The sequence below is a fragment of the Mobula hypostoma genome, chromosome 5 (assembly GCF_963921235.1).
Source record: "Mobula hypostoma chromosome 5, sMobHyp1.1, whole genome shotgun sequence".
NCBI classification, from domain to species: Eukaryota; Metazoa; Chordata; class Chondrichthyes; order Myliobatiformes; family Myliobatidae; genus Mobula; species Mobula hypostoma.
In genome coordinates this window covers 359,147-431,235 of record NC_086101.1, presented here as the reverse complement: position 1 = coordinate 431,235, position 72,089 = coordinate 359,147, and the positions used below count along the sequence as shown (strand labels likewise).

The following is a 72,089-nucleotide window of genomic DNA, read 5'->3' as shown; positions in this document are numbered from 1 at the left end:
ACTGTTCTCAGCAGCCCAAAGGTAATTCGTCCCCATTCGTGCAGAATACCCATTTTACTGCCTTCCTTTAGTCTCTGGTTTGGAATGGTGTCTCGACAGAGTCAAGTTTGGAGTAATTTTGAGATTTTAAAAAGGCAGAGTAATTACAAGCTGAAAATCTAAGCAGCTCTGCATGGATGACGCCAGCAATTACATTTTAGGAATCTATTATCACCTCTTCAGCATTTTAGAGAGAAACACGGTGCCTGCATTAAAACATTTTCCATGTGGACTCTAAATTCAAAATCAGTGTGTTAGAAATTTAGTGCAACACTGTTTATCATTCTGTGGATACGCACCGTGAAAAGTCTACTTTAAAGATTGCCCCCGAATTACCTCCCAAAATGCCACACTTAAATTCCCTACTTAAATGAGCACCGATCAGTAACTTCCCCAATGACCAATTCTCTCTGACTTTGGGAAACTCGTATCTAGAATAGAAACACTCACATTTCGAACACGCTATCGTAGACTCCACATAGGCAAAGTAAACAAGTACTAAGAAACTCTAGAATTAAAATGAATGAATGAAATACAACACCAAAATTCATGCTTCCAATTTCTTTCCTTCAGAAACTTCGCAAACAACTGAAAAAACTGAAAAGAATCATTACTGCACAGTAACGAATCACACCTACATAGCCATCCATTTGACTCCCACCTATTTGCCTGAAGACAGATTGATAAAAACCCCTTAATTATCTAGCTCTGTCACCGCCACTAGCAGGGTGTTCCTCGCACGCACCACTTTCTGTAAACTATTTTTTTTCTCTGACACTCCCCGTTATACTTATTTCCAATCACCTAAAATAATGTCCTCTCAGATTGACTATTTCGGAAATGGGAAAAAAGTATCTGGGTATACATTCTATCAAAGCCCTTCATCATCTAGTAAATCCGTCGTCCTCCTTTGCTCCAAAACGGGAAATTCTAGCTCGGTTAACTTAACTTCATAGGACACGCCCTCAAGTCCAGGCAGCATTCTGGTAAATCACGTCTGCACCCTCACTAAAGCTGCCAAATTCTTCCTAAAATAAACTTCTACTAACACGATACTTTGTTGTTTGCCCCAGATTCCCACCCCAACGAAAGTAATGATGCAACCTTCGGCGGATGTAAGAGGATCTCAGTGGTCAAGCAGATGCCTTGTTGAATTAATATATTTGCCTTGGAAAGGGACAGGAAATATTGTGCGCTCAGCTTACAGCGATGGCCGGAAACACGTCAACACTGCAATTTAACATGTTACGAAGGAAAGGAGTTTCACGCAAAAGTTGGTGAATGTATGAAACGAACTGACAGAACCGATAGAGATAAGTAAAATTAAAACAGACAGTTGGACAGTTTCTTTTGGAGAGATTAATAGACATTTGGACAGTTAACTGGATAGGGCTGACAAGTAGGCATCAGATTAGCGCAGATAGGTGACTTGTCTTTAAAGACTAGTTGGGCCGAAGTGTTTATTTCAGTCTCTATAATTCCATGAATCTATAATTCAATTAATAAAGGCCAGACCTGCCAAACTAAAGTTGCACAACTTTTGATTCCATATTCTACCAACGTGCAATAGGAGTCGTGCGTTATCTGCACAGCAGCCTACCGAATGTAACCATTTACTTCATTCCATTCTACAGCTCCTCTCTGAACTTTGTCTACATTAATCCATAGATATACGTGCTGGTCCCCATAATCATCATTTGCAATATACGTGCGAGCTGTTGTTTGGTATATGCCTGTAACACTCAGCTCTATGAACCCACATTAGTCTGGTGGAAACCGCCGTCTGACCGCCAAACTGTGTCTCACGTTAGTGTAGATGCTGTGCATGCACGCTGGCACAAACCCACAACGTAAAATATCAGTCAGTACACAATGTACGTTTAAACGGTTACACTTTATAAATTTTACTGTGACTATGGAGTTAGTAGAGAAACAAAAATATAAAATAAAAAGGCGCCAAAAATAGAGATTATACAGTTCATGCACACGTTGGAGTTCACGCAATATCTTCGGTCCACCATTCGATTTCCTCCGAACTCCACGACCCTCGGACTGGGACCAACCACGGCGGTCTATCAGAGCACTTCTCGCACGTCCTTCCTCTTCGCCTCTCTTCGCCGAAGTTCCCGCGCACTCACTCAGGTTCCCACACATACAGATAGAATAACATAACTTCCATTGGTTAATTCCCCGTTATCTACAATTATAACCCAAACACTTCAGCTACAACGAACATTACCTCATCAATTAAGGTTACAGAAAGACATTTCTTTATAACACTTCAAAGAAGTCATTTTATTATTAGCAGTTAACTGCTAACATTACTGAGAACTCTACAAGTTGGATGATAGAATATACTAACTAGAGTTGTTGAAATTGTTGACAGAGCGAACGACATAATTATTATGACCACAGTGGTTGTTCTCCTGGTGCAGTATCGTTCCCGTAGTATTTGTCAGCAAACTGTGATAGAGCAATTGAAAGTGCTAGTCACTGTTAGTCAAACAAAACTGTCCCTATTTACAACATTCGGTGCAAGAGCCTGAACGCAAATATGAGTGATCAGCAATAAATTAGCATAATAATAGATGTAACCCATCTACACAACAGCAACGAAGACAGCTAGCATGAGATCTCCTTTTGCCATTTCCACCTGGTCCAGGTCATGGATTTCGAAAGTCCACATGTTCTCCAATACAGGATCGCAGACGCAGTTAAATTAGCCACAAAGAGATGAAAAGTTATTGCAGCAGTGCCAAATCTGAATCATTTTACTTGAGCAAACGGCTGTATAGTTCAGAATGGATCCAGTCCCCCTAATTCTATGTTATAAGTGGCTAGTTAAGAAACTCAGCGTTGGAACATTGATAATGGTAACACAGGGGGTCCTCCCCTTTTGGCATAAATTGTTTAGAAAATACATAGAATCACACTTGCTTCTTTCATCGGACAACATGGCCGGCCGTACGGTGCTTCTTGTAGATATAATCAAAGCGTGGTACTTTCCATAGGATGTATCCTTTGGTGGGAGAGTGTAAGACCAGAGGACACAGCCTCAGTATAGAACGGTTTCCTTTTAGAACAGGAATGAGGAGAAATTTCTTTGGCCAGAGAATGGTGAACCTATGGAATGCTTTGTGAGAGGCAGTTGTGGAGGTCAATTCGTTATGTATATTTAAGCTCGAGTTTGAAAGATTCTTGATTGGACAGGGCATGAAGGGATACGTGAAGACGGCAGGAGTTGGGGATGACATCAACATTGGATCAGCCATGATGAAATGGCGGAGCAGACTCGATGGACCAAATGGGCTCATTCTGCTCCTATGTCTTGTGGTCTAATGGTCTTAAAATTGATACTTGTGAAAGAACACCAGAGGGAAAAGCTTCTTTATCAGAAACGCTACTGTTAATATTGAAGAGATGTTTGGACCGATATAAAACACGATTCAGTTCTCATTTGCTGATATGAAATGGAAAGACCTGCTTTTCCAAAATCAACTGGGAAGTCCACCGAAAGAGCTGCCATGTTGCTGATTTGTAACGACCCATTGTTCCCTAAATATACAAGTATATATTATATACGGTAATCATTCTTTCATTGGACAACACGACAGTGTTTAATATAGATGTAATCAAGGCGTAGGAGTACTCAAACAAAATATTTATCAGGAATAGATTCTGTAATAAAGTAACGTGGGACTGGAGAAAACGAAAGCTGTTCATAGAAACATAGAAACATAGAAAATAGGTGCAGGAGTAGGCCATTCGGCTCTTCGAGCCTGCACCGCCATTTATTATGATCATGGCTGATCATCCAACTCAGAACCCCGTCCCATCCTTCCCTCCATACCCCCTGACCCCCGTAGCCACAAGGGCCATATCTAACTCCCTCTTAAATATAGCCAATGAACTGGCCTCAACTGTTTCCTGTGGCAGAGAATTCCACAGATTCACCACTCTCTGTGTGAAGAAGTTTTTAATAATCTCAGTCCTAAAAGGCTTCCCCTCTATCCTCAAACTGTGGCCCCTCATTCTGGACTTCCCCAACATCGGGAACAATCTTCCTGCATCTAGCCTGTCCAATCCCTTTGGGATCTTATACGTTTCAATCAGATCCCTCCTCAATCTTCTAAATTCCAACGAGTACAAGCCCAGTTCATCCAGTCTTTCTTCATATGAAAGTCCTGCCATCCCAGGAATCAATCTGGTGAACCTTCTTTGTACTCCCTCAATGGCAAGGATGTCTTTCCTCAGATTAGGGGACCAAAACTGCACACAATACTCCAGGTGTGGTCTCACCAAGGCCTTGTACAACTGCAGTAGTATCTCCCTGCTCCTGTACTCGAATCCTTTCGCTATAAATGCCAGCATACCATTCGCCTTTTTCACCGCCTGCTGTACCTGCATGCCCACTTTCAATGACTGGTGTATAATGACACCCAGGTCTCGTTGCACCTCCCCTTTTCCTAATCGGTCACCATTCAGATAATAATCTGTTTTCCTATTTTTGCCACCAAAGTGGATAACTTCACATTTATCCACATTAAATTGCATCTGCCATGAATTTTCCCACTAACCCAACCTATCCAAGTCACCCTGCATCCTCTTAGCATCCTCCTCACTGCTAACACTGCCACCCAGCTTCGTGTCATCCGCAAACTTGGAGATGCTGCATTTAATTCCCTCATCCAAGTCATTAATATATGTTGTAAACAACTGGGGTCCCAGCACTGAGCCTTGCGGTACCCCACTAGTCACCGCCTGCCATTCTGAATAGGTCCCGTTTATTCCCACTCCTTGCTTCCTGTCTGCTAACCAATTCTCCACCCACACCAATACCTTACCCCCAATACCGTGTGCTTTAAGTTTGCACACTAATCTCCTGTGTGGGATCTTGTCAAAAACCTTTTGAAAATCCAAATATACCACATCCACTGGTTCTCCCCTATCCACTCTACTAGTTACATCCTCAAAAAATTCTATGATATTCGTCAGACATGATTTTCCTTTCAAAAATCCATGCTGACTTTGTCCGACCATTTCACCGCTTTCCAAATGTGCTGTTATCACATCCCTGATAACTGACTCCAGCAGTTTCCCCACCACCGACGTTAGGCTAACCGGTCTGTAATTCCCCGGTTTCTCTCTCCCTCCTTTTTTAAAAAGTGGAGTTACATTAGCCACCCTCCAATCCTCAGGAACTAGTGCAGAATCTAACGAGTTTTGAAAAATTATCAACAATGCATCCACTGTTTCTTGGGCTACTTCCTTAAGCACTCTAGGATGCAGACCATCTGGCCCTGGGGATTTATCTGCCTTCATTCCCTTCAATTTACCTAACACCACTTCCCTACAAACATGTATTTCGCTCAGTTCCTCCATCTCACTGGACCCTCTGTCCCCTACTATTTCTGGAAGATTATTTATGTCCTCCTTAGTGAAGACAGAACTAAAGTAATTATTCAATTGGTCTGCCATGTCCTTGCTCCCCATAATCAATTCACCTGTTTCTGTCTGCAGGGGACCTACATTTGTCTTTACCAGTCTTTTCCTTTTCGCATATCTATAAAAGCTTTTACAGTCCGTTTTTATGTTCCCTGCCAGTTTTCTCTCATAATCTTTTTTCCCCTTCCTAATTAAGCCCTTTGTCCTCCTCTGCTGAACTCTGAATTTCTCCCAGTCCTCAGGTGAGCCACTTTCTCTGGCTAATTTGTATGCTACTTCTTTGGAATTGATACTATCCCTAATTTCTCTTGTCAGCCACGGGTGCTCTACCTTCCTTGATTTATTCTTTTGCCAAACTGGGATGAACAATTATTGTAGTTCATCCATGCAACCTTTAAATGCTTGTCATTGCATATCCACCGTCAGTCCTTTATGTGTCATTTGCCAGTCTATCTTAGCTAATTCACGTCTCATACCTTCAAAGTTACCCTTCTTTAAGTTCAGAACCTTTGTTTCTGAATTAACTATGTCACTCTCCATCTTAATGAAGAATTCCACCATATTATGGTCACTCTTACCCAAGGGGCCTCTCAGGACAAGATCGCTAATTAACCCTTCCTCATTGCTAAAAACCCAGTCCAGAATAGCCTGCTCTCTAGTTGGTTTCTTGACATGTTGGCTCAAAAAACCATCCCGCATACATTCCAAGAAATCCTCTTCCTCAGCACCTTTACCAATTTGGTTCACCCAATGTACATGTAGATTGCAGTCACCTATTATAACTGCTGTTCCTTTATTGCACACATTTCTAATTTCCTGTTTAATACCATCTACGACCTCACTACTACTGTTAGGTGGCCTGTACACAACTCCCACCAGCGTCTTCTGCCCCTTAGTGTCATGCAGCTCTTCCCATATCGATTCCACATCCTCCCGGCTTATGTCCTTCCTTTCTATTGCGTTAATCTCTTCTTTAACCAGCAACGCCACCCCACCTCCCCTTCCTTCATGTCTATCCCTCCTGAATATTCAGTATCCCTGAACGTTGAGCTCCCATCCCTGGTCACCCTGGAGCCATGCCTCTGTGATGCCAACTATAACATAATCATTAATAAAAATCTGCACTTTCAATTCATCCACCTTATTACGAATTCTCCTTGCATTGACACACAATGATTTATTGTTCCGACATGACTTATCGGAGATATAGCGAACGCATGGGACTTACCGCAGATAGGGACAGAGCAAGTATAAGTGATTTTGTCATTTTATGTCGCTTCGTTGTGGCGGTTATCAATTCATTAGACTAATGGAACGTATCTTTAATCCAATAAGGAAAACAAGTAGCCCGCATAACCTACGGATAAATCGCCGCTTTCAAACGTCATTCGCCTTCCCACAATAGACACTCTGACTCTTGTAAAATTTGCGAGATAAAAATAGAGCTAAAAAAAAAGGATCGAAAAGTAATCCGGGAAATTATAGGCCGGTGAGATTAACGTCAGTAGAAGGTAAGTTATTGGAGGGAGTACTAAGAGACAGAATCTACAAGCATTTGGATAGACAGGGGCTTATTAGGGAGAGTCGACATGGCTTTGTGCGTGGTAGGTCATGTTTGACCAATCTGTTGGAGTTTTTCGAAGAGATTACCAGGAAAGTGGATGAAGGGAAGGCAGTGGATATTGTCTACATGGACTTCAGTAAGGCCTTTGACAAGGTCCCGCATGGGAGGTTAGTTAGCAAAATTCAGTCGCTAGGTATACATGGAGAGGTGGTAAATTGCATTGGACATTGGCTCGATGGAAGAAGCCAGAGAGTGGTGGTAGAAAATTGCTTCTCTGAGTGGAGACCTGTGACTAGTGGTGTGCCACAGGGATCAGTGCTGGGTCCATTGTTATTTGTCATCTATATCAATGATCTGGATGATAATGTGGTAAATTGGATCAGCAAGTTTGCTGATGATACAAAGATTGGAGGTGTAGTAGACAGTGAGGAAGGTTTTCAGAGCCTGCAGAGGGACTTGGACCAGCTGGAAAAATGGGCTGAAAAATGGCAGATGGAGTTTAATACTGACAAGTGTGAGGTATTGCACGTTGGAAGGACAAACCAACGTAGAACATACAGGGTTAATGGTAAGGCACTGAGGAGTGCAGTGGAACAGAGGGATCTGGGAACACAGATACAAAATTCCCTAAAAGTGTCGTCACAGGTAGATAGGGTCGTAGAGACAGGTTTTGGTACATTGGCCTTTATTAACCGTAGTATTGAGTATAAGAGCTGGAATGTTATGATGAGGTTGTATAAGGCATTGGTGAGGCCGAATCTGGAGTATTGTGTTCCGTTTTGATCACCAAATTACAGGAAGGATATAAATAAGGTTGAAAGAGTGCAGAGAAGGTTTACAAGGATGTTGCCGGGACTTGAGAAACTCAGTTACAGAGAAAGGTTGAATAGGTTAGGACTTTATTCCCTGGAGCGTAGAAGAATGAGGGGAGATTTGATAGAGGTATATAAAATTATGATGGGTATAGATAGACTGAATGCAAGCAGGCTTTTTCCACTGAGGCAAGGGGAGAATAAACCAGAGGACATGGGTTAAGGGTGAGGGGGGAAAAGTTTAAAGGGAACATTAGGGGGTGCTTCTTCACACAGAGAGTGGTGGGAGTATGGAATGAGCTGCCAGACAAGGTGGTAAATGCGGATTCTTTTTTTTAACATTTAAGAATAAATTGGACAGATACATGGATGGGAGGTGTATGGAGGGATATGGTCCGTGTGCAGGCCAGTGGGACTAGGCAGAATATGGTTCGGCACAGCCTAGAAGGGCCAAAGGGCCTGTTTCTGTGCTGTAGTTTCTATGGTTCTATGGTTAATGCAGTGAACAATGCATGGAAATTTCACACCTGCAAGAAATGGTACAAAATGTCAGTAGAGAGGCGGGTGGTTGGGGTGGTGGGTATTGTTTGTGGGAGAAATCCAAGTACGTCGTGCAGTCACATGTCCAAAAAAATTGGTATTTGATCTATCTATTTTTACAGATAGTTTTATGAAAAAGACTGCTTACATTAATCACAGATAACCTCGCTACTGTCATATCAGTTTAGATGTGAGAAGGTCTTTGAGATACAAAACTAATCTAATCGTTTACTAAGTTATTTCTCATTTAAAGTGATCACTTTTGTGGCACAATACCAACCTGAAAGCAAGAAGCAGGTGTGAACATTCCATTTCCGGAAAAAAGATTGTTGAATTAAACAACCAAACTAAATGCCCTCCATTAACTTTAAAATCTTAATACTATTCGCCTATTGTTACAATTGATGATTATTTGAGGATTATAGTGCACATTGTAAAAATATTGAGACTAAGAATTGTTTTATGACAAATACAACAAAATCAGTGTCATTGAGAAAAAAAAGTGCAACTTCTCGATTGAAATTGCGAGTAAACAAAATTGATCATAATTGTAATTTTGTGATACTTCCGAGGGAACGAACTTCATTACACGATGACGCAATTCGTATAAATGATTTATCTGAAGTGTTTGTTCAGTGGACTGTCACTGATGTGACTAAACACGTGGTATGATTAATTGTCAAAGTGCATATTCCTCTCCTTTATAAGAGCTTTTAAAACAATTAACACTAGATATCCGCAGTTGGACTATTTTCAACTGATCAGCAATTCATACAGAAAATGGGATATCCAGCAATTTACTACATCGCGAGTATTTACTATCCTGTACTAGCAGCGATTGGTATCCCTGGTAAGTAACTGGAATTGGCTATTACAGTATGAGTGAGTTTATAACATTTGTTACAGATGGTCTCTCATCTGATGAATGTTTTAAGCCTGTTCAGGCTTTAGTATATATTTTATTTTACTCTTTCACTCTTTTTCTCTGAAATTGCTACACGCTTCTGATGTCCGATCAATATGATTGGACATATTATAGTCAAAGTCATAGACATACTTTATTTATCCCAGGGGAAATTGGTTTTCGTTACAGTTGCACTATAAATAATAAATAGTAATAAAACCATAAATAGTTAAATAGTAATATGTAAATTATGCCAGGAAATAAGTCCAGGACCAGCCTATTGGCTCAGGGTGTCTGACCCTCCAAGGGAAGAGTTGTAAAGTTTGATGGCCACAGGCAGGAATGACTTCCTATGACGCTCTGTGTTGCATCTCGGTGGAATGAGTCTCTGGCTGAATGTACTCCTGTGCCCACTCAGTACGTTATGTAGTGGATGGGAGACATTGTCCAAGATGGCATGCAACTTCGATAATATCCTCTTTTCAGACACCACCGTCAGAGAGTCCAGTTCCATCCCCACAACATCACTGGCAAACGAATGAGTTCATTGATTCTGTTGCTGTCTGCTACCCTCAGCCTGCTGCCCCAGCACACGTCAGCAAACATGATAGCACTGGCCACCACAGACTCGTAGAAGATCCTCAGCATCGACAGGCAGATGTTAAAGGACCTTAGTCTCCTCAGGAAATAGAAACGGTTCTGACCCTTCTTGAAGACAGCCTCAGTGTTCTTTAACCAGTCCCAGGTTATTGTCACCTCGTATTCCCAGGTATATGTAATCCTCCACCATGTCCACACTGACACCCTGGATGGAAACAGGGGTCACTGGTACCTTAGATCTCCTCAGATCTACCACCAGCTCCTTAGTCTTTTTCGCTTTAAGCTGCAGATAATTCTGCTCACACCATGTGACAATGTTTCCTACGATAGCCCTGTACTCAGCCTCATCTCCCTTGCTGATGCATCCAACTATGGCAGAGTCATCAGAAAACTTCTGAAGTTGACAAGACTCTGTGCAGTAGTTGAAGTCCGAGGTGTAAATGGTGAAGAGAAAGAGAGACAATGCAGTCCCCTTTGGAGCCCCAGTGCTACTGATCACTCTGTCGGACACACAGTTTTGCAAGCACACGTACTGTGATCTGCCAGTCAGGTAATCAAGATCCATGACACCAGGGAAGCATCCACCTGCATCGCTGTCAGCTTCTCCCCCAGCAGAGCAGGGCGGATGGTGTTGAACGCACTGGAGAAGTCAAAAAAACATGACCCTCACAGTGCTCGCTGGCTTGTCCAGGTGGGCGTAGACACGGTTCAGCAGGTAGACGATGGCATCCTCAACTCCTAGTCGGGGCTGGTTGGCGAACTGAAGGGGATCTAAGTCTGGCCTGACCATAGGCCAGAGCAGATCCAGAACAAGTCTCTCCAGGGTCTTCATGATGTGGGATGTCAATGCCACCGGTCTGTAGTCATTGAGGCCGCTGGGGTGCGGCGTCTTCGGCACAGGGACGAGGCAGGACGTCTTCAACAGCACAGGATCCCTCCGGAGCCCCAGGCTCATGTTGAATACATGGCGAAGTACTCCACATAGCTGAGGGGCACAGGCTTTGAGCACCCTGGTACTGACACCATCCGGTCCTGCAGCCTTGCTTGGGTTGAGACTTTTCAGCTGTCTTCTCACCTGTTCAGCTGTAAAGCCCACCGTGGTGGTTTCGTGTGGGGAAGGGGTATAGTCATGAGAGCAGGGTTGGGACTGTGAGGAGGGGTAGGAGGGGAGAGTGTAATATGTGTTGGTTGGGGGCCGACAACAGATGACTCATGTGGGGGATGGGCAGGGGCCACAATGTCAAATCTGTTAAGAACAGGTTAAGTTCGTTGGCCCTGTCCACACTGCCTTCAGCTCCTCTGTTGTTAGTTTGCCGGAACCCAGTGATGGTCCTCATCCCCCTCCAGACCTCTCTCATGTTGTTCTGCTGGAGTTTCCACTCAAGCTTCCTCCTGTATCCTGGCTTTCAGGTCCCTCTGTATTGCCCTCAGCTCCTCCCTATTTCCATCTCTAAACACCCTCTTTTTAGCGTTCAGGATGTCCTTAATGTCCTTTGTTACCCATGGCTTGTTATTTGAATAACAAAGGACAGTTCTTGTCGGAACATTGCAGTCCACACAGAAGTTGATGTAATCAGTGATGCACTCTGTGAGTCCATCAATATTGACAATTGATTAAATGTTAATATTGAGATTGTTCTAGTATTTTACCCTACTCGACCGTCCAGCTTTACCGGCACGTAGTTTTCTAACTCTGATTCTACATCAATATAGAAACCCAAACGTTTACTGAAATGAAAACAAAATATTTATCATCGCTGCAGCTCTCTCTGTGAGCTTCATTTTTTTTTTGACAACACTCTGTTTACTCCTCTCGGTCTCGGTGTAAACTTTTATTTCTATTTGTCGAAGTGTCTTCGAAATTGCCACAGTAATGTGCAATTTTTTTTCTTTTTACTGTGTCTTCTTTCTATGGGTGGTTTTAATTTAGATACGATTAGATAAGATAATGTTTATTTTATTTCCTACATCCACTTCACAAAATGGGGTGGTAAAAGTATTTATGCTGTGTCTCTGTCGCAAAGTACAAGATTCAAATATATTTGCCACCTCTACATCGAAACATGCATTCAGCTCTGCCGTTCCTTAACTCCAAAATGTTATCTCCGAAGAAAGAGTTTCCCTGATTCAATTTTATTTCAGCAAGTTATAAAACCTTCAGAAGTCTCAGTTACAATGATGGGTCTGTCTAGATGAGTGGGTCAATAAGCCGCTCACCGAAAAAACTGCTGTCAACTCAAAAGTTGCAGCTCAGCTGTTACTCGGCCCCTTCGTTATCATGAAATCGAAGGAAAGTGACAGAGCCAATACGAACAACATTTCCACTCTACGAATCGAAGTCAGCCTGAGCCGGCATAGGAACGCCACTAGAATTGTGAAACGGGCCCAGCAGAGATTTCACTTTCTGAGGAAGCTTAAACAAGCATCACTCCCCACTAACTTCTTAACTACATTCTACAGAGGTGTGGTTGAGAGTGTACCGACCTTTTGCATCACAACCTGGTACTCCAGCTGCAGTGCTGTCGACAAAAAAGCCTTGCAGAGGGTGGTTAGGGGAGCAGAGAAGGTTATTGGGGTCTCCCTACCTTCTGTCCAAGACCTCTTTCAGAGTCAATGCCTCCAGAAGACACGGTACATCATTAAAGACCCCTCAGACCCTCTCCATGAACTGTTTGTTCTTCTGCCATCAGGCAAACGTTACAGGAGCATCAAAACTAAAACCGCAAGGCTACAGGGAGGTAGTCACACCTAGGCTGTAGGAAGCAGGTCATTGGGTGACAGTGAGAGGGGGGAAAGCAAAGGTGAGCAGACAGGTAGTGCAGATCACTCCTGTAGACATTCCCCTGAATAATAAGTTTACCGTCCTGGATACTGTTGGCGGGGACGACCGACCAGGTGTGAGACACGGTGGCAGGGCCTCCGGCACTGAGTCTGACCTGGTGGTGCAGAAGGGTGGGACGGACAAGAGGAGAGCTGTCGTCATTGGAGACTCTATAGTCAGGGGAGCAGACAGGAGATTTTGTGGACACGAGAAGGACACCCGCATGGTTTGTTGCCTTCCGGGTGCCGGGGTCCGGGATGTCTCTGACCGGGTGCACGACGTCCTGGTACGGGAGGGAAAACAACCAGAAGTCGTGATACATGTTGGGACCAACGACACAGGCAGGAAGAGGGATGAGGTCCTGAAGTGTGAGTTTCGGGAACTAGGCAGAAGGCTAAAGAACAGGACCTCAAGGGTGGTGTTCTCAGGATTGCTGCCAGTACTACGTGACAGCGATGGTAAGAATTGGAGGAGATGGCAGTTGAATGCGTGGCTGAGGAGTTGATGCAGGGAGGCAGGGTTTTAGATTTTTGGATCATTCGGATCTCTTCTGGGGAAGGTAGGACCTGTACAGATTGGATGGATTGCACTTGAACTCGAGGGGGAGCAATATCCTAGCAGGTAGGTTTGCTAGCATGGTTCGGGGGGGGGGGTTTAAACTAATTTGCAAGGGGGATGGGACCCAGAGCGACAGAGCAGTGAAACAAGTGCGTGGAGTAAAGCCAGATCTAACATATAGAGAGGCTTTGAGGAAAGAGAAGCAGAATAAACGGTGTATAGACAGTAAGGTAGAAGGGCTCAAATGTGTGTACCTCAATGCAAGAAGCATCAGCAAGAAAGGTGATGAACTGAGAGCTTGGATACATACATGGAATTATGATGTAGTGACCATTACAGAGACTTAGCTGGCACCAGGGCAGGAATGGATTATCAATATTCCTGGATTTCAGTGCTTTAAAAGGGATAGGGAGGGCGGATAAAAGGGAGGAGGGGTGGCATTACTGGTCAGGGATACTATTACAGCTACAGAAATAGTGGGTAATGTAGCAGGATCCTCTTTTGAGTCAGTATGGGTGGAAGTCAGGAACAGGAAGGGAGCAGTTACTCTACTGGGGGTATTCTACAGGCCCTCTGGTAGCAGCAGAGATACCGAGGAACAGATTGGGAGGCTAATTTTGGAAAGGTTCAAAAATAACAGGGTCGTTATCATGGGTTCTTTAACTTCCCTAATGTTGATTGACACCTGATTAGTTCCAAGGGTTTAGATGGGGCAGAGTTTGTTAAGTGTGTCCAGGACCGATTCCTGTCACAGTATGTGGACAGGCCGACCAGGGGGAATGCCATACTAGATCTAGTACATGGTAATGAACCGGGTCAGATCACAGATCTCTCAGTGGGTGAGCATCTGGGGGACAGTGACCTCCGATCCCTGGTTTCAGTATTATCATGGAAAAGGATAGAATCAAAGAGGACAGGAAAATTTTTAATTGGGGAAGGGCAAATTATGTGGCTATAAGGCTAGAATTTGCGGGTGTGAATTGGGATGATGTTTTTGCAGCGAAATGTACTATGGACATGTGGTCGATGTTTAGGGATCTCTTGCAGGATGTTAGGGATAAATTTGTCCCGGTGAGGAAGATAAAGAATGGTAGGGTGAAGGAACCATGGTTGACAAGTGAGGTGGAAAATCTAGTCAGGTGGAAGAAGGCAGCATACATGAGGTTTAGGAATCAAGGATCAGATGGTCTATTGAGGAATATAGGGAAGCAAGAAAGGAGTTTAAGAAGGGGTTGAGAAGTGCAAGAAGGGGGCATGACAATGCTTTGGCGAGTAGGGTAAAGGCAAACCCCAAGTCATTCTTCAATTATGTGAAGGAAAAAAAGGATGACAGGAGTGAAAGTAGGACTGATTAGAGATAAAGGTGGGAAGATGTGCCTGCAGGCTGTGGAAGTCAGCGGGGTTCTCAATGAATACTTCTCTTCTGTATTCACCAATGAAAGGGAACTTGATGATGGTGAGGACAATCTGAATGAGGTAGATGTTGTGGAGCATGTTCATATTAAGGGAGATGAGGTGTTGGAGTTGTTAAAATACATTAGGACGGATAAGTCCCCGGGGCCTGACGGAATATTCCCCAGGCTGCTCCACGAGGCGAGGGAAGAGATTGCTGAGCGTCTGGCTAGGATCTTTATGTCCTCGTTGTCCACGGGAATGGTACCGGAGGATTGGCGGGAAGCGAATGTTGTCCCCTTGTTCAAAAAAGGTAGTAGGGATAGTCCGGGTAATTATAGACCACTGAGCCTTACGTATGTGGTGGGAAAGCTGTTGGAAAAGATTCTTAGAGATAGGATCTCTGGGCATTTAGAGAATAATGGTCTGATCAGGGACAGTCAGCATGTCTTTTTAAAGAGCAGATCGTGTCTAACAAGCCTGATAGGTTTCTTGGAGGAGGTGACCAAGCATATAGATGAGGGTAGTGCAGTGGATGTGATCTATATGGATTTTAGTAAGGCATTTGAAAAGGTTCCACACAGTAGGCTTATTCAGAAAGTCAGAAGGCATGGGATCCAGGGAGGTTTGGCCAGGTGGATTCAGAATTGGCTTGCCTGCAGAAGGCAGAGGGTCGTGGTCGAGGGAGTACATTCATATTGGAGGATTGTGACTAGTGGTGTCCAACAAGGATCTGTTGTGGGACCACTACTTTTAGCTATTTTTATTAACGACCTGGATGTGGTTGTAGAAGTGTGGGTTGGCAAGTTTGCAGACGATACAAGTGTTGGTGTTGTTGTAGATAGTGTAGAGGATTGTCAAAGATTGCAGAGAGACATTGATAGGATGCAGAAGTGGGCTGAGGAGTGGCAGATAGAGTTCAACCTGGAGAAGTGTGAGGTGATACACTTTGGAAGGACCATCTTCAAGGCAGAGTGCAAAGTAAATGGCAGGAGACTTGGTAGTGTGGAGGAGCAGAGGGATCTAGGGGTACATGTCCACAGATAGGGTAGTTAAGAAAGCTTATGGGGTGTTAGCTTTCATAAGTCCAGGGGTAGAGTTTAAGAGTCGCGATGTAATGATGCAGCTCTATAAACCTCTGTTTAGGCCACACTTGGAGTACTGTGTCCAGTTCTGGTAGCCTCACTATAGGAAGGATGTGGAAGCATTGGAAAGGGTACAGAGGAGATTTACGAGGATGTTGCTTGGTTTAGAGAGCATGCATTATGATCAGAGTTTAAGGGAGCTAGGGCTTTACTCTTTGGAGAGAAGGAAGAGAGAGGAGACATGATAGAGGTATACAAGATAATAAGAGGAATAGATAGAGTGGATAGCCAGCGCCTATTTCCCAAGGCACCACTGCTCAATACAAGAGGACATGGCTTTAACGTAAGGGGTGGGAAGTTCAAGCGGGATATTAGAGGAAGGTTTTTTACTCAGAGAGTGGTTGGTGCGTGGAATGCCCTGCCTGAGTCAGTGGTGGAGGCAGATACACTGGTAAAGTTTAAGAGACTAGACAGGTATGTGGGGGAATTTAAGGTGGGAGCTTAAATGGGAAGCAGGGTTTGAGGTTCGGCACAACATTGGGTGCCAAAGGGCCTGTACTGTGCTGTACTATTCTATGTCCTTAAACAGCTTCCTCCCACAGACAGTCCGACTGCTAAATAGCTGCTCTACCTTAATCTGCTTTGGACACATTTAACTTGCACTGGACACTTATAACTTGATTTTAACTGATATGTGGCTGTTGTGTTTTACTATTCATTGTTATGTTTATTATTTAGTGTTGCGTTTGTTATGTTATGATTGCACTGGTCCCGGGAAACGCTGTCTCATTCTGCCCTGCAGAGCTGATATACGGTTAGAATGACAATAATGCTTTTTGAATCTTGAATCTTGAATCTTGATCAGATGTCTGAGATTCATTCAGTCCGATTCAGCACATTTCAGTGCATGCATATCCAATAAAAATGATCCGAGTTTCCACGCATGAACCTAACTCTTCTTTGCTTCCTTGCAGTCAATTTAGTGGCGATTGTGATCCTGTCTCAGGGAAACTGCGGACTCTCGAAATGTATCTCCCGTTACCTGGTGGGAATGGCAGCAGCTGATTTATTGGGTGTTATTATTGCTGTTGTACTCGATCAGATTAATAGTATTTACAATTATTCTCTTCCTTTGCTCATTACACCGGTTTGCGCCCTGACTCTTGTCCTGAGGGTCGCAACCGTGGACTCTTCTGTTTGGTTCACGGTTGCTTTCACTTTCGATCGCTGCGTTGCAATTTGTAATCAAAAGCTGCGGGAACGATACTGCACCGAGAGGACAGCGACTATTGCGATTGTGATTGTCAGTTTAGGAAGTTGTGCAAAGTGTGTTCCATTGTACTTTCTGGTAGATCTTTACGTTCTCATTGACAATATACCCTGGCGATGTATTTTGCGAATGCATCTCCTTACTTTACCAGCGTGGAAGGCATACCAGTTGTTTAACACCATCATTACACCTCTGTTGCCGATCGGTTTGATTCTGCTTTTTAATGCTTTAACAGTCAGTCACATTGTCGCGGCAAACAGAGTTCGCCGGGGGATCAGGAACAGCAGAGAGAAAAAGAATGATCCGGAGGTGGAGAACCGGAGAAGGTCAATAATTTTGTTGTTTGCTCTGTCAGCCAATTTCATATTGTTGTGGATCCCCATAATTGTATATACTATGAGCTGGGAAATTCAGAATTACTTTTACACAGACAGATATTTGAATACCCCGACGTATGTCCTGCAACAGTTCGGGTTCATGTTGCAATTTCTCTCCAGCTGCACCAACACGTGTATCTACACTCTGTCACAGAGGAAATTCAGGGAGGAGCTGAAGCGTGGAGTCAAATATCTGGTTACGTTCAATGGTCGGCCTTGTAGTTAAAAGGCAAATCGAATTGTATGATTTGACGAGAGTTTAAATACATTTCTATGTTATTTATATGTCCGGCAATTGTCCCTATATTCCAGCAACCAAGAGGGCGAATATTAGTAGTTTTCCAGTTCCAGTAAAGTCAGCAAAATTAATTCAATTGAACAAACAACAAAAAAGTACTGATATGATCGCTACATTACCAGAAATGTTATTCCAAATTTTCGATTAATGCCAGAATCTGGGCCAAAGAATCATGTAAAGCTAAAATGATTTTTCTTACATTGGTAGAATTCTATTTTAATTCACCAGACTATGGATCATTCCAGGGATTTCTGTAAGAACTGGAGGAATAACCCTGAAAGCTGGAAAGCTGCTGCCAGTTAAAGCAAGCTGGGATACCCACAATCTCCATTGTAATAGTGAAAAATATGTGACTACACATTTTCATTCGGAAAGCACGCGATCCCTAAAACTGCACGACGCCCCAATCTGACCCGTAAATGTAGATGTGTAGCAGTCTTACTGAGAGGAGATGGTGTCAGAAATGCAGCTATGGCGTGAAAAAGAAATGCTTCCCACCCTTTCTGCCGGAAGGTTGTCAAAGGTTACAGGGAGAATGCGGAAGAATGGGGCTGAGAGGGACAATAAATCAAACATAATGGAATGATGCACGGATGTAATATTGAAAGGTTATAAAGCGCGTTGGTAAAGCTTTATTTTTTAAACTGTATTCATTTATGGGAAGTAGTCATCAGCAGCAAATCCACCATTTGTTGTCCTTGAGGTGATGAGCAGCCTTCTTGAACGGTTGCAGTCCCTGAGGTGTATGTACACCGACAGTGTTGTCAGTGCTGTCATAGGAGTATTGTGAAAAGGTTCGCGCCCCTTATCTTAGAAAGTGTGTACTGAACCTGGAGGGGTTTCAAAAGAAGGTTCACGCAAAAGATTCCAGGATTGAATGGCTTGTCATAGGAAGAGCGTTTCATGGCTCCATCTAGTGTATTCTATATTTCAGAAGAATCAGGGGTGAACCGATCTCTTGGTGTAAGGTCTTAGAGTGGATCTGCAGAGGATGTTTCCTGTGGTGGGCGAATCTATGCCCGCACAGTCTCGGAACGGAAGGGCGTCCTTTTAGAAAGGAGATGAGGAAGAATGTACTCCTGTGCCCAACCAGTTCATTATGTAGTGGATGGGCGACATTGACCAAGATAGCATGCAACTTAGACAGCATCCTCTTTTCAGACACCACCGTGTCCAGTTCCATCCCCACAACATCACTGGCCTTACGAATGAGTTTGTTGATTCTGTTGGTGTCTGCCACCCTCAGCCTGCTGCCCCAGCACACAACAGCAAACATGATCACACTGACCACCAAAGACTCATAGAACATCCTCACCATCGTCCGGCAGATGTTAAAGGACCTCAGTCTCCTCAGGAAATAGAGACGGCTCTGACCCTTCTTGTAGACAGCCTCAGTGTTCTTTGACCAGTCCAGTTTATTGTCAGTTCGTATCCCCAGGTATTTGTAATCCTCTACCATGTCCACACTGACCCCCTGGATGGAATCTGGGGTCACCGGTACCTTAGCTCTCCTCAGGTCTACCACCAGCTCCTTAGTCTTTTTCACATTAAGCTGCAGATAATTCTGCTCACAACATGTGACAAAGTTTCCTACCGTAGCCCTGTACTCAGGCTCATCTCCCTTGCTGATGCATCCAACTATGGCAGAGTCATCCTAAAACTTCTGAAGATGACAAGACTCCGTGCAGTAGTTGAAGTCTGAAGTGTAAATGGTGAAGAGAAAGGGAGACAAGACAGTCCCCTGTGGAACCCCAGTGCTGCTGATCACTCTGTCGGACACAGAGTGTTGCAAGCACACGTACCGTGGTCTGCCAGTTAGGTAATCAAGAACCATTTCGTCAATTTACCAGGGAAGATTATCAGTGTGGAATATCATGCCCGATCCATGTGTGGAAATTAGCTGAGAATTTAGTTGAGCCTTCAACACTAACCTGGATTTTCTTTTGTGTGTGTGTGTGTTAATTTTAATCGTAATTGAAATGCCCGCTCTGAAGAATCGTTGAATCTAATATCTTGTGTCCACTAATGTATGAATTTAAAATTCCACCAATTGCGATAATCCAGGAACAGGACCCGACCAATAGTTGACACGGCTCGGGTGCTGAATTCTATAACGGTAAACGAGAGAGATTGAATAAAAAGTCAGTGTTAAGAAGCAGTTCCATTGGGCCTTGACAGAACATTACTACCTCGTTGCATTTCATATTCGGTCCACGAGATTTCCCCATACATTAACCTCACTACACAGTGACGCAGAGCAAATTCAGTGAGGACCTGAAGAACGGAGTCAAACATCTGGTGGCGCTATGTTATCGGCTCAGTGCATCAAGCACAAATCAACACCAATATTCACAAACCTGCATGTTATTGCCAACCAAAGAACATCTCACAAATAACCTCTTATTTGGAATTGATCTCCAGTCCAGCGAATTACTTGAAAAAAAAACATTGTATCTTCTTTAAAACATTGATCAAGCCCAGAATGTCAAGCTCACAAAATGGAGAATACAGTGTCTTCACAAAATGGCAGCCTCCATCCCCAAGCATGCGGCAAGAACAAAGACAGCTTCCACTATCCTTGATTTATTTGAATTCACTGATTTGTAGATTGTAATTCTTTCTGGCCAACCTCTCCCTTCGCTTGATCCAAAGATATTTATCTTAGGATCACTATCCTTCCCTGTTCTGTTGACTATCCATTGGATTGCCATGGATCTTCAGCTGGTGTGCAGCACTCGCATTATAATAGTTACTTATTAACCTAATACAATTTTTATACCGGCTATCGTTTTCTCAGTACTGCAAAATCACGACCCTCTACATTTTTAGCCTTCCATCTTGTAAACTGATACAGATTAAACAATACAATTATCAGTGTACATCAAATTAATATTACAGCAGCATGTGAGATTATCCTCACCCATGGAAGTATTTGAACATTTGATCCCCAATTCCGAAACTTATCCCAAAAGTCTGAGTCACTCAATATTTCATTTGCCTTCTCAGCATGTGTTTCAATAACACTTGTACGTTCAGACCATTGATGGATTATCTCCTTTGCCTCCTCCACAACTGATGTCAGGTCTGCAGTCAAATGAGGAATCGGTGGCAACTCAGTAACAACATAGTCTTACAAATATCGATCCGTATCAGTTCGTTGGATTGCAAGATTTTCCTCCAGCACTTTCTCCTCTGCTGGTTGAGACAAGGTTTGTCCTCCATAGTCACATACCAAATTGCAACATTCTGACTTTCCAAAGGACTATCTTTCCATCCCTTGGTATAACTCGTGGCTGATGTTGCTGTATAATATGTTCGTCCCACCAGTGCATACTGCAGAAAAGAATCATTATTCACAGGCAAAATAGACAAGGAACAATTCTCGTAAGTACTGAAACTACAATTCACAAGCCTAGTGGTCCCCCCCGCCCCCCGACCCTCGATGACATGTCGATAAGTCTATCCCTTTCCCGATGCCATTCATAACAATAGCATGTTTTGGTGGATTGTTTAATGACATCCAAGTATCCTTATAATATTTACCTACATTGTGAACCATTTTCGAGAAGTAAGTTAAATTATTTCCATGACAGGGAATGCGAAATACTGCACCAACATAAAAACTCCATTTACCATCATCACAAGTACCCAGTACTCTATTGGTTAGTGTAAGACTTCTAATTTGACACAAGGGAACCTCTTCTCCAACCCACTTATTAATTGCTCATCTAATATCCAATTTGGTAATTGCTGTGCAACAAGTTGTAATATATTCGAACCAAACATGGCAAACAACCAACTAGTATAGGAAGCACAGATCTCCGCTTTTTCAGTTCCTTTAGATAGGAGGTCTACGTTGTCAATTACCAAATATGTTGTATCCTGAACGGGCTTCAGAAATTTAGGAAAATCTAACGTTACCTGTGATGCACTCCGACCGATTTGACTAGTTTGCATCTCATCCCGATATTTTTCTCCAGTAATGTCCCGCATTTTTAGCTGAAGAGACTGTACCTGATTTTCCAATTCTGCTATATCTAAAGTATTGACTGTTGTTAAACCTGGTGCATAACCTGCTCCAAGTAATTCGACAGTCCCTTCTTCCTTCTATTTTTGACTGACCTAAACTCACTCCTTCTTATTTGTCTTCCAAGAAGATGAGGAAATAATTGTTTTGCTGTGGATGAGCCCCATTCAGGCACCATTATTTCAGTTAACTTAAGAAAAAAATCCTGCACATTCTGTTACCCTGGTACCAAAGTGACAAATTCCCCTGTATCTTCTAACACTAATCCTACCCTATTTGTATTGCGTTGAGTCTCACTACATTTAGGCTCTGATGTAGTTTTAGTTCGTTGGGGTTATGGAATGGTCAATTTCGTATTCGTTTCGAAAACCCTGAAAGGACCTGGGCACTGACTGACACTTTTTCTCGTGTCCTTTTCATTCTACTCTTCCCGAGTACCACATCCTCCTGTGGACAGTTTATAACAATAGAAACAATCATTGAGAAATGTTTAATGTGGCCACCCCAATCGATATATCTTTTGTATACATCACTACCCAATCGGTATTCACATGAGTGAGATCCCACTGAACTTTAATCGCAGTGTGGCCATCATCAGCTGAAGGTAGCTCAATAATTAGGCCTAAAAACTGACTAATAACTATCCCCTCTGGGTTATTAAACAATTCCACTTCCGGATTTTATTACATCGGAATTGTACCTCTGTACCCTCTGGAATATTTAATGTTTTATCCACTCACATCAAACCGTCCACCCCTGCATAAAACGAATTTGAGTCCTCTATTTCACATGTGCCGGTATTACACGTGTCCGTTGAGAAAAATTGTTTTTCATGATTGAATGTTCTTCATGTTACGAAGTCGTTGTTTCAGCCCGAAATATCAACTGTTTACTCTTTTCCATGGATACTCACTGGCCTGCTGAGTTCCTCCAGAATATTCTGTGTTTCTCTGCAGATCTCTCACAGATCCTCGCTCTCCTTCCTGTCTTCCACGCACACTTTATCCCCTCTCCCTCCCACACACAGACTCCATTCCATCTGCCTCCCCTGTCTCCATTCCATATGCATTCAGCAAGAAAAGGCCAGACTGTCCGAAATTCCCACTTAGAAATGTACGCCCAGTATGCGCAGCAGTTCAGGGAACATGTTCGTAGAAAAGGAGGTGTTCATATATGTCTGCGTGCACCATTGTTAAAATCAGGGAAGGAGAGGAATGCGATGAAGAAAAGGGAAACCAAAGACAACTGGATAGTGAAAGGGATAGAGAGAGTGAAAGTGGGAATGGAAACAGAGGCGAATGGAGAATGATTAAATGTGGGGTAGAGAGTCGAGGAGTTTTAGAGGGGTTAGAGTGAAGGGAAGGGGAAAGAAAGGGGAATGGGGAATGGAGTTGGAGAGGAAGAAGAGAGAGTGCGGATTGAGAGAGAAAAAGGAGAGTGGGAATATGGGATAGAAAAAAAGATTAGAATGAGAGACGGAGAACCGAGAGTAGGTAGTGGGAGAGAAGGCAGGGTGGGGATTTGGAAAGAGAATGCGGGACAGAAAAGTGGAATAGGAGGAGGTAGAGAGTGAAGAAAAGCGGGCTGGGAGAGAAAGTGGGAATGGGAAGTGGGAGAGAGATAAGGGAGAGTGGGGAGTGGGAGTGGGAAAGACAGAAGGTGGTCGAGTGAGGTAAAGTGAACGGACTGTGGGTAATGGGAAAGATGGAAGGGGTAGGTGAGAAATGAGACGAGAATGGAGGGTAGGCTGTGGGGAAGAGTAAGATTTTGGTGACGGTAAGTGGGAGAGAGACAATGCAGGGTAGGGATTGGCACAGAGAATGTAGAGTTGGAAGTGGGAGACAGAGAAGTGAGATTGGGAAGTTGGAGAGATAGAAAGGATGGTGGGGAGTGGGGAGAGGGAAGGGAGAGTGCGGTGTGTGGAGAGAGGAGGAGAGTGGGGAGGAAGAAAAAAGAGGGGGAATTGGGAGTGGAGGCAGGGAAGGAAGAGAGATGGTTGGGGAAAAAGGGAGAGTGGGGACTCGGAGAAGTTAAGGCAGAGAGAGGAGGTGGACTCCAAAGAGGAAGAACGAAGGGTTGGTGGGAGTGGGTGAGATAGAATGAAGAGTAGGAAGTGTGTGAGAGAGATGGGAGAGTGAGGAGTTTGAAAGTGATACAGCAGAATGTGCAATGGGGGAGAAAGAGGGAGTGTGGAGAGTCGGAGAAAGGTAAGTTAGGGGAGAGTGGGAGAGAGATTGGGACAGAAAGTTGGGAGATATGATTGTGTGGGAGAGAAAAAGGGACGTCGGTAGGTAACAGGGAAAAGTGGAAATTGGAAGATAGAGGGAGAATGGGCGTGGGAAAGAAATAAACGAGCGTCGGCCTGGGTCAGCGAGGAGTGAGTCGGAAATGCGAAAGAGAATTCAGAGAGTGGGTAGGGAAAGGAAGTGATAAATCTGAGAGCGAGTGTGTGAGAGAGAAGGTAATAAGGCACTCGGACAGAAGGAAGGGACAATGGGGAGTAGGAGAGAGAAGTGGTTGCAAGCTGTGGGAGAGAGACTAGAGAGTGGGGAGCCGGAGAAAGAGAAGGGAGAGTGGGGAGCGGAGCGGGGGGGGGGGGAGAGAAATGAGGGTGGTGCGTGGGTGAGTGAGTGAGAAGGAACAGTGGGGAGCGGCCGAGAGAGGAGAGTGGTGACGGGGAGAGAGAGAAGGGAGAGTGGGGAGAGGGGGAGAAAGGAGAGTGGTGAGGGGGAGACAGAAGGGAGAGTGGGGAGTGGGGGAGAGAGGAGAGTGATGAGGGGAGAGAGAGAAGGGAGGGTGGGGAGTGGGGGAGAGAGGAGAGTGGTGAGGGGGAGACAGAACGGAGAGTGGGGAGTGGGGGAGAGAGAAAGACAATGGGAAGGGAGAGAGAATGGACATCGTGGAGTGAGAGAGAGAGGCGGGTGTGGAATTTAACAGGGAGAGTGGGAAATGGGAGAGCGAAGGGTGTGTGAGGTGTGGGGGGGATAAAAGGGAGAATGAAGGTTGAGAGGCAGACAAGTGAGAGTGGGGAGAGCATCAGAGAGCGGAGAGTGGGAGAGCGGAAAGGGAGGAAAAGTGTGCAGATAGAGAGAAAACGGACAGAGGGCAGTGAGGTGTGGGAGAGACTGAGGGGTGAGCGGGGGAGGGTTGTAGAGGGATAAGGGACAATGGTGAGACGAAGAGAGGAGTGGTGATTGGGAGTTAGAAGAGACAAGAGCGAAGGTAGGGAGTGGGAATGAGAGAAGGAAGAGTTGGAATTGGTGAGTGGAGGAGCGAAAACATGAGTGGCAGAGAGAATGTAGTAGGGAGAGGGAGATGGAGATGCGAGCGTGAAGAGAGGGAGAACGAAAGATGTGCGGAGTGTGGGCGACGGTGGAGGACAAGGGAGGGTGGAGTGAGTTTGAGAGAGGGGAGGCATGGAGTACTAGAGAGTATATTGAGAGTGGGAAAAGAGAGAAGGAAGAGGAAGAGTTGAGCAGGAGAGAGGGAAGTGCGATTCGGCAGTGGAAGACAAGGAGAGCATAGTGGGGAGTGGGAGGGAGACAGGAGAACGGGAAAGTGAGATGAAGAAGGGAAGGGGTACGGAAGACAGAAAGAAGACAGCGCGGAGGTGGAGAGAAAAAAACAAGAGTTGGGAGTGAGAGGGAGAAATGGGAGATTGGGGAAAAGAGAGTATGAAGGAGTGTGGGTACAGGAGAGAGAACGGAGAGTGAGGATAAGAGAGAGAGAAGGGAGTTTGCCGTGTAGAAGGGAATAAGGAGAGGGTGGAGTGGGAGTGAGAGACGGCGAATAGGAGATCAAGGAGAGAGGAGAGTGGTGGTTGACAGAGTAAAAGGATTGTGTGTGGGAGAGTGAGAAGGAGAGTGGGGAGAGAAAGAAGGAAGAGTGGGTAGTGGGTGACGAAGATGGGATGGCCTGGCCGGTGGAGAGAGTCAATTAAGAGAGAGGAGAGAGAAAGAGATAAGGGAGAGTGCGGAGTCGGGGAAAGGGAATTTATATTGTTCATTGGGAAAGAGAAAGCAATGTTGGGGGAAGCACGAATGGAGTTTGGCAGAGAGAGATGGGAGAAGCGTGTGTGAGACACAGAAGAGAAAGTAGGGGAGGGAGATGAGAGTGGGTAATAAAGAACCGAAGGAAGAGTGTGGACTGGGAGAGAGAAAAAGGGTAGAGTGAGAGAAAGGGAAGGGAGAGTGGGGAGTAGGGGAGAGGAGGAAGGGTAGAGAGTGTGAAAGAGAGATGGCAGATTAACGAGTATGAGAAGAAATGAGGGAGAGTGGGAAAAGTGAGAGAAATCGGACAGTGTACATGTGAGAAAGAAAAGCGAGTGCGGGCAGTGGGAAACAGAGTCAGGAGAGCGGAGAGTGGGAAAGTGAGGATTGCGTACAGAAAACGGAGAGAGAGAATGAAGTGTGAGGAGTAGGAAAGAGAGAGGAAGACTGAGGGTGGTTGGGCAGTTGGTGAGAGGGAGGGCATCGTGGGGAGCTGGAGACACGGAGAAGGGGCAGTGTGGAATGATAGAGAAAGAAGGGGGAGCGGGTAATGTGAGAGAGGGAAGGGGTTGAGAGTGTGAGAGAGAGGGACCAGGTGCAGAGAGAGAAAGTAGAACATGGAGCGGAAGAGAACACCGTGTGGATAGGGAGGGGAAGAGAGAGAAGGAATCTTTTGCGGTTTGAGAGAAAGAAGGGAGAGTGAGAAGCGAGAGAGACGGGGGGGTGTATGGGAGAGAAGGAAGGGTACGGGGTGCGTCAGGGAGTGGGAAATGTGGGGATTGGGAGAGTGAGAAGGGCGAATGGAGAGTGGGAGAGAGAAAGGTAAGTGGGGAGTGGCAGAAAAACGAAGTGAGAGTGGGAAGAAGGAAGACGGGAGAGTGGGGCCTGGGAGAGAGAACAGGGAGAGAGGGGAGTAGAAGAGAGAAGGGAGTGTGGGGTCCGGGAGAGAAACGGAGAGTGAGTATGTGAGGCAGAGAAGAGAGGGAGCGGTGCGAGACGGAACAGACGAGGTAGCAAAAAGGGAGTGTAGGGAGAGAGAGAGAGGGAGAGAGAGAGAAGGGAGAGTGGGGAGTGAAAGAGGGAGAAGACAGCGTGAAGAGATGAAGAGAGATAAGAAAGAATAGGGAATTGGTGAAGAATAAGGAACAGTGTTGTGTGGAAGAGGGATTCCGGAGAAAGGGGAGTACAACAGTGTCATTCCACCCTTCAAGAAGCGAGAGAGGCAGAGGAAAGGAAACTAAAGGACAGTTGGTCTGACAGTGTTTAGAAAGATGTTGGAATCAATTATTAAGGATGATGACTCAGGGTACTTTGGGCAAATGATAAAAGGGCCATAGTCAGCATGGTTTATTGACAAATCTGTTGAAATTCATTGAAGAATTAATAAGCGGGATAGACAAAGGATAATCGTTTGATGCTGTGTACTTTGAATTTTAGGCCTATGAAAAGGTGGCACACATGAGGCTGCTTAACAAGCTACGAGTTCATGATATTACAGAAAAGAGTCTAGCACAGATGAAGCAGTGGCTGATTGACAGGAGGCAGAACGTGTGAATAAATGGGAACATTTTTGTCTGGCTTCAGATGTCCAGTGGTGTTCCACAGGGGTCTGTGATGGGACCGATTATTCTATGCTATATGACAGTGACTTGGATGACGTATTTGATGGCTTTGTAGCAAAATCTGCAGAGGGCATGAACAGAGGTGATTACCATTGATGTCTCTGGGCCAGAATTCAGAAAAAAAGGGGTGAGCTCATTGAAACCTATCCAATGTTGAGGAGCCTTGATAGAGTGGATTTGGGCAGGATTTTTCCTGTGGTCGGTGAGTCTAAGACCGGATGACCCATAACAGAGGGCATCCTGTTAGAACGGAGATGAGGAGGAATTTCTTCAGCCAGTGTGGTGAATCTATCGAACTCTTTGCCATGGGCAACTGTGGAGGCCAAGTCTCTTTGGACATTTAATACAGAACGTGATATATTAGTCATTGTTCAGGGCATGAAGGGATACGGGTAGAAGACAAGAGATTGGGTCTGAGAGGAAAATTAGATCAACCAGGATGATATGGTGATATGGTGAGGCGGAGTCGATGGGCCAAATGTCCTATTTCTGTTACTGTATGTTATGGTCTTATGGACTATCTTGCCTTTTGAATACTTCTTCCTCTTGGGGATATGTATATCCTGCGCTTTCTGAATTCCTTCCAGACATTCCAGCCATTGTTGCTTTGACGTTATCGGTGTCATTGGTCTTTTCCAATCACTTTTGGCCAGCTCCTCTCTCATGCCTCTGCAGTTTCCATCATTCCACCGCAACACTGCATCTACATTTAGTTTCTCCTTATCAAATTGCAAATTCAATCCCGGTTCATTGCATCACACCCTATGCAGAATAACAGATCCCTTAGTGGGCTCAACCACGAGCTGCTCTCCAAAGCCACCTCGCAGGCATTCTAGAAATTCACCTCAGGGCATCCAGCGCCAATCGGGTTTTCCCAATCTATCTCTATCCCACATGACTATAGTAACGTTGACCTTCTGACATGCATTTTCGATCTCCCGTTGTAGTTTGTAGACTATATGCTTACTACAATTTGGGGGGGGGGGCGGGGTCTGTACATACTTCTCACCGGGGTTTTCTTTGCACTGGCAGTTCCTTAGCTCTACCCACAACGACTGAGCACCTTCCGACCCAATGTCAGCTCTTTCTGATGGTTTGATTTTATTATGTTTACTAACAGAGCCACGCTTTCAGTGATGCCCACAACTTCATGTATGCTAATCTGTAACTCTTCTATGTCAGTTCGTATAATGCGCGCATTCAAATGTAAAACCTTCAGTCCTGTATTCAGTCTTTTAGATTCTGTGCGTCTTTTACATTGTAACTCATCCCGTTGACTGCCAGGTTGCCCTGTCAGCAGCCTCTGATTGTCAGCAGTCTCACAACATATTGTCTCTGTGTCTCTGTTTACAAACCAACTACCTCATTCTCGATGGTAGCTCATCGGTTCCCAAACCCCTTACCTCGCTCCCAAAATTTCTCTTGAAGACCTGCTCACCTTTTTCTACCTGTCATTGGTGCCAATATGTACCAACACTTCTGGTTGCTCAGCCTCCCCCTTTAGAATACCAGGGACATAATCGGAGACATCCCTGTCCCTAGCACCTGGACACATCTTACCATCCGGGTGTCTCTGTTGTCACCACAGAACTATGGGTCCTTAGTTAACAACAGGAGGAGCTCTAACCCTGTTACCGCGGAGGGAGGATCGTCTGAGAACTAATGTTCTGGAAACGGAGGGGTTGCCTCATGGAACAGAGGGAATTAAAGGTTGGAGAGAATTCAGTTGTTTCCTCTGTAGCGATAGGGGCTGAGGGGAGACCTGAGGCTGACTGAGGCTGAGAGAGAGATCTGAAAGAAGAGAACCGACATCGTTTGCTCACGAGGTGATAATCTCTATTACCAGAGGACCTGATTCCAAGGTGATTGTGGGGCAGTTCAAAGACAACGTGCGGCACAAGTTTCTTTTTATGCAGAGCGCTCTGCGTGTCTGGAATGTGCTGCAGTGGCTACTGGCGGAGATCAATTCAATAAGGGTTTTTAAGAGGCCTTTTCACAGACACATGTGCAGGGGGAACGGAGGCATCTATACATTGTTTAGGAAAAAGGGATTAGTATTAGGCTTCGCTAGATTAATCACTACTTCAAAACATTCCGAGGTTCGGGGGATCTTCCTCGGTTGTCCAAACATTCCCCGTGAATTTTTTCTGCGCCCTCTCTGGCTTTATCTCAGTCTTCCTGTTGCTGGGAGACCAGAACCGCACAGCCGCTGCCAGTGCCGTCTCACCGATACTGCTGTCATGTGACGTCCGGCTCACTACATCCGGCTCCTTCACCGCCCTCCCTATCAGTATTTACCTGTGTCCCGGTACTCCATGAGGTCATGTCATTCACCGAGTTTCTCCGACTCCACATTCACTTCCGTTCTCTACCTCTCTCTCCATCGTTTGTTCCGTTCTGTATCTCTCGTTCCCTGCGTTTCTTCCACTCTCTCTTTTCCTCTCTCACGCACACACACAGGTTATCTCCATCCTCCTATTGTCCTTCATCCCGCAAACAAAAAAAAATCGCCACTTCTTCCACTTTGTCCCAAGCTGTCTCCGCACCCCTTTCCACTATCTCCACTTCCTGTCCCCGTTTCCTCGCCCTCTCTTTCTCTCTGTCTGTTGTCTCCCACTGTCTCTTTCCCACTCTCTGTCTCCCACTGCCTCCTACTCTCTCTTCCCCCTCCCTTCACCTACACTCGTCTCTTCCTCTTCATCGCTTCCACTCTCTCTGCTCCTCTCTCCCCAGTTCCCCTCAATCCGCTCTCGCCCTTCCCTCCCCGCGTCTCTTACCCTCTCTTCCCCGTCGCTGTTTATCTCGGATCGTTCATCTATCACTCTTTGTCCCCCTTTCTCTTTCTCTTTTTTCCTTCACTTCTTACACCTTGTTCCCCCCACCCTCTTCCAAACCCCTTTCCAGGATATCCACTCTGCTCCACTGTCCTTTCTCTCTCTGTGCCTCTTTCCCCACCCCACCCCCTTCTCTCCCCTAACTCTCTTCTCACTCTCTCTCTCTCTCTCTCTCTCTCTCACTCACTGTCTCTATACATATACATTTCCTCATTTTCTCTGTCACCTCGCTTTTCCTCATCTGTTCTCTTTCACACTCTCCCACTCTTTCTCCACACATTCTTCCCTGCACAGTCACTGCCCTGCATCTTTCCCTTATTGTCTCTTACTCAATTATGCCCAGCCTTTCACTCACCTCTTGTCATCTCCACAATTCCCCCTTTCCTGTAGCTTGCTGTCTCCGCCACTCACCCGTCCAAACCAGCACCGCTCCCCCACCCCGCACCGTGATGACTGTTTCACACGCTCAGTGGATTACAGATGTCGTATAATTTCTCGTTGGTTGGAAAGAATCAATGTTCTCTCAGAAGATAAAGGCGTGTGGTCTCCGGGAGAGGCCAGTTTGTTTCCGTTTAGTGTGCGACAGAACAGGTGGCGGAGGGGTGTGGAGAAGAGGGGGAAGAGAGAGGGGAAAGAGAAGGGTAAAGAGACGGGAAAAAGAGAGGGAAGAGAGAGAGGGAGAGACAAGAGAGAGAGAGACAGAGAGAGACAAAGTGACAGGCGCAGAGAATGAGAAGAGAGAGAGAGGAGAGGAGAGCAGAGCAGAGGAGAGGAGAGGAGAGGAGAGCAGAGGAGAGCAGAGGAGAGGAGAGGAGAGGTGAGCGTAAATTGAGACATTTGCTTTCAATAAATCAAGGCACAGTGATAAATGTTGATTCGCATCTCGTCCATAAAGATCAATTCATCACCTCGAGACTGAGAGTGCGGGGTCGTGAAATGTAGGGGGAAAATTAATTAAATTAACGAATCATACAGGCCAATTAATCACAACACTGCATTAGGTATTTGTGAAGTTAGTGGTCCATCTCTCAGGAACTCAGAATGTTCAACGTGTGTGGGGTCTTCAATAATATGGACTGTTTTATTGAGGCAGAGAGGTGTGTAAACAGTGTCCACGGTTTCCATGATTTACTGAAGTTGTTCACAACTCTCTGCAATGTTTCCGGTGGTGGGCGGTGCTGTTGCCTTAACCACACGACTCGTTTCCGCACTGGATGTATTCTGTAAAAATAGACGATAATCGTCCAGGAGGCGCTGATTTTCTTCAGTCTCTCGAAGAAGCAGAGAAACCGCTGAGCTTTGTTAGCGATGGTGTCCGTGGGGCTGGACAAGGAGAGGCTCTTAGTGGTGCTCACTCTCAGGAAATTGGAGCTGTCAACCCTCTCGTCCTCTCCCGTTGATGTAAACAGGAATATGTGCATCGCCCCGGCTGACTTCCTGTTGTCAGTCACCAGCTCCATTGTATTGGTGAAATGGAGGGGTGGGGAGTGTTGTGACTTGATACCAAGTCATAAAGCTCTCCAGCTCCTATCCGACTCGCGGATGGAGAAGGATTATAGGAGTAAATTCCAACCGTGTGCAAATAGCACTTGCTCTGTGAATATGGCTGGAACTGTCCAGATGGACTGAAGGGTGTATTTATGAGCTTTCTCCGAATCTCACCTTCTCTCTCACTTTTCTGTCTCTCACCTTCCTCTCTCTAGTCTCCCTCCGCTTCTCCTCTCTCATCTCAAGCACCACTACCTCTCCCCATCACTCTCCTCCATTACTCCCGACTCCCTCCGCCTTACACTACTCTCACACTAACCCCTCACCCTCTGCTTACTCCCTACCTTCCCGAATCCTGCATCGCTCATGTGAAACATAGCTGTGTTTTTTCCGCACCCTCCCCATCTGGACAAAAGACTTCATCTGCTGTCGCTTCCGCAGGATTTACTCAACTTCTGGTGACTCTGATTCACCATCAGCGTAGAGAGACAGAGAGGGCGAGGAGAACAAGCGGGCCAATGGGAAGAGGGAGGAACGCAGTTGAGGGAGTTGGGACAGGGGCGAGTGAGGAGGGACACTACGAGGGAGCGAGATATAGAGTGGCTAAGAGCTAGGGGGAAGTTGAGACGCAGCAGATAGTGGAGAAGATGGAGAAACAGGCCTGAATGGAACCAGACCGAAGAAGAGGTTCACTCTCACGCTCTCCCTTTCCCTCTCCTCTCCCTCTCCCTCCCCTCTTCCTCTTCCTCTCCCTGCCCTCTCTCTCTCTCCTCTCTCTCTCTCTCTTTCTGCCCACCCTTCTCTCTCTGTCACTCTCGTTGTACTATAAAGGCACGGATGGAGGAAAGGAGGAGGGCAATCGGCAAGAGAGACGTGGGGTGGAGGGACGGATATGTATTCTGGGGAGCAAGGCGGAGCTGGCGTCACTGAACGAGGCCAATGCCGAGATACAATCAGTTACTGACTCGGTCAGTTTCACTCCCCCCTCTCCATCTCCGTCTTCCCTCGGTCCAACTCTTCCCCCGTCTCCGGGTGGCCGAAGGACCGATGTGACAGTGGTGAGGAGCGATAGAGAGTGAGGGAGAGATATGTTAAAATACAAAGGGTAGAATATAGGGGCAAGAATGGGAGAGTGCGGGTAGGTAGGTTGAAGCGGGTGAGAGTGGGATGAGCGAGGCGGACGAAGGGCGAGTGGGTGCAGTGAGAGAGGGTGAAGAGACGCACCTAGGGAAGGAAGAAAGAAGGTGGAGGGGAAGAAAGTGAGCAGCGATAGAGGGTGGGGAGGCAGAGAGGGAGAATAATTTTAAGAGAAAGTTGGTGAAACGAGAGAAGGAGAGCAGGAGAGAGAGAACAGGGGTGGGATAGAGAGGGAGGGAAGCAGAGAGAGAGAAAGGAAGGAGTGAACTAGAGTGGAGGTGGGAGAGATGGAGAGGGCTGGGGCGGAGGAGAGTGTGGGAGTGATTCCGAGAGGAACAGAGGGGATTGTGTACGTGAGAGAGAGGATGGGGGAGAGAGTGAGAGACAGAGAGAGGGAGAGATGAGAGAGAGAGAGAAAGGGGAGAGAGAGATTGCAATGGACTGTTGGGATGAGAGACGGAGTGAGTGCCAGTGGGAGAGATGAGTAAGAATGGAGAAAGGGAGAGACGTGCAGCAAATGGGACAAGCAAAGGGCAGAGAGGAGGAGTTGTAACGGAGAACAACACACACAAAATGCTGGAGGAACTGAGTGAGTCAGGCAACATCTATGGAAAATAATAAAGAGTAGACTTGTCGGACCGAGACCCCTCTTCAGGACCGAGATCAGCAAGATGAGAGGATTCGATCAGTGGGGAGTAAGAACTTTCCGAGGATGCCCCAGGATAGTTTGTTAGATTACAGTAAGTGAGAAGTACTATATAAAATAAAAAAAACACAGTCCCAAGTCTAAAACAACGAGTGAAGGAATTGATGAAGGAACAAATGATAAGAACGATCAGCTAAACACGTTTAAACAGAGTACAGGATCATTGGTACAGTCACAAGTTTCAACCCCTTTGTGTCGGTCAGAGACTCTGGTTTCCAATGACTGCCCTGGAGACTCTGAAAGTCATTACAAACAATTGCATTTCCGATCCGAAGGCAGAAATTCAACACTGATACTACTTTTAAACAGCTGGCATTTCATTTCCTGTCTAAGGGTGCGAGTCAGTTGCAAAACTAAAATTAACCCTTTCCTAATTAGATGTGGATAGGCAGGATTTTACATTGATGTAAGTCCGCTTATTCTTGAAAACATTATCAATCATGTTTTACTTTGCCAGTTGACACATGTGGCTCATCTCCAGAAAGTTCTTCATCACGTTCTATCATAGCTCACATATGCATGTTCAAGGTCTCATCGATCCAAAGCATGAAGACTTGAAGACCTCATGTTCCACATTATTTTAACTGAGATGCTTGTTCATTGTCAGTACAGCGAGCAGACAACTCAGTTCCAAATAAAACCATCTGTTTAACCCTCTGAGAGAAGCGGTGTAAAAGGGGAGGGAGACGGGAAGAGACGGGGGAGTGGGAGAGTGGGGGAGAGAGGGGGAGAGGGGGAGAAAAGGGACGAGTGGGGAGAGGTTGGAGAAAGGGAGAGGGAGAAACAGAGGGGAGAGAGAGGTGAGGGGAGGGTGGAGGAAGAGGAAGATGAGAGTGAGGGAAGAGAGGTGTGAGAGAGAAAGAGCGAGAGGGGAAGAGAGTGCTTAAGAGTAGGAGAGTGGGGTATACTGCGGAGGAAAAGGGAAGCAGAGAGTTCGGAGAGACGGAGAGAGAGTGGGCGGACTATGGGAAGAGAGTGTGGAAGAGGGGAAGAGAGTATGAGAGGGAAAAGGAGAGAGAGGATAGAGGACAGAGAGATAAATGAGAGAGAGTAGAGAAAGTTGAGAAAGTTGAGAGAGGGGAGTGAGTGGCGAGAAGGGAGAGTGGGGAGAAAGGAGAGAGAAGGAAGGGAGGAGAAGGGAAAAGGAGAGAGAGAAAAAAGAGAAAGGTAGGGAGTGAAAGCGAGGTTTATAGGCAGGAGAGTGGCGAAGGAGGTTGGGAGAGAAATGGAAGGGTATAGAGTCGGAGGTGCCTCGCCTCACCTTGCCTTGATGATGGATGCTGCTTTTCCTTTTGTAAAGGCAGAGGTTGAAGACTTTTGTTTGGACAGGGTATGAAAGGATACGGTGAGAAGGCAGGAAAATGGGGCTCGGAGGAAAAATGGTTTTACCATGATGAAGTGGCAGAGCAGTTTCGATGGGCCAAATGGCCTAATTCTGCTTCTATATCTCATGGTTTTATGGTCTAAAAGCAGCCTCTCATTCAATGTCAGCAAGAGCAATGAACTGATTCTGGACTTTGGAGGAGGAAACAGGAGGTCCACGTGGCAATCGTCATCGGGGCTCAAAGGTGGAGACGTTCAGCAACTTTAAATTCCACAATATTAACATTTCAGAGGATATGTTCCGAGCGCGGGACATAAGTGCAATTACAAGACAGCAGGAAGTGTCTGTCCTTGCTAAGAAGCTTATGTGGATTCAGAATGACATATAAAACCTTGACAAACTTCGACAGATCTGTGGTGGGGAGCATGTTCAGTGGTTGCATCATGGCCTGGTATGGAAATACTAAGGCCTTTAAACGGAATATCCTACTAGAAATAGTTGATACGACCGGTACATCACGGGTAAAACAATCTTCACAACTGAGTACATTTCCATGGAGTGCTGTGGCTTGAAAGCAGCAACAATCATCAAAGACCCCCACCACCCAGGCCATGCTCTCTTCTCAACGCTGCCCTCAGGAAGAAGGTGCATGAGCCTCAACACCAGGTTCTGGAACAGTTATTATTACTCAACTAACGGGATCCTGAACAAGAGGGGTTAATTTTACTCAAATTAACTTGCCCCATCACTGAACTGTTCCCACAACCAATGGACACAATCAACAGCTCTTCATCTCATGTTCTTGACATTTATTTCTTGGTTATTTATTATTTATTTTTTCCTTCATATTGGAATGTTGTTGTCTTTTGCACAAAGTTGTTTTTTTTTATCCTGTTGCGTGCGATATTTCATTTATCTTATTATGGTTCTTGGAATAACTGTGTATGCCCACAAAATAATGTCACGTACACTGTCACGGGTTAAAGAACCAGCAGAAATGGAAAACACTTTGGAGTCTAGTATTGCTATTAGCTAATGGTATTTAGTAGTAACTACGCAAACAGGTTAGCAAAGATTGTGTGTATATATGTGTGTGTGTGTGTGTGTGTGTGTGTGTGTGTGTGTGTGTGTGTGGAAATATATGAAAACCAACTTTGTTCAGGTCTAGAGGAATAATAGATAGTCTTACGATGATGAGTAAAGTTCAGTTCAGTTTGTGGAATTTAGTTGAGTAGTGATGGAGAGAGAGAGAGAGATTTGAGTCTTCAGGTGAGCTGACGCCGTCAATCTTCCCGTTGTCCTCCAAAATCCTTTGGAAGTCACCGACTGTGACAACAACAAAGTTCACCGTTTTTTCCTGTGGTGGAATTATCAATCCAGGCGAGGGATGGACACTAGAATAACTCTCCACCGGTCACACCCTTTTCACACTGTGAGAGCCACTGATCGATCAGCCTGATCGATCCTCCAAAACTCACTTTTTCTGTGGGCACAACACAGGGTACTGACAGGGTAAGGCGGGAGGGATGTTTTAAGTGACTGAGACAGACAGAGTCTCACAGGGTACTGACAGGGTAGGGCGGGATGGATGTTTTAAGTGATTGAGACAGACAGAGTCTCACAGGGTACTGACAGGGTAGGGGCGGGAAGGATGTTTTAAGTGACTGAGACAGACAGAGTCTCACAGGGTACTGACAGGGTAAGGGCGGGAGGGATGTTTCCATTGACCCCTTGTGCTGTTCTGCCTGTCACTCAGAACATGCCCGACCTTTGACCTCAGCGCCACGTTCCTGCAACTTTCCCAGCATCGCGGAGCCACTAAATTTGCTCCTTGAATTTAGAATCCTTGTCGAGAAAATTCCAAAGATTCACTGCACTCTGGGTGGGGACCTCGGATATTGAGTCTGTAAGTCTCCCCAGCCGGGGGAGACATCGTTCCTGCCCCTACCCTGTAAATACCCTGTGAGATACTCTGTCCCGGTCAGAGCACCTCTTATTTCTCTAATTCTGAGACAGGCCCAGTGCGATAATTGGTGCGGGAGCATTGCAATGGATGAGCACGTCAGTGCATTTCTCCTGTATTGTCCAAGAGCCTGATGGTTGAGGTGTTGAGGTCTGAACCTGGTGCGAATCCTGAGGCTTTTGTACCGTCTACCCGATTGCAGCAGTGTGAAAAGAGCCTGGTCTGGTTGGTGAGCATCTCTGAAGATGGATGCTGATTTGCTACGACAGAGTTTCATGTAGATGTGCTCGATGTTTGCGAGAGCTCCACCCATGATGTACTGGGCCGAGTCCAATACTTTGTGCCGGTTCATGAAGAGGGCGATGAACTACTTTGTTCGTCGTGATCCATGTGAACCTTTCAAACCAGCAGCTTTGACCACAGGAACTTCAGACAAAGGTCAGCGCGGAATGTCCTGCAGTTACTACAGGAGAAGGACTGGATGGACACAGTGGAGTGGTTCCCTGAGCAGAGAGTCCAGACCATCTGACAGGATGCCTCATCACCAGATCACACCAACAGGCACCAAGACATTACCTGGCTGACCGTGAGAGGGGCCCTCCCAGTTTGATCCTTGCTACATGCCCGGAGATCACTCCCACAGCGCGCTGCCCCGAGATTACTGCAGTGGAGACGAAACGGTTACTCACCTCTTTGCGGACTGCGGGCTGGCGAAGATATGTGGAGAAAGATGCAAGGGCCTGTGCCACAGCAGCCGCGTGACAGAACGCTCACTGATCCTCGGGCTGTTCCCAAGACGCACAGGAAAACGGACATCAAGTGCTGCTGGAAGGCTTATTCAGAAAGTTAGAAGGCATGGGATCCAGGGACGTTTGGCCAGGTGGATTCAGAATTGGCTTGCCTGCAGAAGGCAGAGGGTGGTGGTGGAGGGAGTACATTCAGACTGGAGGATTGTGACTAGTGGTGTCCCACAAAGATCTGATCTGGGACCTCTACTTTTCGTGATTTTTGTTAACGACCTGGATGTAGGGGTAGAAGGGTGGGTTGGCAAGTTTGCAGACGACACAAAGGTTGGTGGTGTTGTAGCTAGTGCAGAGGATTGTCAAAGATTGCAGAGAGACATTGATAGGATGCAGAAGTGGGCTGAGAAGTGGCAGATGGAGTTCAACCCGGAGAAGTGTGAGGTGGTACACTTTGGAAGGACAAACTCCAAGGCAGAGTACAAAGTAAATGGCAGGATACCTGGTAGTGTGGAGGAGCAGAGGGATCTCGGGGTACATGTCCACAGATCCCTGAAAGTTGCCTCACAGGTGGATAGGGTAATTAAGAAAGCTTATGGGGTGTTTGCTTTCATAAGTCGAGGGATAGAGTTTAAGAGTCTCGATGTAATGATGCAGCTCTATAAAACTCTGGTTAGACCACACTTGGAGTATTGTGTCCAGTTCTGGTCACCTCACTATAGGAAGGATGTGGAAGCATCGGAAAGGGTACAGAGGAGATTTACCAGGATGCTGCCAGGTTTAGGAAGTATGCATTATGATCAGAGATTAAGGGAGCTAGGGCTTTAGTCTTTGGAGAGAAGGAGGATGAGAGGAGTCATGATAGAGGTGTACAAGATAATAAGAGGAATAGATAGAGTGGATAGCCAGCGCCTCTTCCCCAGGGCACCACGGCTCAATACAAGAGGACACGGTTTTAAGGTAAGGGGTGGGAAGTTCATGGGGGATATTAGAGGGAGGTTTTTTTACTCAGAGAGTGGTTGGTGCATAGAATGCACCGCCTGAGTCAGTGGTGGAGGCAGATACACTAGTGAAGTTTAAGAGACTACTAGACAGGCATATGGAGGAATGTAAGGTGGGGGCTTATATGGGAGGCAGGGTTTGAGGGTCGGCACAACATTGTGGGCCGAAGGGCCTGTACTGTGCTATACTATTCTATGTTCTATGTTCTATGACCATCAACTCGGTGAAAGATGCCCGAAACTTATTGGTCTGCCAACACATCGAGATGTCCGTAGAGCATGAGAAAAGTTGGGAAACTCTGTCGTACAGGAATACTGCTGACTGGCACATTCCAGGCTGCAGGGACACCATTGAAATTACAGAGTCCCTCTACTACTGAAAGAGGGGCCGGGTTGGCTGAGGAAGCCTCTCAATTACTGAAGTAGTGAAACACCACAGGGGCGACAACAGCTCTATCGATTCTAACGAATGTAAAAGAACACCAGATACCTCATAGACAACGAATCTTAATTCATTGGGTAACGGCACGGCACGGTGTATCACTGTCAATATTTTTATGGTGAATAAAGTTTACTTTGATAAAAATAGCAACTTTTGGGCAGTGTCCAGACTGATGGAACCGGGCCTTCCATTGGAGCCGGGACGGACATGAGTTCAGTCAGGAAGTTTCTTCACGAGGGGCCGTTGAAATCAGGATTTCACCGAAAATAATAATATTTTCTACCCTCTGATGTAGAATGTCCAGTCCTGCGCTTTTCCCTGCAGCCACAGGTCGGTCATCACCACTGCATCTGTCTCCTCACAGCACAATATTCTCTCCACATTCCCAGTTTTATGGCATGAACTAATTTAAAAGAGACTTCAAATACTTACTTAACTACCGTTTCACGACCCAGCCAGACTCTCACCAGAAAAATTAAAATGAGCTACTGGAGGAACTCAGCGGGTCAGGCAGCATCTGCGGAGGGAAATGGAGAATCGACATTTCGGGTTGAGACAGTCCAGGTGAAGGAAAGTCGATTGTACATTTCTCTCCACAGTTGCTGCCTGAACAGCTTAGTTCCTCCGGTCTCATGTTTCCTACTCGAGATTCCAGTATCTGCAATCTCTTTGTGCCTCTCTTTTCAGAACTTTCCCCTTTCAGTCCTGCCTCAGACTGAACCAGGCTCTTCTCTCCGGCTTCATTTCTGTTCTGCTTCTTCCTTAGCCCATCACGCCTACTGGGTCACAGGCCGCCAACAGCATCTCTCCGAGGGTTGATTGACCCAGTGGCCTCTGCTTTCACCACACGACTTCTTTCGTCTTCCAGGGGAAAGTCCTGCCGTTTGCAGGGATGAGACTGTGGAGATTCAGTTGATGTTTCTGTCTCACTGGGTTTTTACGGGATGGGGTTGCTAGCCGCGTTCCTGACCCTCCTCCTTTTGCAGCCGGGCTTGGGCAGTCCATGGCTGAATTTTCATTTTTGCTTCGACCTGCATAATCTGTTTCTGATCCCTCCCTGATATAGATACCACAATCCCTTCCCACAGACAGCGACATCATTTTAATTCCCCGAGTCTGCAGCGCGTGTAGTGGACAATCGCGGTACTGCAAGGGATCGGTCGCTCCCCGAAAGTGAAAGCATTCTAAATCAGGAAGTGCCGGGAGTTAACATGGCTGCGAAAGGACCGGTCGAAAGCTTAACCGATGAGGCAATTTGTTCCGTCTGTCTGGATTTCTTCGCCGATCCGGTGTCACTGGAGTGTGGACACAACTTCTGTCGCTCTTGTATCACACGGTATTGGGAAAGGGAGGAGAGAAACTCTTGCCCGGAATGTAGAGAGCTGTTTGCTAACCGCACCCTCAGGGTCAGTTGGGCCTTAGCAAATCTGGCTGAAAAAGCTCGAAATCTAAACCTGAATCTGAAAGGGAAGGAACGTAACCTTCACTGCGAGGAGCATGAGGAACAACTGAGGCTGTTTTGTGATACGGACAAGACACTGATCTGTCTGATCTGTAGAGATGCGCAGGAACACAGGGAGCACCGCTTCATGCCGATTAAAGAAGCTGTTAAAATCTACAAGGTAAAACTAACCCGAATTTGATACTCAACACATTTTCTCTTGACCTACATACCATCACGTGAGCCTCCAAAGCTAACACATCATTCTCTGAAACTTTCGCCATCCCCAACGGGATTCTATCCACAGCCCATCCCACACCCCACAACTCTCCGCTCTCTGTCGGAATCGCTCCCCGTACTGTATCGCCCTTTTGCACTCGCTCCTCCCCACTGATCTCCCTCCTGGCACTGACACCTGTAAGTGGGACAAGTGCTACATCTGACTCCTACATCTCTTCCCTAGTCACCATTCAGGGCCCAAACAACCCCAATTCCTCCCGTTTCTTCCATGGTCGATTGCCCTCTTGTATCAGAATCCCCCTTCGGCTCTTTGCCTCTTCCACCTGTCCCGTCTCAGCTTCTTACTTCATCACCTCCCCCACGCTCCCCCTCATGTTGTCACAGCTGCCAGCTGGCGCTCATCGCCAACCTTTTTATTCTGGCTTCCGCCCCTTCCTTTCCCAGACCGAATCAAGGACCAATGAAATGTTTCCTCCGGATCACCGTCTGCTTATTGCCCCTCCATAGATGCTGCCTGACTCACTGAGTTTCTCCAACATTTTCTGTGTGAAAATCGGGTTTAATCACCTGTTTCTTTTGCTGTATCTTTGTTTCTATTTCCTTCGCTCTCTGACTTCCAGGATCAGCTAAAATCTTCCTTGGACTCTCTCACAAAAAAGAAATCAGATTTCCAGGAAAAGGAGCAGCAACAGAAAGAGAAGATTTCTGGAGTTCGGGTGAGGGTTCCTGAGCGGAATTTCTGATTTTACTGTAGAGATTTTCTCCCTTTAATGCAGAACAGCAGAGTGTCACAGTTCCAGTGACCTGGGTTCGATCCTGACCTCTGGTGCTGTCTGTGCGGAGTTTGCATGCTCTCCCTGTGACCACGACAGTTTCCGACACATCCCAAGGACATACTGGATGAATCGTTAATTACAATTAACCCCGTGTAGGTAGGGAGTGTGTATGTGAATCAGGTGGGAGTTAATGGGTCAATGGGGAGAATAGGCTTCAGGAAAACGTGACGGAATGATGTTGACAAGAATGCTCTCCGAACTGGCATGTACTCTAGAATGGTCTCCTTAAAGTCAGCAGGAAATACAACACAACAACACAGAAAAGCAATCTTCACCTTTCATTCGACAGGAACAGACACACAGCGTTCAGTCTCACATCACATCACAGTTTGACGAACTGCGCCAGATTATCACTGAGAAAGAGCAGAGCTTACTCAGAGATCTCAGGAATGAAGAGGAGAGGATTTTAAATCCAATGGAGAAAAACCTTCTGGAGATTCAAGAGAATATAAGGCTTATTCAGGAAGAAATCACTAACATAAAGAAACAGATGGATCAAAAAGACAGTGTGATATTTCTCAAGGTGAGTGATTATATTTCAATTTGTTTCTGTCGAAGGGCACGAAGTTAACAGTGGTATATTTGAAATAAACACAACACAGCCGTCAGTTCTAACAAATCAATTGCCGCTGCTGGCGACCTCGCACATATTGTTATACTTGCATGACGCGCCCTCCAATTACTCCAGTAATGACGTTCCAAATTGTCGAAGATATTTATTCGATCCTTTATCGGCAAGAAGCTGACGAAGGGTCTCCGCCTGAAACGTCGACAGTACCTCTTCCTAGAGACGCTGCCTGGCCTGCTGCGTTCACCAGCAACTTTGATGTGTGTTGCCATCCATGTATCTTTCCAATTTGTTCTTAAAGCTTAAGAGTGAGCCAGCACTTACCATGTAAGCTGACAGCATATTCCGCACTCCCACTACTCTCTGAGTAAAGAAGTTCCCCCTAATGTTCCCCCAAATCTTTCCCCTTTCACCCTAAAGTCATGTCCTGTCGTATTTATCTCTCCTAATATAAACGGAAAGAGCCTCTTCTGGGAAATGATTCCCCATTAAATATCCCATAAAACTCCCATTAATACCCAGTTCCAGTCGTAGGCTGTGAGTGTGTCTGGTGCAGTAGGTGTGAGGGTCTCTCTGTCAATCAGTGAAAACAAAGAATGTGACCCCCCCCCCACACACACACAGACACACACATCAGGCTTATCCTCGACATCCGGTTTCCATCAGATTGGGGAAACATTCACTGTTCCTTTACTTTGTCAGACAAATTTCACATGGCATTAATTCCCAGTCTCCATCATAACAGGCCATTCGATCTATCCTCTCCTATCAGTTTCCCTGCTTCACAAGCCTCCACCCACCTGCTCACCACACCCAGCAACAGTGCCCGAACTCCATGGTCCCTCATGTTTTTATCCAGTTTCCCCATTATATTCCGTCTCTGCTGTTCCGCTTCAATCACTCCTGTGGCAGTGAGTTCCAAATCCTCTTAACTAAATTTCTTATGGGGTTTATTAAAATCCATCTGGAATTTCATCGCCCTATAAATAGAGATACTTTTCCCACCTGCACACAATCAAATCTATCACTAATCTTAAATTCCTCCATTTTATCATTCTGACGTCTTATCCTGATGAAAATGCACAATCTGTCTTGTCTCTTCTGTAAGTTTCATCCTCTCAGTTATGATCGAATTTGCAGAAACATTCTTTGTAATTTACCCCCTGGTTCTGTATTCTCTCTGTGTGTGAGTGACTGCGGGAGTGGGAATTTTCAACACCTTGCAATGATTTGGATGAAATTCCGGATGTGGACAGTAAGTCCAAGTCTAAACAGATGTGTTTTTATTTATTTCAGGAGGAAGCTCGACGGAACAAGAGGTAGGACCTACTCTTTACTGAAACCCTGGATGGATTTGTAAATTAGTTCAAAATTCCAGTTTACAACCATCAATTTAATACTTACAGGATTAATGATGATGTCCAGGAATTGTCAGTGACAGATGAGGCCCTACCGGTTGAAAAATTCAATCACCCCTATTTGTTGAACACAGTGCTGAGGGAAACACTTGATGCTATTAATCGAGGTAAACCTTACAAAGATTTATTTCTCCTTGTTTATGAAACACAATTAAATTATAATTTGAGGCAAAGATTGGCTGTAGTACCGGGCTAAAGGGTAACAAGTTTATTCCACATCAACCCGGCCGACTGGGAGGCATCACTGTCACATGGTCAGCTAGAGACGTCAGACCCCTGAGCACACTAGCACAGGGTCACAATACAACTAATACATGGGACTGGCAGATGAACCACTGTGTCCTGATCCCAGGCACACTGTACTAACACGCCAAGGCATGAGTTTGAATCTTACCATAGCAGCTGGAAAATTAATACTGACTTGATGATATTGTAGGGAATAGAAGTGGGTATCAGTATAGTTAACGGGATTGTCAGGAAAATACACAAGTCCTTCATGTGCCTGTGAGTGCAGACTCTGATTGACGCAGGTCTTCCCCTCTTCTCGATCAGCAACTCTCACTGTTTTTAGAGGCAGAAGAGGGGAGCAGTAGTGATAGGGGACTCAATCACCAGGGAAACAGACAGGAGAATCTGTGGACATGAACGGGATACCCGCGTGGCTGGTTGCCTCCTCGGTGCCAGGGTCAGCGACGCCTCGGATCGTGTCTGCAGCATTTTAGAGAGGGAGGGAGAACAGCCGGATAACTTGGTATATTTTGGGACCAATGACATTGGAAGTAAAAACAAAGAGATCCCGAAAATAGAATTTGGAGAGCTTGGTAGAAAGCTTAGAGCAGTACCTCCAGGGTTGTAACTACTGGATTGTTGCCTGTGCCAAGTGCTGGTGAGAGTAGAAACAGGGTAATTTAGTAGATTAAAGATGGCTGAGAGGATGGTGCAGGGGTCAGGGCTTCAGTTTTTTGGATAATTGGGGTCTCTTCTGGTTGAGGTATGACCCGTTCAAAGGTGATGCACCTGGACCCGAGGGAGAACAATATTCTCACAGAGAGGTTTGATAGAGCTGTTGGGGAGAGTTTAAGCAAATATGGTGGGGGGGGGTGTTGGGAACTGGAGTGAAGGGACAGGACTGATGGTAAAAATGCAAAAATACCGTGCAATCAGACTGTCAGATAGGGCGGACAGATGAGAGGACAAAATTGTAGTCAGCATGGGGAATATTAGTGCATTAGGATGCAGAATTAAAAAGGGTAGCAGATACAGTACACAGAGTGTTAAATCTCAATACATGGAGTATAAGAAATAAGTGGCTGATCTTGTTGCACTATAACAGATTGTCAGGCATGATGCTGCGGCCGTCACTGAATCGGGGCTCAACGATAGTTGTAGTTGGGAGATGCATATTCAAGTTTACACAATGTGTCGGTGGTACAGGGAGGTAGGTAGAGGGGGTGACTTGAGTCAGCTGGTAAATCAGTAGAAAGGTATGATGTTGGATTGGAAGATGTTGAATCCTTGTGGGTTGAATTAAGGAACTGAAGAAGTAAAAATGACACTGATGGCAGTCATATATAGGCATCCCAACAGTAGCTAGAAAGTTAGCCACAGATTTCAGTATGCAGGTCAATTGAGAAAATTAGGTTGGTAATGGATCTCAAGAGAGTGAATTTGTTGAATGCCATGTGATGGCTTTTTAGAGCAGTTTGTCATTGCGCCTAGTAGGGGAACCGCTCTACTGGATAGGGTATTATGTATTGAACCTGAGGTGATTAGGTAAAAGAGCACTTTGGACACAGTGCTCACGACGTGACTGAGTTCAATTTGAAATCTGATAAGCAGAAAGTCAAGTCTGACGTTGTAATTACAGTAGTCTGACAGAGGAGTTGGCCGAAGTAAATTGGAAGAAGACGCTGGCAGGGATGACAGCAGCGCATGAAATTATGACAGTTTCTGGGAAAATGAGGAGGGTGAAGAATAGATGTGTTCCAAAAATAAGTAAGTACTCAAATGACAAAATAGTACACCCGTGGCTTACAAGGGAAGACAAGCTAACTTAAAAGCATAAGAAAGGGCATACAACAAAGCAAAAATGAGCAGAAAGACGAGTATTGGGAAGCTTATAAATATCCACCGAGAGCAACTAAAAGAATGATTGGGAGGGGAAAATAAGTAAATGAGATGAGAGTGGATATAGGACTGCTAGAAAATTAGGCCGGATATATAATAACGGGGGATAAAAAGATGACAGTTGAATTAAATGAGCATTCTGCATCAGTGTTCACTGTGGAAGACACTAGCACTGTGCCAGATGTTGAAGGGTGCGAGGGAAGAGAAGTGAGTGCAGTTACGATTATAAGGGAGAAGGTGTTCAAAAAGCTGAAAGACGGAAAGGTAGACAAGTCACCCTGACCAGATGAACTGCACCCTGATGTTCTGAAAGAGGTAGCGGTAGACATTGTGGAGCATTAGTAATAATATTTCAAAAATCATTGGACCTTGGCATGATGCCAGAGGACTGGATAATTGCAAATGTCACTCAACTCTTCAAGTAGGGATAAAGGCGTCAGAAAAGAAATTATAGACCAGTTAGCCTCACCTCTGTGGTTGGGAAGAAGTTAGTGTCAATTGTTAAATATGAAGTTTTGGAATACTTGATGACACTGGACAAGATTGGACAAGTTAGCATGGCTTCCTTAAGGGGATATCTTCCCTGATAAACCTGTTGGAATTATTTGAGCGGTTTATAAGTAGGTTAGATAAAGGGGATGTAGTGGATGTTGTATATTTGGAATTTCAGAAGGCCTTTGACAAGGTGGCACACACAAGGCTGCTTACCAACTTAAGAGCCCACGGTATTACAGAAAGGTTACTGGCTTGGTCAGAACATTCGCTAATTGGTAGGAAACAGCGAATGAGAGTAAAGGAATCATTTTCTGGTTGGCTGCCTGTGACTAGTGGTGTTCTGCAGGGGTCGGGGTTGGGATCACTTCTTTTTATGCTGTGTATCAATGACAGCTGATCATTTTGCAGATGAGACAAAGATTGATGGAGGGGCAGGTAGTGATAAGGAAACAGGTAGGCTGCTCAAGATTTGAATGAGGAGAATGGGCAAGAAATTGGCAAATGATATACAATGTTGGAAAATGCATGGTCATGAACTTTGGTCGTAGAAATAATGCGCGGATTATTTTATTAAAAGAGAAGAAAATCCAAAAAGCTGAGATGAAAATGGACTTAGGAGTCCTTCTGCAGAGCACCCAAAAGGTTAACTTGCAAGTAGAGTCAGTGGTGAGGGAAGGAAATGCATTGTTAGCATTCAGTTCAGGGAGTTTAGAATACAAGAACAGTGATGTGATGCTGAGGCTTTATAAAGCACTGGTGAGGCCTTACCTTGAGTATTGTGAACAGTTTTGGTCTCCTCATCTAAGAAAACATGTGCTGGCATTGCAGAGGTTTCAGTTCATAAGGATGATTGCAGGAATGAAAGGGTTATCATACTGGGAACGTTTGATAGCTCTGTGTCTATACTTCTGAATTTTGAAAGATGATGGGGGATTTCATTGTTACCTTTGGAATGTTGAACTGCCTGGACAGAGTAGATGTGGAAAGGATGTTTCCCATGGTGGGAGAGGCTAGGACAACAGAGCACAGCCCGACGATAGATAGGCCTCGATTTAAAACAGAGATGCGGAGAAATTTCTTGAGCCAGAGGGTGGTGAATTTGTGGAACTTGTTACCACAGGCAGCTGTGGAGGCTGTCGTTGGGTGTATTGAAGACAGAGCTTGACAGTTTCTAGATTGAACGTAGTGTCAAATGTTACAGGGCGAAGGCTGGGAGTGGGGCTGAGGAGAGGAAAATAGGATCAGTCATGATTGAATGGTGGAGCAGACTCGATGGGCAAAATGGTCTAATTTTGCTCCTGTGTCTTGTGGTCTTATGGTTATCAGACCATTACATTGAAACATTGTGAAACTGAGCCCGGGCACACCAACCAGCATTGACATCAGTCAAGATTTCATCTCAGGAGAAGTGCACACAGCATAACCGGCCTGGCAAAACTCCTCCCCACATATACACAGGAAGGATTGGCAGAACGTAGTCAGAGCCTCAGCAATATACGTTGTTACTTCACTCAGTAACCTGGTAACCATTCTCTTCAGACACATAAATTTATTTATTTAAACAACTTACACACGTCACATATTGTCAGCACACTCCAGACGTGATGACACACACTGCAAACATACAAATACTTCAATGTGCACAGTCTCCTTCAATATGTACACACCCACTGACATTTACCACGATCAACACACACACACACAGAGTAAGACATACCCAAATATACTATCAGAGTGTGGAGTGTGACACACGGCCAAAGAAATAGGGACAAATTCCCGTTTAGAAAATATATCTGCCGTCCTTACCCAATCTGTCTGTTCTGTGACACTGAACTGCCCTCTGAGGTGACGTCACATCTACAGTTTACAGACAGACTCCAGGGTGATGTGGGAGGGTTTGACAGATGTTGAACCCACGACCTACTTCATACAACTGCTAGACTAAGATATCTTCTTGACTATATCCCATTTGTGTGTGTTTGTCCCATATCCCTCTGACCATTTCCTATCTATGAACCTGTCTAAATTTATATTGAAATATATTAACTACAGCTGTTTCTACAGCATCTGACAGCAAATTCCATCTGCCCAACTCCCTTTCTGTGAGATTGTTACCCCATAGAACCCTCATAAAAACTTCCGATCTCACAAAAGGGATAAAATTGGTCCTGTTGAAGATCAGAGTGGTCGGCTTTGTGCGGAACCAAAGGAAATTGTGGAGATCTTAAATAGGTTTTTTGCGTCTGTATTTACTAAGGAAGCTGGCATGAAATCTATGGAATTGAGGGAATCAAGTAGTGACACCATGGAAACTGTACAGATTGAAAAGGGGGAGGTGATTGCTGTCTTGAGGAAAATTAAAGTGGATAAATCCCCGGGACCTGACAGAGTGTTCCCTCGGACCTTGAAGGAGACTAGTGTTGAAATTGCAGGGGCCCTGGCAGAAATATTTAAAATGTCGCTGTCTACGGGTGAAGTGCCACAGGACTGGAGGGTGGCTCATGTTGTTCCGCTGTTTAAAAAAGGATCGAAAAGTAATCCGGGAAATTATAGGCCGGTGAGTTTAACGTCAGTAGTAGGTAAGTTATTGGAGGGAGTACTAAGTGACAGAATCTACAAGCATTTGGATAGACAGGGGCTTATTAGGGAGAGTCAACATGGCTTTGTGCGTTGTAGGTCATGTTTGACCAATCTGTTGGAGTTTTTCGAGGAGGTTACCAGGAAAGTGGATGAAGGGAAGGCAGTGGATGTTGTCTACATGGACTTCAGTAAGGCCTTTGACAAGGTCCCGCATGGGAGGTTAGTTAGGAAAATTCAGTCGCTAGGTATACATGGAGAGGTGGTAAATTGGATTAGACATTGGCTCCATCTATATCAATGATCTGGATGATAATGTGGTAAATTGGATCAGCAAGTTTGCTGATGATACAAAGATTGGAGGTGCAGCAGACAGTGAGGAAGGTTTTCAGAGCCTGCAGAGGGACTTGGACAAGCTGGAAAAATGGGCTGAAAAATGGCAGATGGAGTTTAATACAGACAAGTGTGAGGTATTGCACGTTGGAAGGACAAACCAAGGTAGAACATACAGGGTTAATGGTAAGGCACTGAGGATTGCAGTGGGACAGAGGGATCTGGGAATACAGATACAAAATTCCCTAAAAGTGTCGTCACAGGTAGACAGGGTCGTAAAGAGAGCTTTTGGTACATTGGCCTTTATTAATCGAAGTATTGAGTATAAGAGCTGGAATGTTATGATGAGGTTGTATAAGGCATTGGTGAGGCCCAATCTGGAGTATTGTGCTCAGTTTTGGTCACCAACTTACAGGAAGGATATAAATAAGGTTGAAAGAGTGCAGAGAAAGTTTACAAGGATGTTGCCTGGACTTGAGAAACTCAGTTACAGAGAAAGGTTGAATAGGTTACGACTTTATTCCCTGGAGCGTAGAAGAATGAGGGGAGATTTGATAGAGGTATATAAAATTATGATGGGTATAGATAGAGTGAATGCAAGCAGGCTTTTTCCACTGAGGCAAGGGGAGGAAAAAAACCAGAGGACATGGGTTAAGGGTGAGGGGGGGAAAAGTTTAAAGGGAACATTAGGGTGGGGCTTCTTCACACAAAGAGTGGTGGGAGTATGGAATGAGCTGCCAGACGAGGTGGTAAATGCGGGTTCTTTTTTAACATTTAAGAATAAATTGGACAGATACATGGATGGGAGGTGTATGGAGGGATATGGTCCGTGTGCAGGTCAGTGGGACTAGGCAGAAAATGGTTCGGCACAGCCAAGAAGGGCCAAAGGGCCTGTTTCTGTGCTGTAGTTTCTATGGTTTCTATGGTTGCAATATGAGCCCTTTGGTTCTGTACTCCAGTTTCTCGGAAAAATACTCATTTTATCTGAGCCATTCATGAATGTATTTACCTCTATAAGGGGTCATCCCTCAGCATCCCACACTACAGCTAAACAGCCCAAGCTCGTCCACTCTCTGCTTTTAACCGAAGCCCCCCAGTCCTGGTAACATCCTCCTGAATCTTCTTCTGTAATGCCATCCTCCCCATATTCTGGGAACCGGAAATGCACACAATACCACACTTGGAGTATTGTGCAACACACATCAAAGTGGCTAGAGAACGCAGCAGGCCAGGCAGCATCTCTAGGAAGAGGTACAGTCGACGTTTCGGGCCGAGACCCTTCGTCAGAACTAACTGAAGGAAGAGTTAGTAAGAAATTTGAAAGTGGGAGGGGGACGGGGAGATGCAAAATGATAGAAGACAGGAGGGGGAGGGATGGAGCCAAGAGCTGGACAGTTGAATGGCAAAGGGGATATGAAAGGAGTATGGGACAGGAGGCCGAGGGAGAAAGAAAAGGGGGAAGGCGGGGGGATCTTCTTACTCCTTCCGAACGCTCTGCTTTCACTCCCTCCGCACTAATCCTAACCTTACTATAAAACCCGCCTATGATCGGACAAAGTCAGCATGGATTTGTGAAAGGAAAATCATGTCTGACGAATCTCATAGAATTTTTTGAGGATGTAACTAGTAGAGTGGATAGGAGAGAACCAGTGGATGTGGTATATTTGGATTTTCAAAAGGTTTTTGACAAGGTCCCACACAGGAGATTAGTGTGCAAACTTAAAGCGCACGGTATTGGGGATAAGGTATTGGTGTGGGTGGAGAATTGGTTAGCAGACAGGAAGCAAAGAGTGGGAATAAACGGGACCTTTTCAGAATGGCAGGCGGTGACTAGTGGGGTACCGCAAGGCTCAGTGCTGGGACCCCAGTTGTTTACAATATATATTAATGACTTGGATGAGGGAATTAAATGCAGTATCTCCAAGTTTGCGGATGACACGAAGCTGGGTGGCAGTGTTAGCAGTGAGGAGGATGCTAAGAGGATGCAGGGTGACTTGGATAGGTTGGGTGAGTGGGCAAACTCATGGCAGATGCAATTTAATGTGGATAAATGTGAAGTTATCCACTTTGGTGGCAAAAATAGGAAAACAGATTATTATCTAAATGGTGGCCGATTAGGAAAAGGGGAGGTGCAACGAGACCTGAGTGTCATTATACACCAGTCATTGAAAGTGGGCATGCAGGTACAGCAGGCGGTGAAAAAGGCGAACGGTATGCTGGCATTTATAGCGAGAGGATTCGAGTACAGGAGCAGGGAGGTACTACTGCAGTTGTACAAGGCCTTGGTGAGACCACACCTGGAGTATTGTGTGCAGTTTTGGTCCCCTAATCTGAGGAAAGACATCTTTGCCATAGAGGGAGTACAAAGAAGGTTCACCAGATTGATTCCTGGGATGGCAGAACTTTCATATGAAGAAAGACTGGATGAACTGGGCTTGTACTCGTTGGAATTTAGAAGATTGAGGGGGGATCTGATTGAAACGTATAAGATCCTAAAGGGATTGGACAGGCTAGATGCGGGAAGATTGTTCCCGATGTTGGGGAGGTCCAGAACGAGGGGTCACAGTTTGAGGATAGAGGGGAAGCCTTTTAGGACCGAGATTAGGAAAAACTTCTTCATACAGAGAGTGGTGAATCTGTGGAATTCTCTGCCACAGCAAACTGTTGAGGCCAGTTCATTAGCTATGTTTAAAAGGAAATTAGATATGGCCCTTGTGGCTACAGGGGTCAGCGGGTATGGAGGGAATGCTGGGTTCTGAGTTGGATGATCAGCCATGATCATAATAAATGGCGGTGCAGGCTCGAAGGGCCGAATGGCCTACTCCTGCACCTATTTTCTATGTTTCTATAAGTGGGGTGCTGTTGTAGTCTGGCGTCCTGACCTCTACCTTTCCGAGGCACAGCGACAACTCGCGGATACCTCCTCTTCTTTACTCCTCGATCGTTATCGCATTAAGGAGCCATTGTCTCCCACACGATCACCGACTTTATCGGCACAGGGAATCTCCCATCCACTGCTAACAGCCTCATAGTTCCCACACCCCTCACTTCCCGTTTCTACCTCCTACCCAAGATCCACAAACCTGCCTGTCCTGGCAGACCAATTCTCTCAGCTTGCTCCTGCTCCACCGAACTCAGTTCTGCATACCTCGACACGGTTTTACCGCCCCCCCCCCCACGTTCAATCCCTTCCTACCTATGCTCGTGACACTTCTCACGCTCTGAAACTTTTCAATAATTTTAAGTTCCCTAGCCCACACCGCTTTATTTTCACCACGGATGTCCAGTCTTTATATTCTTCCATCCCTCATCAGGAAGGTCTCAAAGCTCTCCGCTTCTTTTTGGGTTCCTGACCTAACCAGTTCCCCTCTACCACCACTCTGCTCCGTCTGGCGGAATTAGTCCTTACTCTTAATAATTTCTCCTTTGGCTCCTCTCACTTCCTCCAAACTAAAGGTGTAGCTAAGGGCACCCGTATGGGTCCTAGCTATGCCTGCCTTTTTGTTGGCTTTGTGGAACAATCTGTGTTCCAAACCTATTCTGGCATCTGTCCCCCACTTTTCCTTCGCTACATCGACGACTGCTTTGGCGCTACTTCCTGCACGCATGCTGAGCTCGTTGACTTCATTAACTTTGCCTCCAACTTTCCCCCTGCCCTCAAGTTTACCTGGTCCATTTCCGACACCTTCCTCCCCTTTCTGGATCTTTCTGTCTCTATCTCTGGAGACAGCTTATCTACTGATGTCTACTATAAGCCTACTGACTCTCACAGCTATCTGGACTATTCCTCTTCTCACCATGTCTCTTGCAAAAATGTCATCCCCTTCTCGCAATTCCTCCGTCTTCGCCGCATCTGCTCTGAAGATGAGGCTTTTCATTCCAGGACGAGGGAGATATCCTTCTTTTTTTAAAGAAAAAGGCTTCCCTTCCTCCACCATCAACTCTGTTCTCAAGCGCATCTCCCCCATTTCACGCACATCTGCTCTCACTCCATCCTCCCGTCACCCCACTAGGAATACGGTTCCACTTGTCCTCACCTACCACCCCACCAGCCTCCGGGTCCAACATATTATTATCCATAACTTACGCCACCTCCAACGGGATCCCACCACTAAGCATATCTTTCCCTCCCCATCTCTGTTTTCCGCAGGGATCGCTCCCTACGCGACTCCCTTGTCCGTTCGTTCCCCTATCCCTCCCCACTGATCTCCCTCCTGGCACTTATCCTTGTAAGGGGAACGAGTGCTACACATGCCCTTACACTTCCTCGCCTATCACCTTTCAGGGCCCCAGACAGTCCTTCCAGGTGAGGCGCCACTTTACCTGTGAGTCGGCTGGGATGATATACTGCGTCCGGTGCTCCAGATGTGGCCTTCTATACATTGGCGAGACCTGACGCAGACTGGGAGATCCTTTCGCTGAACACCTATGCTCTGTCCGCCAGAGAAAGCAGGATCTCCCAGTGGCCACACATTTTAATTCCACGTCCCATTCCCTTCTGATATGTCTATCCACTGCCTCCTGTACTGTAAAGATGAACCACACTCAGATTGGAGGAACAACACCTTATATTCCGTCTGGGTAGCCTCCAACTTGATGGCATGAACATTGAATTCTCAAACTTCCGCTAATGCCCCAACTCCCCCTCGTACCCTATCCGCTATTTATTTATATACACACATTCTTTCTCTCTCTTTCTTTTTTCTCCCTCTGTCCCTCTCACTATACCCCTTGCCCATCCTCTGGGTTTCCCCCCCTCCCCCTTTTCTTTCTCCCTGGGCCTCCTGTCCCATGATCCTCCCATATCCCTTTTGCCAATCAACTGTCCAGCTCTTGACTCCATCCCTCCCCCTCCTGTCTTCTCCTATCATTTTGGATCTCCCCGTCCTCCCCCCCCCCACTTTTAAATTTCTTACTAGCTCTTCTTTCAGTTAGTCCTGATGAAGGGTCTCGTCACGAAACGTCGACTGTACCTCTTCCTAGAGATGCTGCCTGGCCTGCTGCGTTCACCAGCATCTTTGATCTGTGTTGCTTGAAATCCCAGCATCTGCAGAATTCCTCGTGTTGGAGTATTGTGAGCAATTTTGGGTCCCTTATATCGGAAAAGATGTGCTGGCATTGGATAGGGTCCAGGAGGTTCACAAGAATGATCCGGGAATGAAAGAGTTAACATTTGAGAAGTGTATGATGGTTCTGGGCCTGTAATTACGGGAGTTTAGAAGAACGGCTGATTTATTATCTGTCTCAACCCTATTCTCCGGCCTCCTGCCCAACACTTTCGACGCCCTAACTAATCAAAAAGTTTACCTATCAACTTTGGCTTTAAAAATCAAACACAAGAAAATCTGCAGATGCTGGTAATCCAAGCTACACAGGCCCTGACGAAGGTCTCGCCTGATCTCCCTGAACATATTTGGAGAGAGCTGATGTTGGGAGGATGTTTCCTATAGTAGGTGGGCCGAGAACACACAGCCTCCGACTACAGAGATGTCCATTTAGGATAGAGATGAGGAGGAATTCCTTTATCCACAGGACAGTGATTCTGCTACAGGCAGCTGTGGAGGCCAAATAACTGAGTATATTTAAAGCGGAATAACACACACAAATTGCTGGGGAAACAGCAGGCCAGAAAGCATCCATGGAAAAGAGTGAACAGTTGACGGTTCAGGCTGAAACCCTTCATCAGGACCTGTGTTGCTTAAGGGTCCCTGCAAATTCATTCCATCCTAATGAGGGGCTGCGGGTGATAGGGTTGTGGGAAAGGGGACAAAGGGATCCTCATCTTTCATCTTTCTCCCCCTCCACCTTCTCGTTACGTCTGCACACACAGTTCACCCATAGGCTTTCCAGGCCTCCCCCACCTGGTTCTGGTTCAATCTGCCATTCATCTCTCCCTTACTGGTTCCCAATATCACCTCCTTTACAGTCTCCAGCCTTCACATTCCCTCACTTCACACTTCACACTCACAAATGAATGTTGACATTAAATGAAGGGCCTGTTCCTGTGCTGTGCTGTTCTATGTTCTCTGTTCCCTGTTTAGAATAATGAGACAAGATCTCAGGAAACACAAAATTCTTTCAGGGGTCAACAGGCAAGATACAGGGAGGATGTTTCCCCTGTGAGGAGTTAAGGGTCAGGCGTCACTGTCTGTCTGGGATTATCAGCACCGGGAGGGGTGGGGAGAGGGGGTTCTTAGCCATTCAATTCACAGAGCCATTGTCGTACAGCATAGAAATGTGCCCTTCGACCCATCACCTCTGTGCTGACTTATTTACCCATCGACATTCATCACTTTGGCCAGCATTAGGTCAGTCTTATTCTTGTGGATGACACGAAGCTGGGCGGCAGTGTTAGCTCTGAGGAGGATGCTAAGAGGATGCAGGGTGGCTTGGATAGGTTCGATGAGTGGAAAAATTCATGGCAGATGCAATTTAATGTGGATAAATGTGAGGTTATCCACTTTGGTGGCAAAAACAGGAAAACAGATTATTTTCTGAATGGTGGCCGATTAAGAAAAGGGGAGGTGCAACGAGACCTGGGTGTCATTATACACCAGTCATTGAAAGTGGGCATGCAGGTACAGCAGGCAGTGAAAAGGGCGAATGGTATGCTGGCATTCATAGCAAGAGGATTTGAGTACAGGAGCAGGGAGGTACTACTGCAGTTGTACAAGGCCTTGGTGAGACCACGCCTGGAGTATTGTGTGCAGTTTTGGTCCCCTAATCTGAGGAAAGACATTCTTGCCATGGAGGGAGTACAAAGAAGGTTCACCAGATTGATTTCTGTGATGGCAGGACTTTCATATGATGAAAGACTGGATCGACTAGGCTCATACTCTCTGGAATTTAGAAGATTGAGGGGGGATCTTATTGAAACGTATAAAATCCTAAAGGGATTGGACAGGCTAGATGCAGGAAGATTGTTCCCGATGTTAGGGAAGTCCAGAACGAGGGGTCACAGGTTGAGGATAAAGGGGAACCCTTTTAGGACCGAGATTAGGAAAAGCCTCTTCACACAGAGAGTGGTGAATCTGTGGAATTCTCTGCCACAGGAAACAGTTGAGGCCAGTTCATTGTTATATTTAAGAGGGAGTTAGATATGGCCCTTGTGGCTAAAGAGATCAGGCAGTATGGAGGGAAGGCTGGTACAGGGTTCTGAGTTGGATGATCAGCCATGATCATACTGAATGGCGGTGCAGGCTCGAAGGGCCGAATGGCCTACTCCTGCACCTAATTTCTATGTTTCTATGTTTCCCTTGTCTATTGAAGTGTCTGCCCAAGTGTCTCTTAAACTCAGAGGACTGGAGGCCTCTGACCTGCAGAAGTCGGTGCTGGTGTCGGAGGTCGTTTGTCATTCATGTTAATGATTTGGTTGATAATGTAGCTGACATAGTTAGTTTATTTGTGGGTGACACTAAATTCATGGTATAGTGGACACGGAAGAGCGTTATCTCTGTTTACACTGGGCCCTTGATTAACTCTAGAGTCCGTACAGGGTCAATGTTTTAAAATACATCTTGGCAGGTACGTGGATAAGAAAGTTGGAAAGCAATAATGAGCTCATTAAAGCCAGCTGGTCGGCACGAACAGGTTCGACCGAAAAAACTCTGTGACCCCCGTGTTTAAAACCATTCACTCAACCCTTTCCATCTTAATCCAGCCCTTTCCCGCGCTCGTTTCTGCTGTCCATCTCCCCAATTTATTGAACATTGAATTCTCCAACTTCCGGTAATTCCCTCCCTCTCCCTTCCCCCATCTCACTTTCACTCTGCCCCCTACCCCAGCTGCCTATCACCTCCCTCACAGTTCCACCTCCTTCCACTACCCATTGTGCTTTCCCCTATTCTTTCTTCACCTTTCCTGTCTATCCCCTCCCTGTTTCTCCTCCCCCACCCCTTTATCTTTCCCCTTACTGGTTTTTCACCTGGCACCAAGCAGCCTTCTCCTTCCCAACCTCCCCCGACCTTCTTTATAGGGCCTCTGCCCCCTCCCTCTACAGTCCTGACTAAGGGTTCCGGCCCGAAACGTTGACTGATCGTTTTCACGGATGCTGCCCTACCTGCTGAGTTCCTCCAGCGTGTTGTGAGATTTGCTTTGACCCTCGGATCTGCAGATTATTTTGTGTTTACGATCTCCTATTTATTTCCATCATTGAGGGAAGATGTCGACCTGAAAAGTAGACTCTCTATCTCTCTCCATACATGCTGCCTGACCCACTCGGTTCCTCCAGCATTTTGTGTCTGTTTGATCGGGAAATCTCTGCTCTCCGTCCAGCGCAAAACCCTTGGGGAGATATTAGTTGTCTGTCCGCTTTCGTTTGGTCAAACACCGAGAAAGGTTCGTGTCGGCCACCCGACTGCGCCGGAGCCCCCCGGGCTTCCCACCAGTCCATGGCCGCGCTGCCCGAGACTCCCCCCGCCCTTGTCCCGGGGCTGCGCTGCCCGAGTCTCTCCCCGATCCCCGGGGCCGCGCTGGTCGAGTCTGCCGCCCCACACCTGTCCCAGGGGGCGCGCTGCCTGAATGCCCCCCCGCCCCCACCCCGATCCCCGAGGACTCTGTAATTCTCTGCCACTCCCCACAGTTTCTGTCACCCTGGATGTGGAAACGGCGAACCCGGAGCTTGAGGTGTCTGGCGATCGGAAGAGTGTGAGATTGACCGGGACCAGGAGGAATCGCCGTCACACCGGGAAGAGATTCACACACTGGCTTTGTGTGCTGGGATCGGAGGGATTCACATCGGGGAGACATTACTGGGAGGTGGAGGTGGCGAGGAATCGGGTCTGGTATCTGGGAGTTGCCGCAGAGTCTGTGCAGAGGAAGGGATGGTTCAGAGTGAGACCGGAGACCGGATTCTGGGTCATCGGGCGGGTTTATGACGTGACTGAGCAGGATGATGACGTCATAATTGTTCTCACGTCCCCTGAGGCCCGTCTCCCCGCCGGCCTCATCCCCGGGAGGGTAGGTGTTTATCTCAGATACCAGTCCGGGACAATTTCATTTTACAACGCGGAGACCAAGTCCCATCTCCACACCTTCAGTGGCAATAAATTCACGGAGAAACTTTATCCTTTCTTCTGGCTTGCGGATAGAAACCAGTGGCTAAGAATCTGCTCCGGTTCCGCTCCGGATTTGTAAACGGGTCGGGTCCCAGGACCGGCTTCTAGAGTAAAGTACTTGTAAATATAATTGTGCGGAGAATGAAATAAACATGAGAAGGGAATTATCGCTCCATAATTTTAACTCATTTACCGTGTCCGTCAACGAAACAGAAACACTGCGGATTCAGCCGCAGCGGCGAGCGGCGCGTCCTGAGTTCCCTCGGGTGCTAAAGTCCACGCGCACGGAGACAGGTTAAATGGAACAAGTGGGGGCGGTGCTGACTGGAAGAGGGCAGTCACAGAAACATAGAAACATAGAAAATACGTGCAGGAGTAGGCCATTCGGCCCTTCGAGCCTGCACCGCCATTCAGTATGATTATGGCTGATCATCCAACTCAGAACCCTATACCAGCCTTCTCTCCATAACCCCTGATCCCTTTAGCCACAAGGGCCATATCTAACTCCCTCTTAAATATAGTCAATGAACTGGCCTCAACTGTTTCCTGCGGCATGGAATTCCACAGATTAACCACTCTCTGTGTGAAGAAGTTTTTCCTAATCTCAGTCCAAAAAGGCTTCCCCTTTATCGTCAAACTCTGACCCCTCGTTCTGGACTTCCTCAACATCGGGAACAATCTTCCTGCATCTAGCCTGTCCAATCCCTTTAGGATTTTATACGTTTCAATAAGATCCCCCAACACTCTTCTAAATGCCACAGAGTATAAGCCTAGTCGATCCAGTCTTTCATCATATGATAGTCCTGCCATCCCAGGAATCAATCTGGTGAACCTTCTTTGTACTCCTTCTATGGCAAGGATGTATTTCCTCAGATTAGGGGACCAAAACTGTACACAATACTCCAGGTGTGGTCTCACCAATGCCTTGTACAACTGCAGTAGTACCTCCCTGCTACTGTACTCGAATCCTCTTGCTATGAATGCCAGCATACCATTCGCCTTTTTCACCGCCTGCTGTACCTGCATGCCCACTTTCAATGACTGGTGTATAATGACACCCAGGTCTCGTTGCACCTCCCCTTTTCCTAATCGGCTACCATTCAGATAATAATCCGTTTTCCTGTTTTTGCCACCAAAGTGGATAACCTCATATTTATCCACATTAAATTGCATCTGCCATGAATTTTCCCACTCACCTAACCTATCCAAGTCACCCTGCATCCTCTTAGGATCCTCCTCACAGCTAACACTGCCGTCCAGCTTCGTGTCTTCGGCAAACTTGAAGATGCTGCATTTAATTCCCTCATCCAAGTCATTATATATATATTGTAAATAACTGGGGTCCCAGCACTGAGCCTTGTGGTACCCCACTAGTCACTGCTTGCCATTCTGAAAAGGTTCCGTTTATTCCCACTCTTTGCCTCCTGTCTGCCAACCAATTCTCCATCCACATCAATACCCTACCTCCAATACCGTGTGCTTTAAGTTTGCACACTAATTCCTGTGTGGGACCTTGTTAACAGTCTTCTGAAAATCCAAATATACCACATCCACTGGTTCTTCCCTATCGACTCTACTAGTTACATCCTCAAAAAATTCTATGAGATTCATCAGACATGATTTTCCTTTCACAAATCCATGCTGACTTTGTCCAATGATTTCACCGCCTTCCAAATGTGCTGTTATCACATCTTTGATAACTGACACCAGCATTTTCCCCACCACCGATGTTAGTCTAACCGGTCTACAATTCCCCGGTTTCTCTCTCCCTCCTTTTTTAAAAAGGGGACCTATATTTGTCTTAACCAATCTTTTTCTTTTCACATATCTATAAAAGCTTTTACAGTCAGTTTTTATGTTCCCTGCCAGTTTTCTCTCATGATCTTTTTTTTCCCTTTCCTAATTTAGCCCTTTGTCGTCCTCTGCTTGACTCTGAATTTCTCCCAGTCCTCAGGTGAGCCGCTTTTCTGGTTAATTTGTATGCTTCTTCTTTGGAATTGATACTATCCCTAATTTCCCTTGTCAGCCGCTGGTGCACTACGTTCCCTGATTTAGGGTGAATCTTGCTAAGACCATAAGACACAGGAGCAGAATTAGGCCGTTCAGCCCATTGACTCCGCTGCGCCATTCCATCATGGCTGATCGCGGATCCCACTCAACCCCATGCACCTGCCTTCCCGCCATATCCAATGATGGCCTGATCGATCAGGAAATGATCAACTTCCGCCTTAAATATACCCACAGACAGCTTCCACCGCAGTCTGTGATAGAGTATTCCACAGGTTCACTACTCTCTGGATAAAAATATTCCTCCTTACCTCTGTTCAAAAATTTTTCCCCTCAATGTTGAGGCTGTGTTCTCTTGTCTGAATACCCCCAACACACGAAACAACATCTCCACATCCACCCTATCTAGTCCTTTCAACACTCGGTAGGTTTCAATGAGATTTCCCCTTCCTTTCTGAGATATGGGACCCAAAACGTTGATAAAACTCCAAGTAGGGCCTAACTTATAAAGGCTCAGCATTATCTCCTTGCTTAAATATTCTATTCCCATTCAAAGAAAAGCCAGCATTGCATTTCCCTTCTTTACCACAGACTCAACCTGCGAAATAACCTTCAGGGACTCTTGCAGGAGAACTCCTAAGCTTCCTGCACCAATGAATTTTCTGTCTATTTAAATAGTACTGACCAACATTATTCCTTAGACCAAAATGCATGATCATACATTTCCCAACACTGTATTCAATCTGTCATATTTTTAATCACTTCTCTAATTTATCTAAGTCCTTCCGCAATCGCATTGCTTCCTCAGCACTATCTAACCCTGCACCTATCTTTGCATCATCCGCAAACTTTGCCACTGAGCCATCAATTACATTATCTAAATCTTTGACAAACAATGTGGCGGTCCCAACACTGACCCCTGTGTAACAGCACTAGTCACTGGCAGCCAACCTGAAAAGGTCCCCTTTATTCTCACTCGCTGCCTCCTGTCTGTCAGCCATTCCTCTATCCACGCCAGTATCTTTCCTGCATTGTCATAGGATTTTATCTTGTTAGGTAGCCTTGTGTGTGGTACCTTATCCAAGGCCTTCTGAAAATCCAAGTCAATGAAATCCACTGCCTCTCATTTGTCCACCCTCCTTTTCACTTCCTCAAAGACCTCAAACAGATTTGTCAGGCACGATTTTCTTATACAGAGACCATGCTAACACTGACTTATTTTATCCTTCGTCTCCAAATACATTGAAAACGCGTCCTCGGGTTCCGGTGACGTCACCGTACGGAATGGTAGCTTAAATCATTATCTCCTCCGGAAAAACCTCATATTTAGATTACATTAGATTATGAAGACAAGCAGTCCTCTTTTATTGTCATTTCGTAATACATGCATTAAGAAATGATACAATATTCCTCCGGTGTGATATCACAGAAACACAAGACAGACCAAGACTGAAAAACTGACAAAAACCACATAATTATAACATATTGTTACAACAGTGCAAGCAATACCGTAACTTGATGAAGAACAGGCCGTGGGCACGGTAAAAAGAAGTTCAAAGTCTCTCGAAAGTCCCACATCTCACGCAGACCGTTGAAGGAAGAAAAGTCTCACTGTCATGAGCTTCCAGCGCTGCAAACTTGCCGATGCAGCATCCTGGAAGCACCCGACCACAGTCCGATTCTGAGTCGTCCGAAAACTTCGAGCCTCCGACCAGCCCTCCGACAGCGAGCATCCAACACCGTCTCTGCCCAACGCTTCGACCCCAGCCCCGGCCGGCAGCAGCAGGCATAGCCGAGCATTTGTGGCCTTCCCTCCGAAGATTCTCGATCGCACAGTAGCAGCGGCAGCGAACCGGGCATTTCAGAAGTTTCTCCAGATGTTCCTCCGTGCTTCTCACGTCTGTCTCCATCAAATCAGAATTGTGCACGGCCCCTAGTTAACAAATACGATATCATTTCACCGGAGAGAACGCGCGCGTTGCGTCCCGCCGCCATCTTCTCTTCCCGTTAATCCATAAAATATAACATCGTATATATCGTATTTGATGTCGTGTTTGTGAACTAGGATGCCGTACACAGTCCTGATCTCCTCTCTACTCTCTCAATTTTATTGACATTTTTCCTATAATTCGGTGACCAGAACTGTACACAATACTCCAAATTTGCCCTCACCAATGCATTATACAATTTCAACGTTTATTCCCATAATAATATTATAAATCATAGCCGATGCACCTTTCTGACATGGATTAAGGTTAATTATCGAATCTAAAATATATATAGGAGGAAGCATTGGAAAGGAAGAAAGTATAGTACTTAGGAAATTTCTAACTTGTAAATATCTAAAAAAATGTATTCTTGATAAGTTATATTTATTAGATAATTGTTCAAAAGACATAAGGGAACCATCTAAAAATAAATCCAAAAACCGTAAAATACCCTTAGTCTTCCAAGTTTGAAAAGCGCGATCCGTAAAAGAGGGAGGAAAAAATATGTTACCTAAAATAGGAATCGCTAACCCGAATTGATTAAGATCAAAAAATTTTCTGAATTGAAACCAAATGCGCAAAGCATATTTAACTATCGGGTTAGAGACCTGCTTAAGGCGTTTCGAATCAAAAGGAAGAGAGGAACCTAAAATAGAACCAAGTGTATAACCCTGAACAGATTGTAATTCCAATGCTACCCATTTAGGAATAGATAGTATGTCCCGGTCAAGTAACCAAAATTTCATATGTCGAATATTAATAGCCCAATAATAAAATCTAAAGTTAGGTAATGCTAAACCTCCATCTCTCTTAGCTTTCTGTAAATGTATTTTACCCAGTCTCGGATTCTTATTCTGCCAAATAAATGAAGAAATTTTAGAGTCAACTTTATCAAAAAAAGATTTAGGAACGAAAATTGGTAATGCCTGAAACACATATAAAAATTTTGGCAAAAAAAACATCTTAACTGCATTAATACGACCAATCAAAGTTAAATATAAGGGAAACCATTTAGATGAAAGTTGAGTAATATGGTCTATTAATGGTAAAAAGTTAGTCTTAAATAAATCTTTATGTTTACAAGTAATTTTAATCCCAAGATATGAAAAGTAATTATTAATCAATTTAAATGGAAATTTATAATATAAGGGAAGATGTTTATTAATCGGAAAAAGTTCACTCTTACTAAGATTTAATTTATAACCTGAGAAAAGACCAAATTGTGCTAATAACTCTAAAACAGCAGGAATGGATCTCTCAGGATTAGAAATATATAAAAGTAAATCATCAGCATAGAGTGATAATTTATGGGACTTTAATCCCCGAGTTATCCCAGTAATATTTGAAGATTCTCGAATAGCAATTGCAAGAGGTTCTAATGCAATATCAAATAATAGGGGACTAAGAGGACAGCCTTGTCGAGTACCACGAAAGAGAGGAAAAAAAGGTGAGTTTAAGGAGTTAGTACGAACCGAGGCTACAGGGGAGTGATATAACAGTTTAATCCAGGATATAAATTTCAAGCTAAAATTAAACATTTCAAGCACCTTAAATAAATAAGGCCATTCTACTCTATCAAAAGCTTTCTCGGCATCTAAAGAAATAACACACTCAGGAACATTTTGTGAGGGAGTATAAACGATATTTAACAATGTACGAATATTATAAAAAGAGTAACGACCTTTAATAAAACCCGTTTGGTCTTCCGAAATAATAGAAGGAAGTACTTTTTCTAGTCTATTTGCTAATAACTTGGAAAAAACTTTAGAATCAACATTTAATAAAGATATTGGTCTATAAGATGCACATTGAGCAGGGTCTTTATCCTTCTTTAGTATTAAAGAAATTGATGCTCTATTAAAAGATTCCGGAAGTTTACCAAGTTTCAAAGAAGCCTCAAAAACCTTATAGAGCCAAGGAATCAATAAAGAAGCAAAACATTTATAAAATTCAACGGTAAACCCATCAGGGCCAGGAGCTTTCCCCAGATTCATAGAAAAAATAACATTCTTAATCTCATCCATTGTAATGGAAGTATCTAATAAAGAAGACATATCCTGTGAAATCTGAGGGAAGTCTAACTTATCTAAAAAATCATTCATATATTTAGAATCTCGAGGAGACTCTGATTGATATAAAGAAGAATAAAAATCACAAAAGGTTTGATTAATCCCCACATGATCCAATATCAATCGATCATTTTGGTTATAAATCTGATTGATTTGAGATTTAACATAATTAGATTTCAATTGATTAGCCAGCAGCTTGCCAATTTTATCACTGTGAACATAAAAATCACTTCTTGTTTTCTTTAATTGGTTTACAATCGAGGACGAGAGTAGTAAACTGTGTTCCATTTGAAGTTCAGTTCTTTGTTTGTATAGCTCCTCAGAAGGAGCCATAACATATTTCTTATCAATTTCTTTAATCTTGTCCACAATTGCCATCTCCTCCTGCTTCTGTTTCTTCCTCAAAGCAACGGAATACGAAATAATCTGACCCCGAATATAGGCTTTAAAAGTGTCCCAAAGAGTGTTAACCGAAATATCTTCTGTATGGTTAATTGTAAAAAAAAGCTCAATCTGTTCATTCATAAAATTAACAAAGTCCGAGTCCTGAAGCAACAGCGAATTAAAACGCCATTGTCTATTGTTTGGTATATTGGCCATAATTTTAATAGAAAGCTTAAGTGGAGCATGATCCGAAATGGTTATAGAATCATAATCACATTTAATCACTGAAGGAATGAGACGAGAATCAATGAAAAAATAATCAATTCTTGAATAGGAATGATGAACATGTGAAAAGAAGGAAAAATCTTTTTCCTGAGGATGCAGAAAACGCCAAATGTCCGTCGACCCAGAATCAGAAAGGAAAAAATTAATCAAATTCGCAGATTTATTAGGTAAAGTCCGTAAAGGAGCCGAACGGTCCAAAGCTGGAGATAAACAGGTATTAAGATCTCCGCCCCAAATCAATGAAAACTCGTTCAAATTCGGAAACTGATCAAACAATGATTTATAAAATTCCGGACAATCCATATTAGGAGCATAAACATTAACCAAAACTACTTTTTTATTAAATAGTAAACCACTAACCAGTAAAAATCTACCATTCGGATCAGAAATAATATCCTGTTGTATAAAAGTAACTGAGGAGTCTATAAAAATAGAGACGCCTCGAATCTTAGCATTGGAGTTCGAATGAAATTGTTGTCCCTTCCAGAATTTGAAAAAACGTAGTCTGTCCCCCCTCCGTACATGGGTCTCTTGTAAAAATAAAATTTGTGCTTTAAGTCTCCGGAACACTTTAAAAACTTTTTTCCTTTTAATAGGATGATTAAGACCATTAGTATTCCAGGAGACAAAATTAATAATAGACTCCATAAATCCTAAAGTCAACCCATAACAAGGAGGATTGACAATAGGCGCGACCCACAAACCCGGAGAGGAAACAGAACATACAAAAGATACCGGGGAAAAGGACGCAACCAATACTTCAATAATGTATATAGCCCAAAGAGAAACAAACTAAAACGTGAAGCCCCTCCCACCACCCCCCACCCCAAGACCCCAAGGCGAAATCTAAAGCAGACCCGCCAGAAAGAAGCAAGCGCTAAAACTACCCCCATGACTTCCGGTATACGCTCCCTAAAAAAAAGGTATAAATATGAAAAGGGTCAGCTAATTGTAAAACAGTAAAAAAAAAGTAAAAAAAAGTTAGCTCAATTAAAATACACACAGAACAGAACAAAAGCCGGAAAGTATATATTAAAAAAAAACCACAATAAACCTCAAACTCATGAATAGACACAGCAACAAAAAAAAAATAGGATTATTAACATAAAATGATTATAAAAAGCAAAACCGAATAAAATTTAAAAAAAACTACAAAATTTAAGGCCGCACAGGAAATACGTAAGATGACAAAAGGGAAGTAACCACTCAGAATCCCCTGGGAAAAGAAAGAAATGACGCAGTTAAAAAGAAAGTTTAGCAGCCATATTAAGAAATCGAAAGTAAACTTTTCTGCCCAAATAGGGCACAGAAAAGTTAAAACCAACCAATTCACAGCCTCCGATCAACGGAGAAAATTTAAAAAAAAGGCAATTAAGATGTTGAAGATGAAAGTTGATCCAGATAACTCTGGGCATCCGATAGAGAATCAAAAAAACGAAGGGCTCCATCTAACATGCGAATCCTTAGACGTGCAGGGTACAGCAGCGCTGGTCTTAAATCCATCTTATAGAATTCCGACATCACGGATCTGTAACGGACCCGTTGGTCCCAGATTGGTTTACTGAAATCTTCCACGAATCGGAACTTAAGATCCGAAAAATCAATGAAACCTTTAGATCGAGCGAATCGAAACAGTCTCTCCTTGTCTTGAAAGTAATGAAAACGTAAGATAACATGCCTCGGTCTATCTGACCTAGACGAGTATGATGGGATTCTGTGAACACGATCCAGTAGCGGTGGTTGGTCAGGAAATACAGTAGGGAATGCATCTTTTAAAAGTTGGGAGAAATATTTCATAGGGTTGTTAGCTTCCACGGCTTCCCTGACGCCAATCATTCGTAAATTCTGCCGTCGCATTCTAGATTCCAAGTCAGAGTTTTTAAAAGTCAAAAAGTCAAGTTTCTTCTTCATTACATTAATTGTTTCTTCGACTTTCCCCATCTTAAGCTCACTTTGTTGCGCGGATTTTTGAAGATCAGATATAGCCGACTGATGTTCCGCAATACATGTTTGCATCTTATCAATTAAATCGGCAATTTTCTGGAACTTAGTTGAGATTTCCGTATGAATCAGGTCTTTAACAAAGCCCATAATTTCTGTACGAATCATCTCCCTAACAGAGGTTGAAATTTCCCTCTGAATTAACTCCGATATCGCTTTCAAAGTCACCGGTGATTCAGTCGGAGGGAGATCCGTAGCTTTCGGTTTAACCGAAGGTTTACCATCCTTGCCGTCTTTCCCGTTCTTAGACATAGCCGATCTCAATATCATCCAATTGTCAGAGAATTCAGTTTAATTCAAAGTATTGTAAAAATTGATGCCTTAATAGTTAATTAAAGTATAGCTGACCATAGAGAGAAAAAACTCAGAGGTAATGGAGCGAGTCAAGAACGCGACTTCACTCCATGAGCGCTACCGGAAGTCCCCTCAACGTTTATTCCCAACTCCTAGAAGACCATAAGACCATAAGACAAAGGAGCAAAAGTCGGCCATTCGGCCCATCGAACCTGCTCCGTCATTTTATCATGAGCTGATCCATTCTCCCATTTAGACCATCTCCCCCGCCTTCTCTCCATAACCTTTGATGCCCCAGCTACGCAGATACCTATCAATCTCTGCCTTAAATACACCCAATGACTTGGCCTCCACTGCCGCCAGTGGCAACAAATTCCATAGATTCTCCACACTCTGACTAAAAAACTTTCTTCGAATTTCTGTTCTGAATGGGCGCCCTTCAATCCTTAGGTCATGCCCTCTCGTACTAGACTCCCCCATCATGGGAAACAACTTTGCCACATCCGCTCTGTCCATGCCTTTCAACATTCGAAATGTTTCTATGAGGTCTCCCCTCATTCTTCTAAACTCCAAGGAAAACAGTCCAAGAGCGGACAAACGTTCCTCATATGTTAACCCTCTCATTCCCGGAATCACTCTAGTGAATCTTCTCTGTACCCTCTCCAACGTCAGCACATCCTTTTTTAAATAAGGAGTCCAAAACTGCCCAGAGTACTCCAAGTGAAGTCTCAGCAGCGCCTTATAGAGCCTCAACATCACATCCCTGCTCCTATACTCTATTCCTCTACAAGTGAATGCCAACATTGCATTCGCCTTCTTCACTACTGACTCAACCTGGAGGTTAACCTTAAGGGTATCCTGTACGAGGACTCCCAAGTCCCGTTGCATCTCAGAACTTTGAATTATTTCCCCATTTTAAATAATAGTCTGCCCGTTTATTATTTCTGCCAAAGTGCATAACCATACACTTTCCAACAATGTACTTCATTTGCCACTTCTTTTCTCATTCTTCCAATCTATCCAAGTCTCTCTGCAGACTCTCCGTTTCCTCAGCACTAGCGCCCCCTCCACCTACCTTCGTATCGTCAGCAAACTTAGCCACAAAGCCATCTATTTCATAATCCAAATCGTTGATGTACAATGTAAAAAGAAGCGGCCCCAACACGGACCCCTGTGGAACACACTGGTAACCAGCAGCCAACCAGAATAGGATCCCTTTATTCCCACTCTCTGTTTCCTGCCAATCAGCCAATGCTCTATCCACGTATGTAACTTTCCCGTAATTCCATGGGCTCTTATCTTGTTAAGTTGCCTCATGTGTGGCACCTTGTTAAAGGCCTTCTGAAAATCCAAATATACGACATCCACTACATCTCCCTTGTCGAGACTACTGGTAATTTCCTCAAAAAATTGTAATAGGTTGGTCAGGGAGGATTTTCCTTTAAGGAATCCATGCTGAGTTCTGCCTATCTTGTCATATGCCTCCAGGTACTCTGTAACCTCATCCTTGACAATCGACTCCAACGACTTCCCAAGCACCGATGTCAAGATAACAGGTCTATAATTTCCTTTTTGCTTCCTTGCCCCCTTCTTAAATAGCGGAGTGACATTTGCAATCTTCCAGTCCTCTGGAACCATGCCAGAATCTATCGACTTTTGAAAGTTCATCTCTAATGCCTCCGCAATCTCCACAGCTACTTCCTTCAGAACACGCAGGCGCATCCCATCTGGTCCGGGAGATTTATCTACCTTTAGACTATTCATCTTCCTGAGTACTTTCTCTGTCGTAATTGTGACTGCGCACACTTCTCTTCCCTGCCACCTTTGAGTGTCCGGTATACTGCTGATGTCTTCCTCAGTGAAGACTGATGCAAAATACTCGTTCAGTTCCTCTGCCATCTCCTTATCTCCCATTACAATTTCTCCAGCATCATTTTCTATCGGTCCTATATCTACTCTCACCTGTGTTTTACTCTTTATATACTTGAAAAAACTTTTAGTATCCTCTTTGATATTACTTGCCAGCTTCCTTTCATAGTTAATCTATTCCCTCTTAATGACCTTCTTGGTTTCCTTTTGTAAGGTTTTAAAAACTTCCCAATCCTCTGTCTTCCCACTAATTTTTGCTTCCTTGTACGCCCTCTCCTTTGCTTTAACTTTGGCTTTGACTTCTCTTGTCAAACACGGTTGCATCCTTTTTCCATTCAAAAATTTCTTCTTTTTTGGAATATACCTGTCTCGCACCTTCCTCACTTCTCGCAACAACTCCAGCCACTGCTGCTCTGCCGTCTTTCCCGCCAGTGTCCCTTTATTCCTCAATAAAGACAAAGCTTTCCTTTCCTCCTGCTCTCTTCAGCCTTACTACCCTCTAAGTCCTGCTGAAATCTGGAAGGTAGAAAAGTCTGTGTAACATCATCACAATTTAAACCTCTAGTTTTGCTATCATAGGCCTCAACAGCAGCTTTGCTTATCAGTTGAACAGCAATACCAACCTTATCTTGGAGAGGCGTCAACATGCCTCCATTGTTTACTAAACTTAGCACCAACACTAGTTGCAGATGATGGTGGTTTATGGATTAGAGGTAGAAATTTTAATTTTACTCAATATAGGATGCATTCGTAATTAATATGGACGAATAGTCAGCAAATAGATGGGATTCAAGCTTTCAGTAGCTACAAGACAAGGTATGTGTTTTACAAACAGGATTAATGGACCTGCACTTGATTGGAAATGTTATTGTCAAACTCCTTAAAAGGAGTCAGTGGTAAGATTTCCAGGCATAAGCTGACATGGAAGCAGCGGCTCAGAAAAGTAATTGATAAATATAAAGAAACGTTAAGTACTCTCAGTTATCTCTGTGGGTAATCTGGGGTGTCACATGAAAATATTTGTTGACGAATTTCGTTCTTTTATTTGGATCTGTTCTTGATTATGGCTGTGGTGTATAGGTCAGCTTCATCTTCAACTTTATCTTGTTTGCGTGTGATACAAGCACAGGCTTTAAGATTGTGTTGTGGTGCAATCAGGTTGTCCCGTTTTGGCTTTACTGGTTGAAATTGTGGAGGTTGAGTTTAATGTTAACATACTGGATTAATTTAAGGGGGAAGAAATGATTAATCTGTTCAAGGTGTGTTGGAGGATTGATGGGAACTTCAAAGAAGAGTGTTTTTGGTTTTGGGTGCCTGGGTTCTTACCACACTTGATATATGGGTTCGTTCGGTTATGCAAAATGTCCCACGGTCGCGTTCTTGGCAACTCCACCTTGTTTCTTTCAATACCTTTAGTTGATTTTATATGACCTAATAACCATATAACAATTACAGCAGGGAAACAGGCCATCTCGGCCCTTCTAGTCCGTGCGGAACTCTTACTCTCACCTAGTCTCACCGACCTGCACTCAGCCCATAACCAGTGCCAGTCTGAGAGGCGGACGGGTCTTCGAGTCAACAATTGGCGTTCAGGCAAAGCCGAGGAACAGACGTCAGGCAGAGCCGTGGTAGTAGGGGACTCCATAGTGAGAGGTACAGAAAGGGGTTTCTGCGGCAACAGGCGGGATTTAAGGATGGTGTGCTGCCTCCCTGGTGCCAGGATCCAGGAAGTCACGGATCGATTGCAGGGAATCCTCAAGGGTGAAGGAGAACATCCGGAAGTGGTGGTGCACGTGGGCACAGATGTCGTGGGGGAGAAGAGGAAAGACATTCTACAGCGCAACTTCAGAGAACTCGGAAGAAGGCTGAAAAGCAGGACTTCCAGGGTGGTTATCTCCGGTTTGCTTCCAGTTCCCCATGCTGGAGTGGTCAAGAACAGGGAGATAATGGATTTGAATGTGTGGCTGAGGAACTGGTGTAGGAATCAGGGATTTACATTCTTGGACCACTGGGGTATGTTTCGGGGTAAGGATGAATTGTACAAAAGGGACGGGTTGCACCTTAATAAGCGGGGCACCAGCATTCTGGCACAGGTTTGCCTCTGCAATACGGGTGTGTTTAAACTAAGTAGTGGGGGCGGGGGGACGAACTGGAAACATAAGGATGGAGATAAAGGGAAAGTGAGAATAAGAAAAGTTAAGAATGACAGCAGAATCAACAGAGCAGAAAGCTCAAGAAGGGATTGTACAGTATGGCCAAGTGATATAGGGACTGATATAGGAGGTCAGGGGAGTAATAGATTAAAAGTATTGTATATGAATGCACGGAGTATAAGAAATAAAGTGGATGTGCTTGAGGCACAGTTGGAAATTGGTAAGTGTGATGTTGTGGGAATAACAGAGACATGGCTTCAAGTGGACAGGGCCTGGGAAATGAATATTCAAGGAATACGTCCTATCGAAAGGACAGACTGATGGGCAGAGGCGGTGAGGTGGCTCTGTTGGTGAGGAATGATATTCAGTCCCTTGCGAGGGGGGCACATCGAATCAGGAGATGTAGAGTCAGTATGGATAGAACTGAGAAATTCTAAGGGTAGAAAGACCCTAATGGGAGTTATCTACAGGCCCCCAAACAGTAGTCTGGACGTAGGGTGTAAGTTGAATCAAGAGTTAAAACTGGCATGTCGCAAAGGTAATGCTACAGTTGTTATGGGGGACTTCAACATGCAGGTAGACTGGAGGAATCAGGTTGGTGCTGGACCCCAAGAAAGGGAGTTTGTGGAGTCCCTCCGAGATGGATTCTTAGAACAGCTTAGACAATAGACAATAGGTGCAGAAGTAGACCATTGGGCCCTTCGAGCCTGCACCGCCATTCTGAGATCATGGCTGATCATCTACTATCAATACCCGGTTCCTGCCTTGTCCTCATAACGCTTGATTCCCCTATCCATACGATACCTATCTAGCTCCTTCTTGAAAGCATCCAGAGAATTCGCCTCCACTGCCTTCTGAGGCAGCGCGTTCCACACATCCACAATTCTCTGGGAGAAGAAGTTCCTCCTCAACTCTGTCCTAAATGACCTCCCGCTTATTCTTAAACCATGCCCTCTGGTACTGGACTCTC

General features: G+C 45.1%; 1 protein-coding gene across 3 annotated transcripts; it reads left to right on the top strand.

The window, feature by feature from the left end:
* The first annotated feature begins 40,159 nt into the window (after positions 1-40,159).
* LOC134346471 (zinc-binding protein A33-like) lies at positions 40,160-58,433 on the top strand. 3 transcript variants are annotated; one of them, XM_063047841.1, is made up of 6 exons: positions 40,160-40,600; positions 41,280-41,375; positions 41,785-42,018; positions 43,360-43,382; positions 43,470-43,588; positions 57,595-58,433. In XM_063047841.1, the coding sequence occupies exons 1-6, from the start codon at positions 40,190-40,192 to the stop codon at positions 58,146-58,148; spliced, it is 1,437 nt and encodes a 478-aa protein (XP_062903911.1). In that variant the 5' UTR covers positions 40,160-40,189; the 3' UTR covers positions 58,149-58,433. The 3 variants fall into 3 exon arrangements, with proteins under 3 accessions (XP_062903911.1, XP_062903909.1, XP_062903910.1); XM_063047839.1 differs by lacking the exon at positions 41,280-41,375 and having other exon boundaries at positions 40,184-40,600; XM_063047840.1 differs by lacking the exon at positions 41,785-42,018 and having other exon boundaries at positions 40,184-40,600.
* Positions 58,434-72,089: the final 13,656 nt, after the last annotated feature.

Excerpts from the sequence above, each read along its gene's own strand:
- LOC134346471 (XM_063047841.1), top strand. The coding sequence starts at position 40,190 with ATGGCTGCGAAAGGACCGGTCGAAAGCTTAACCGATGAGGCAATTTGT. Across the intron at positions 40,601-41,279 it reads AAGCTGTTAAAATCTACAAG|GATCAGCTAAAATCTTCCTT; the intron begins GTAAAACTAACC and ends TCTGACTTCCAG. Across the intron at positions 43,589-57,594 it reads ACTTGATGCTATTAATCGAG|TTTCTGTCACCCTGGATGTG; the intron begins GTAAACCTTACA and ends CACTCCCCACAG.